Source organism: Colias philodice, chromosome 2 (assembly GCF_061535455.1).
Source record: "Colias philodice isolate Cphi_HAF_F1 chromosome 2, ilColPhil1 Martin Lab GWU primary, whole genome shotgun sequence".
Taxonomy (NCBI): Eukaryota; Metazoa; Arthropoda; class Insecta; order Lepidoptera; family Pieridae; genus Colias; species Colias philodice.
In genome coordinates, this window is record NC_143087.1 from 12,346,581 (window position 1) to 12,414,822 (window position 68,242).

General features: G+C 33.3%; 1 protein-coding gene and 1 long non-coding RNA gene across 2 annotated transcripts; both read right to left on the reverse strand.

Annotated features, from left to right (window-relative positions):
* Nucleotides 1–2,496: 2,496 nt before the first annotated feature.
* Dyrk2 (Dual-specificity tyrosine phosphorylation-regulated kinase 2) lies at nt 2,497–59,112 on the reverse strand. The gene is made up of 9 exons (XM_089709091.1): nt 59,041–59,112; nt 46,880–47,021; nt 31,451–31,614; nt 30,902–31,179; nt 22,817–22,955; nt 22,248–22,419; nt 19,902–20,045; nt 17,674–17,803; nt 2,497–6,586 (listed from the first exon to the last, which is right to left on the reverse strand). The coding sequence occupies exons 1-9, from the start codon at nt 59,068–59,070 to the stop codon at nt 6,403–6,405; spliced, it is 1,383 nt and encodes a 460-aa protein (XP_089565217.1). The 5' UTR covers nt 59,071–59,112; the 3' UTR covers nt 2,497–6,402.
* Nucleotides 36,339–37,464, reverse strand: LOC149490850 (uncharacterized). The gene is made up of 2 exons (XR_016317335.1): nt 37,372–37,464; nt 36,339–36,591 (listed from the first exon to the last, which is right to left on the reverse strand). It is a non-coding gene; the product is annotated as an uncharacterized LOC149490850 (long non-coding RNA).
* Nucleotides 59,113–68,242: the final 9,130 nt, after the last annotated feature.

The following is a 68,242-nucleotide window of genomic DNA, read 5'->3' on the forward strand; positions in this document are numbered from 1 at the left end:
GCTTGAGTACCTATTGCTCTTATATGTATAATGGTGCATTTGGTTGTTGTTTATTAACACTATGTCAAATTCTTTTAGTGTAAACAGGCGTAGAGCATTCTTTCGTTGTTCTTAGTGCGTTCGAAAAGGTTTTATGCATAGAGATCTAGAGAGATGCCAATCGCTTGCGCTGAGTACGAAACCGTGTCTCATAAAAAAGTTACGCACACAACTGCAGTAAACAAAATCAATACAATACTTCGCGTTGTGTGCGTGTCATCACACAAAAATATGAGAGCGACTATTCGTTCGCACACTAGATTGTAAGTGACGTACGTATACAGCACCGCTACAGTTTGTTCTCTTTTTGTACATATTGCTGCGACACCGGCCCCGCCCCCTAACCATATCTCCCTTTAGTTTCTGTGATCTGTGGTTCTATGTAATGTTGATAATAGTGAAAACACTGAATACGATTTTTCGTTTACACTAAAATATCACGAAAGAATGCTCTTGCTCTAGCTCTAGCTGTATGTTCGCTTGATGTAAATGCACCGTAAGGTGAATTCAACATCGTTACAACAACAGAGCGCATCATCAGTTAGGTTATATATTTTTTCTGTAATATCTTTAACCTAAATGAAAACGTAAAATTAAAAATAAGATATTAAAAATAAGAGATTCTTGAAGATGCAGAATGCTTGAGTTAGTTTCATGTATGTACTCTTATAACTTACAAAACATTATTTTACATTAAAATGCTTGTATTGATAGCATTTAACTGCATGCTTTTATTTCACACCATTGCCGTGTTCTGTTATTATAAGCCCAATGCATTGACTCTATTCGTTTTAAGGAACGTTTTCCTCTCATAAAATATGATTTCATTTGATTTCATTTCTTCAGTATTGTGAAGATACCCGCCACATCGTTCACGCTGTTAGATTATTTCGTTCATTATTTTTACAAATCATTTAAAGTAACAAGATGCTATGTAGAGTCACCTACACCATTAAAATAGTTCATTCATCATTTAGATTAACAATTTATAATTTCTTCATATGAATTCAAAACTGCATTTCTGAAAAACCTGCTTCGTTTACGTAAGGTAGGTATGTCTCTCCGCCCATCAAATTGCATAGTAGCTCCTATACTATTAGATTATCTGTGGTAGCTCTTAATTGTGGTTAAGTCGGACAAATTCGTATTGCATAAACTGTTGGTACTTAATGTATAAATAAATGCAATTTAATCAAATGTATCTTTTCCGTATTAGTTGACCTCGTTTATTTATTTACTAAGACGATCGGTACACAAGTAGCTAATACCTAACTATAAATTGACTAACTGCTTTTTGAAACGTTTGTGATAATAAGAAGTTATTTCTTTATAACTGCCTATAATATGTAATTAAATTATAAACAGCTATCGAACCACCCTGGCTCTGCCTGCACTCAGCGATCACATAGTCAACGGTGAAATTATTTATGAAATCGGTTCGATAGTTCTCGAGATTAGCACGTTCAAACAAATAAACATTATCTTCAGTTTTAGGGATACATATTTTTAGTAAAGATTTGCATGCCAAATTTAATAAAATTCAGTTCTTTAAAAGGTTTCTCACGATCTAATTTGATCCGACTTCATTTATTTCTATTTAAAAATTGCATAACTTATCCAGTTTAAATGGAATCCGCAGAATCTCAAGAATTATCACTTACCTTATATTGCTAGATACATATCTACAAACCAGGTTTTGCTTCGCCATCCGCATTTACTAAAAGCGCACTATTCTGAATATTACATAATCAAAGATAGAGTCGTCACATTGTATGCAAATGGTCATATAATTTGGCCGAGTTCCTCAATACAAATTAAACACAAATTTTAACTCTATTCCCACACAATAAAACACATTTTCCTCTAAACTAAATGAGACCTATACTTGTATAGGTTCATACAAATGTATGGGAAAATTTCGTGTATCTTAAATCTGTAATGTCGGCTTTTTGCTGTATCTAATCTGATGAAACGTAATGGTTTCACATCAACAGCATCTTGCGACTATTTTTAGAAAAAATGCGTAAAACGAGAAAGCTTTCAACATTGTGTAACTTTGTTTACCTTACTCAGTAAGAAGTGACAAGTAAATGTGAAAAAAAGCAAGATTTGGTAACTATATATTGCTTGAAATAAACTTAAAAGATAAGAAAATTTGTGGAAATCGCACCCAAATCGATTAAGCCGTTGAGACGTTTAAAAGTAGTCTAAGTAGTAGAAACAAACTTACAGATAAACTCACAAAGACTAATATGTATACACTATACATATACTGCTTTCGGTACTATTACTTTTATATTTTTTTACACAGTTTCATTCAGTATTTCAACATTAGGTACATCATAGAGCTTTTAAACCGCTTTGTGTTTTCTACTGTAGTTTTTGCTATCTTACAGACCATAATATTACCTCTTGGTGGACAAATAGGGTTATAAATAAAAAATAAACATCGATTTGAAGAATTTTATTATCCATCAACGAAACATTTACAATAATGATATTCGTACATTTGGTACAACCATCACCTCTAACTAAATCTATATTCGACGAAAGAGATAATGACGTCACAAAGGCGGGTGAGAATCACAAACATAAGTTTTCCGATATCCATCATTTCCTATAACAAACTCTAAGTAACAAACATACTTGTAATTAATGAAAATTATGCGAAGTATCTTATATTATTTTATTAAAAAACGAATTTTTTAATCTTGAATTAAACACATACTACAAAAAAAGTCTCAAATAATAAAACACATAAAAAACATTGTGTCTAATTTTCACAGCACCCGCCTTCATGAATGTTTCATAAGAAATTCGAAATGTTACTCAAACAATATGTTTCAAGCGTAAAGCCTATTATTGTCATTGGCAAAAGCTTTACAAGCTATTAAAGTAAGCCGTAAGGGTTAGATTACACTGTTGAAAACAGAATTTTCATATAAATCTATATACAACGATATATGCAATACCCTTTTTCTATAATTGCTTAGCCATATAATCCTTCTTTTTAAACAGCACTTTATTCTTTATTATCTTAGCATTCAAATGACATTAAACTTGGCTGTATGCAACAAATCCATCGTCCCTGTCAAAAAAAATTCAAACGAATTCGAATTTGAACTCCCGAACATTCATATTTTCCGATACAAATTAAATGTAGCATTAGTGATATAATATTTCGTAAGTGCGGAGGCCACCGCTCCCTTTGGTACGTTGACAATTGAAAGTAGCCTGGCTGGTCCCCAGTTTGAGTAACATTTCTACACACCCACTAACAGACTAGGCACACCAAGGACAATAAAATGCACTTTGCGCCATTTTGGAAAATCATATCGACGCCACAGATAACGAAAGAATAGTCGTCGTTTGACAGATTATAAATAGATTTTGACATCTGCATCGTGCGAAGAGGTTTTGATATTTTTTTATGGCGTTGGTGTGAATAATTGCTTAGTTCTACCATCGCCATAAAAATGATAATAAAAATGTAGTTTTATCTATTATCAAGATGTGTATACTAAATGATAGCATTGACCTGTCTGTCACAATATATTAAAATAGATTGAAAACCTTTTGAATTTCTTCACACGAAGATCGTTTTTAACTTTTTCATGTTTATTGTTTATGTATGAGGCAAGGTATGAGGTAATTTAATTAAGGTTTTCAATCATTGATTTCTTGTTTCACAAAAATATTAACATGATTTCCAAGTTCGGCTTCGCCTATACTCTAGCGAAATATATATTTTAACACTCAATTAACTATTACACTTAAATATTGAAGATATGACATTCTATCCTTAACGTATATAGAAAGTATGAAGATTTTAGGTTAAAGCCTAAGTTTTTTCTAGAATTATAAATCTACTTGTTCCTGAGAAGATTGATATGAAGCTCATTATCAATGCTTATCAGTATTTTACATCGATTTAATCACCCTTAACTGTGTACTTAACTATTAATTTGTAAAAATTCTAATCGTTCTCTTCTATTAAAATAAAATGGCATTTAAAAAGATTAGCTACGTAAGAAATTAAATGAACAAGAGCAAGCTATTTAAATTCTTTCGACAACACACGATAGTGTTGCCACATAAAAAAATCTAAAATCATAAAATAACGAAATTTATTGTATATATTATACTAGTTACACCCAATCTTAATCAATAGATACCATATTATAAATAAATTTCCTAAAATTATCTACTAATTTCGCTGTGAACGAAAATTTTACCTTGAACATTGATACTATATTTTTATGACTAACATTTATTAACTATATCACACAGAACACCCTAAACGTATTTACAATCATAAATTAATGACTACCTAGCCAAAATTAACGAAATAAAATTAGGCAATTAAAACAAAATCAGTCTCCATTTGGCACTTTATAAAATAATTTTAACATTAATGGAAATTAATATTAATTTAAGCTAAAAATGTATTCGAAAGCTAATTAACTATTGTGAATTCTACAACATATAATTCATAATTATCAATAAAATTTTATCTATAATAATTTTTCTAACTTGACATTGACAGCAATCAAACGCTTGCCATAACAAAAAAACATAATGACGTAACATATGACTAAACGATCATAGCGCCGTAAAAACTAACTTATCCTTTCTCTAACAAGATTTGTAATACTTATTCATATTAAGATGATCCAGTCTAGCTTACATAAGGCAAAGCTAGATTCTGCAATGCCTATAATAACTAGCGCGGAACCGATCGACTGCCCTATAGGTACATTTCAGAGATTACTGATAAATTTATGCATAATAATTCATTGCTGCAATGGTAATTCTTTTTTTATTTGTGTCGTGGCTGAATGTTTTGAAGTTACTGGCCTTAATTTAAATAAAAAAAGGTAAATCTGTCTGAATAGATACTGGCCAACATTGTTTAAGTTTTTAATTAAACTTAAAAAAAATGTAGGGGAAAAAAACGCGCGTAAGTAGTTGAAAAAATAAAATTATCGCTTTTCATCAAGCTTTCCAGTCCTTTTACTAAATTTGTATGTTTAAACAATAAATAAACTATGTAGTGAAGCCTGGTTACAAATTATGTTTGTTTTTTTCAGGTTGTCTAAACTATTAAATTTTATGAGAACAATGAAAAATTGTGTTCGGATATATCTAGAGATATGCCCCGTTAAATACAAAACTCTACATAGACTATATTTTGTCTCTCATCTTTAGGCCACATTTACACTATTCTACTCATGAAGTTAAGTGTTAAAACTACTTAAAATTAATAGCATAACAAATTTGCCTGATTGTGGCAACATTAGTTGAAATATGTATATGTATAGCTAGTATGTTTGGCATTGTATAGGTTTAACAATAATGAACTGAATACACTAAGCAATTGGATAGAACTTTATTCTGTTTTCTTCGTTTGTAGCATTATATGTATACTTTTAGTACATACTATACTCTGACACTTTTGAATAATGTGATCATTTTTTTAAAAGTATTTTGATTGATAAAAGAAGATTCCACTGCAAAACTATTGGACAGAATTCTGCCTAAACTGTTATATCTGTTCAAAAAAGAGACCTTATTCCACTATATTTAAGGCTAGTTGCTCGTCACTTTGCCTCCCCTGCAGATTGACTGTAAACATTGCAAATTAGGTTCAAAATCATAATTATTGGACAGAATCCTGCCTTAACCCGTTACATCTGTTCTAAAAGAGACCTTATGGCATTACACATAGAGGCTAGTTACGCGTATACGCCACCAGATACATTATATGTATTTGTAATATTCCCAGCAGATTGACTGTAAACAAAACTATTGGACAGAATCCTACCTTAACCTGTTAAAATACTATGTTGACATTCTAAAAGAGACCTTATAGCATTACAATAGAGGCTAGTTGCGCGTCACTTTGCCTCCCCTGCAGATTGACTGTAAACATTGCACATTAGGTTCAAACACAAAACTATTGAACAAAATTCTGCCCTGATCATGTTACACCTGTTCTAAAACAGACCTTATGTGTTTACAATAAAGGCTAGTTGCGCGTATACGGCAACGTTCATACTTTTTATATCTCCCGCAGTATGCAGATGGATAAAAGAAGGTTCAAACGCAAAATTATTGGACAGAATCCTGCCTTAACCCGTTACATCTGTTCTAAAAGAGACCTTATAGCATTACACATAGAGGCTAGTTGCGCTTATACGCCACCAGTTACATACTATTTGTAACATACCCAGCAGATTCACTGTAAACAAAACTATTGGACAAAATCATGTTTTCATCTGTTCTAAAAGAGACCTTATGTGTTTACAATAGAGGCTAGTTGCGCGTGATTGGCACCGGTCCCGTGGAGGCGCCGCGGTCCGGTCACGCGCGGCCGAGCATCGCGGCAACGTCGCCCGCCGACTGCGAGTGCAGCAGGGCGGCGCGGGCGGTGCGGGGCGCGGGGAGGCGCGGCAACGCGGGCGCGAGCGGGGACGCCAGCGGGCAGCCCGTCACGAACTCGTGCCGGGACGCTTCTGTGGGGGTTATGCGACGTTTTGGGTCCCATCTGCAATGATAAGGAATTATACACCTCGTTTCTTATCATTAACAAAATCATTATCATCAACATCATCATCATCATCAACATCTATTGCACGCCTCATAAGCGAAGCGTCGAGGTGGGTACTACTGTCACTTCGCGCAAAACATCTGATTTTTCAAACTTAAAATGTCTTTATGTATCATACATTGCACTTGTAAGATAATACATACACACACATATTAAGAAAAAACACTATTTTTAACGTTCATGATATTTTTGATGTCATTTTTGTTATTTAAACTAGTTAAAAAACAGTTTAAAAAAGTTCTGTCTTGGACGTCCGTGTGTCTGTATGTGCGGATCCTTTTTCTTGTTAACACGATAGCGACCAAAATACTTTACTAATCGAGTCTTTTTTTTTCTCTTACGCTTGAGTATGCTCAGGAATAGAACCCTTTCATTTTTCAGGGTCTGATTCGATGTGGTTTAATTGTTATTAAATAAACAAAAATAATAATTAATAAATATTTATTAAAAAAAAATTATGAGGTGTGCACTTTTGGATTTTCCAAATTATTTTTATTTTGCAGTCAAACAACTGAAACAAACTTTGCAAAAAAAGAGCGCTTGTACCGAGCACACGTGTCAGAAGTGAAACTTCTTTGGCAAAATTCAAAGATACCAAAATCGTTGCCTTACGGCTTACTCTGTGGAGTATGAATCGCCAAAATCGTCGCCTTACTCCATGGCAATACCGCCACTCCATGACGTGACGGTATTGCCATGAAGCGACCTTAAAATTTTACTCTCAATGCACCTAAATATATAATATATATTGAATATATCTAACTACAACACAGAAGAAAATTATTGTCCTGTAAAAAAAAAAAATATCTAGCAATTAAATTGATCTGCAATATCAGTGTATTCATAAGTTATCCGGCAGTTTTTAATTTTAGTTTTTCGGTTCCTACATATATAATTTAAGAAAAGAAAAATTATTATACAACCGTTTATGGTTTCTTGAATGAAAATGCATACAAATCTTTTTCCAAAACGTAATAGGTAGTTTATAAGAATGTCAGCTTATATATATATCAATTATCCCAGATATTTTAAAAGAAAAAGCTGTTAAAATTGCAGACCATTCTTCATTAATTACAAAATTGCACACAGAGTCAATAATATGTTAGTTTTTAAATGGTTTTTATAAATTAAATCTTAGAATTAAATATTAATATCATTCCATTTATTAACTGAATATACTTTTTTGTCCCTACATATGTCATTGCCATAACGTAACGGCACCAGTCTTGTACAGATTAAGGAAAAAATTGAAGTTTTTTGCAAATTTCTCGTAGGTTTTTTAACTTTATTGGATATTGTTAAGTTATACCTTTAGTTCAATGTTAGTTTAACGTAACCAATGTTAGAAAAAAGATTACAATGCATAAATAATGAAGTTATTTATAAATTAAAAAACCACTTTTTTGCACCAGTGATGGACAGTGAAAATCTAATGATGGACACCCAGTTTTGGACAACATCCAGTTATGAACACCCATTTATGGACTGTACCTAATGTTTTTTCTCCAGTTATTTACACTTGGAGAAGACTTATAGTTATCAATAGAATCTTGAAAATGATGATTGGAATATAATAAATCGGGGATGTATTTATAAAAAATAGTACTTATTAATTATTTTGCATAGTTATAATATTAATATTAAATAAAACAGTCTTAATTTCCATTTTCTAGGCAAAAATAGGACAAATGCATCGTTAAATACGAGTTATGTCCGTTAAGAAACACCAATATGGGTTTTTTTTCTCAATAAGTCAGGGATGAAAAATATAACTAAAAAAAGTACTGCCATTCCATCCATTTTGGGACTTCTTCTTCTTCGTCATATCACTCTCGTCAGAGGGAACGTGGTCAACATGAGGTTTGGGTTATGTTACCCGCTTCACGATATTCCGCCATATCTCTCTGTTTCCTGGCATTCCGCTACACTCGTGAAGTGAATCGCCAATCTGAATCCGCCAACAGCCTTAATCTGATCGGTCCATCGATATGGATTCCAAATTGTAGCACGAGGCAAAAAGCTTTTTTTAAACTGTTGTCAAGATGGTGTGGATGAAATTTAAGCGTGTGTGCTATATGGTGGTGGAATTTAGCAGCAGACAGCGATCCAAACAGTTCATCAGAGAACTCTCTATGATAGATGCGTTACAATACGCATAAGTATGCGACTTCTCTACGCAGTAATACAGAATGAAGCCGAGAACGAGTCGCACAGCACATAATGACCCATTGTTCTAAAATATATTCTTCATGGGTAGATAGATATTAATATGTTGTTGGACCCATTAGTGTAATTTTAACAAAAAATGTCAATGTCCATTATAGGAACCAAAGCAAATCCAGTCATGGACAATTGTTGTACAATATTGGAACCCTTTGTTTGAAATGGTCGTGATAGGTATATTACTAATCAGAATGAAAAGACAATACAGAAAAGGGCATGTAATTAATACCTTTAAAAAAAGTTTATTTTCGACATATGTCCATAAATGGATATATCCATAGAATTAAATCCAGTTATGGACACTGAAGAATTTTATTTAAACAACATAACCTATCATGATACTAAATCGTGTAATATTTCGTACAATTAACTACTATAAATAAAAGTAATATCAAATTTTGCTAACATTTATACAAAAATTCTTATAACCAAAATTGTGTCCTCACTTCCTTAAGGATTTCCTTAGTAAAAACGGATTTCTTCGAAACGAGTCGCAGCAACTAAACATAACGTTCTGCCATCTTCAAACGTTTTGGCCGAATAAGATGAAATGTCGTATTTTGATAGCTTATGAACCAAACTTTTATTTTAAGTATTGCCAAATTATATAACGTTAATTTTGGTCTTAATATTTAAATTTTATATTTATTTTGTCCATTACTGGATGCTTGTCCACCACTGGTGCCGTTACCTTATAAGAGTTTTTAGAGGCTAGAGCTTTATACATTCTCTATAATAAATAACTAGGTACTATCTGTGATCCGTTGATCGTAAAGTTTTCGAGCTAAGATTCTATACTTGAGATTTAACGATGACTTAGATAAATAGGTACCGAACATTTAGTATTAACTATTTAGTAGTAGTTTGGAATTAGAGAGGTGAATTGAATTTGCTCATGTTTAATCAAGATTTCAAAATTAATCTACATTCCAGAATAACTAAGAATCAGCTGGTCATCTAGATGTTTATAAAATTAAACTAGCTTTCCGCCCGCGGCTTCGCCCGCGTTTTCAGAGAAAACCCCGCATAGTTCCCTTTCCCGTGGGATTTCCGGGATAAAACCTATCCTATATCTCAAGTTGGATCGAACTGCACATGGTGTGCGAATTTTATTATAATCGGTTTAGTGGTTTAGGAGTCCATTGAGGACAAACATTGTGACACGAGATTTATATATATTAAGATTAAGATGGATATATCCTGAATTATCTTGCATTACGACATGAAACTTTATTCAACATTCCAGATCATTCAGTTTAAACTATGCATTACTCTCTCATGATGTTAATTGTGATATTTGATGCTCTAAGAACTTTGATGGCCACTTCGAATATTACGACCCTCTTTAACTACAAAGACGACATCATTTGTGTTATCTAAAGAACTTTAGTAATTACTACTATTCTTATTTGTTTCTTTATTATTTATGAAATGAGTCGTTTTAAGGAATTTCATTTGGAATTCAACAAAAGCTATGATATCATTGAAACTGTTTCGTTAGTTGGAAACCCGTTTATGGCAAATATAAAATTAACTATATACTGAACACTGAAATCTAGACCAAGGCAGAACAGCTGGTTGTTGCCCTCTGTAGAATTATCTAGACTTTAATATTTATAAATATTTGCTAGCTGGTCTATTCACAATCATAACGGGATAAAAACTAAATAAATGCTGTAATTTTTTGCTTATAATGTTCAATTAAAGAAATATGTTTTTAAATTCCAGTCACTATCCGGCCGGTGGATTGAAAATGCAATAAAATTAAGATCTCCAAGCTATTTAGAGCAAAATTGTTTTTTGTCTTCGCGACTCGCCACTGAATGTGAGGACCTAAAAAATGGTGCTTTTTAAGCTTGTTAAATTTATCATTGAGAGGCTGATATAGATTTTCTGTATAATTTTGAAACATGTATGATAAGCATTTATCAGAAGTTACTAGGTGCTCTTTAAACAGTACAGCAATTTGTATTTATGGCAAGAAGCTGCAACGTCCAAGGCAACCTATAAGATATCCTTGATATTGAGAAATTGATAAAATGGACCATAATCGATATAAGACCATTTTTCACCAGTTATCTCTAAGGTGTGGAAATCTCTGTACATCTTCTGATGGTGTATTTATCAAAAGGTAAAGATTATGTTACAAAAGTTTCAGGATCCTTATTAAACCAATAGGTATATATTCATAGCAAATAACTGAATATATTTTGAAAGTTCCCATGATAAACATAAAAATTCAGTTCCCAAGTTAAAATAATTTGAAATATTCTGCAGCATTGCTTTCAATTTATAAAATAAACGCAATACAGTTACTGGGCTAACCAGTTGGCCTAGTTTCGCGTATGAATAGTGAATCAAATAAATCCCTTTCAGACTGGACCTCGAATAGTAACTGGACCTTAGAATTGATTAACATTAAATGACGATTTCAAAATGGCCATCTGGTATTGAAATGCATTGAAATTTTGATCGTCTTTTGGCATGGTTAATGAATGAATAAGCATAGAAAAAAGACCTCTAGTCAGTTTCACAACTTCCGAATATATTCTCTTTAGCCTCTTATATTGATAGATATCAAGAATTGTCAAATGAGCTATTGCACGCCTCATAAGCGAAGCGTTGAGGTGGGTACTACTGTCACTTCGCGCACATCTGATTTTTCAAACTTAAAATGTCTTTATGTATCATACATTGCACTTGTAAGATAATACATACACACACATATTAAGAAAAAACACTATTTTTAACGTTCATGATATTTTTGATATCATTTTTGTTATTTAAACTAGTTAAAAAACAGTTTAAAAAAGTTCTGTCTTGGACGTCCGTGTGTCTGTATGTGCGGATCCTTTTTCTTGTTAACACGATAGCGACCGAAATACTTTACTAATCGAGTCTTTTTTTTTCTCTTACGCTTGAGTATGCTCAGGAATAGAACCCTTTCATTTTTCAGGGTCTGATTCGATGTGGTTTAATTGTTATTAAATAAACAAAAATAATAATTAATAAGTATTTATTAAAAAAAAATTATGAGGCGTGCACTTTTGGATTTTCCAAATTATTACTGACTTTATCAGCAACTTGCTTACTGCTGAGAGCAAGTCTTGAAACTGGCCCCTCAGTTTGGCAGAATACTCGTACTTATAACAAAATTAATATCGGCACAAATGTGGAATGGCATCTATCCTAAGTAAAGGAAGCACCTAAATTCCTGAGGCATTATTTAGATTAATCATGTTGTCGGTAAAAGAAACATGTTTACGAATTAGAGAAGTTATATCACATAAGATTAATCTGTTACGCGTATGTAATTTCCTGTTAAAGGGATTGCAGGAAAGAAAGTGGTCTTCAAACTTTGGTTTTTAACCATATTAGAGACCAATTAAAGTTGATACATTTCCGTAGAAAAATTATGTAAACTATATCTTTTTAGAGACTCTTAGTGACTCTATCCTCAATAGTAAAGGATACTTCGTAGATAGATTACCCGGTGTTGAATAACATATTGTATGCTTGTATACAATTTACCTATAGCGATATCTATATACGAAATAGGAGGTCACTTAGCTCGCTCTTATAAACCATTGGTTGACTTAATGGTTTTTAGCTGAAAATGTGTTACCTTTAGATTCGCCATTATATAATAAAACTATATTTCTTGTAATTTTGTTAATTTGAATTTTTTGCACATTTAAGAAAATATGATAAGTATTCCATTTTTATTTGTGTGTAAGAAATTGTAGTAAGAAAAAGAGACAGAAATATTTGTATTAGGAAAGGTTGTGAGGTGAAATGTTTTAGTATGATTGTTCACTGAAACTGCGTAACCGTAATTACGTTGAAGATTCAGAAGGCCTTGAGATAACAAGCGGATAGCATTCAATTTTTGTTACAACAGCAAAGTGCATTTGTAACTCTGTAACAAATGCATTTCTGATTTTTTCGATAATATAAAAAGCATTGAAACAAAAATGGGTGAAAATATACGCAATTTTCCTTCTTATTTAGTCGTAATTTTTTAAAATCATTTATTCACGTTAATGAAATAGAAACGTTTGAAAATTTATGATTTGGTACCGAAGTCCGTTGTTAAATTTAAATATTTTATAGAAGTTAGAGAGAAATATTTTTTTATAGAGACCAGTAGATTAAATACTATTAATTAATAAATAATTTTTGTACGATGTTTCCTAACATATTATAGTATGTATAATTTGTTTAAAATTCATAGATTAAATACATAATAGTACGCAATAGTAATAAGAAAACAATCAAGTTTCGTTCATCTAATTGTGTCTATATTGACTCGCATTACGTCACATTAACCTTTCACTGCGTGCGGATCGCCAACCACACAACACTCGACAGTTTTTGCAACGTAACAGCACAGATAATATAATACCATACTAGGTAACAGTGTGGGAAAAATATGTTAATCGTTAGAACTGCGTGAAATAGCGTTTAGTGTCTCGTTTGCTTGAAAGTGTGATTGATAATTATGATAATACTGACAATAATATCGTGATGCGTTCTTGATATTGAAATTGTTTTTAATATCATTATGTGCGAGAGTATAAATGCTTATATTTAATGTTTTTTAGCTTGAAACGTTAATAAAAAAATAATTTATATTATTGTAGTAGTATTGGTTCACTGGCCATAACTTTTCGATATTTAATGAGTGAAAAATTTTACAATTTAAATATGTAGGTCGTGAAAAAGCTCAGATAAAAAATTTCGCAAAGGTGCGGTCATATCGTATTTATACATGAAGCGGAAGTGGCAAGCGGTAAGAAATAAAAAAACACATACGTTAATTTGTCAATAGACATTCGACATTACTTCGGCAATGCTCTCACAAAAGCTGTGCCGTGACAAAGGAACAAGTCGCATTACCGATACACTGTACTTTCACCACTCTCGATCATAAAATAGCTGCAGGGCAAACGAGCTAATACATATTTATATATACCGTCTAATATGATGGTAATATATCAAATTATTATTGATCGTATGTTTCATATGTAGGTATAGAATTTTTGAACGGTATTACAGTATCTTAAGATCTCTTTGTAAATAGACGCATACATTAATTTAATTACTAGTTGGAGACTAGGACGTCAATCGCCTAGTACTTGGATAGAGCCTTTGTACAAATCCAGACCTAAAGTTTATCGACGTCGATCGATGGTCAAACTACAAGCGCAAAAGATTAACAAATGTCCGAACGTTCTTTAATAGTTCACGGAAGTAGGCTATAGTTAATAAAGGTGGGCTAATTGTGCTTATTTGTTGTATTTTATATGGCTTACAAGAAAGAGACATTCTATCTATCTACGATACTCTAAAGCATCTAGCTTTTTTTAGAAATTTCCATTCCATCTCCTACTAACACTTAACCGGTTTTATTTTATAACAATTAAATGAAGAAAGTTATTACATAACAGCCAATACTATCAATTAATTAGCGAACATAGAAATACGTGGGATTCACTCTTATGACCAAAATTAGTACAAACCATTCACATTCTTTCGTGTATTTTACACGCACGATTTGACACTGCGCCTATCAGAATTATAAGCGGCATTTAAACGGTTAAATTGTAACTTTTCCCTACGAAGGTAGGTAGTTTCTGTTAAGTAAATATTTCATTTAAATAGTCTAATGAGAATTGATTCTTCATACGCATTTATTGTACATAGAAATAATAATATCCAAAATCGAAATAAATAAATGTTCCTCGAAAAACTACTGAAAAAAGTTCTTTGTATCATACAATGAAAATTACTGATAATTTGGAAAATCCAAAAGTGCACGCCTCATAATTTTTTTTTAATAAATATTTATTAATTATTATTTTTGTTTATTTAATAACAATTAAACCACATCGAATCAGACCCTGAAAAATGAAAGGGTTCTATTCCTGAGCATACTCAAGCGTAAGAGAAAAAAAAAGACTCGATTAGTAAAGTATTTCGGTCGCTATCGTGTTAACAAGAAAAAGGATCCGCACATACAGACACACGGACGTCCAAGACAGAACTTTTTTAAACTGTTTTTTAACTAGTTTAAATAACAAAAATGACATCAAAAATATCATGAACGTTAAAAATAGTGTTTTTTCTTAATATGTGTGTGTATGTATTATCTTACAAGTGCAATGTATGATACATAAAGACATTTTAAGTTTGAAAAATCAGATGTTTTGCGCGAAGTGACAGTAGTACCCACCTCAACGCTTCGCTTATGAGGCGTGCAATAGGAGTGATAGGTGATCACACCAAAATAATGACTAGGTAATGATACACGCAATATGTAGGGCTATACTGTTTATATTAATATTTATTAAGTTTCCTTAGGAAACCACGCCCTAAAGAATTATGTATGACTATTCTGAAGATTTGGAGATGGAATATTCAAGGCAAACCCTAGATTAGAAAATACAGTTAGGTGAGTGTACGTACTTATAGAATATGAGCATAGGAAAGTGTTGATATAAGTAATTATCGTTACGGTGTTTAACTAAAAACAAAACGCATTATGTCTATGCAATTGAGTCTTAGCACTAGTGTGTATAATTTGACTTGTAAATAACTATAATATGTTAGGTTTGATATAAAAATAATGATGATAGATAATGTATTATCACCAATGTAATAAAAAAATAGTAACTTATAACTCTTGGTCTCTTGACCTACGTAAAAAAATATTTTTGCATTATTTAAAAAATACAATATTTTAGAAATTGTAAAAATAAATTAAAGTTGTTATTTTTCTCACGTTCATTTAAAATTTGTGTTTACACAATCTATTCACTTGTGCATTTCAAATGATGAAGAGAAATTCATAAAAAATGTCATGTTTTTCGATCTTTTTATAATGGATTCTAATATTTTAAGCTGTATAATTGATATAATATTATCTAATACAAAATATCAAACTCGAATATTAGCTATTATCATAAAAAAGCAATTACATAAAAAAGAAATCCGATCATTTATGTTTTGATTAGTTTTAAATAAATAACAATAATTCAAAATGACAGACAGGAATATTTTAATCGGTCGGTGATTCGGATTTAATGTATGCAATATTTATTTGAAAGTGAAAATGATATGATTTTTGAATTCTGCATAAATAACAGATTTTGGAGAAATTGTGATTCTTTGAATTGTTTTGATGGAAAGCAATTTGATAGATTGGAGAAGTAGTGGTGTGAAAAAAAGAGTAGGTATTTTTTTTTTTGACCGAACAAATTGCAAGCAATTTATAATATATGTTGGACTCTATGTTCTAAATCGTGAATCAAATTCCATGTGTACAAAGGTTATGAGGTTTTTGCTTTGTCTAAAACCTAATAAATTATATACTAAAACCTTTCTTTTGAATCACTCTATCTATTAAAAAAACCGCATCCCTTGCGTAGTTTTAAAGATTTAAGCAGGAACATAGGGACTGAGAAAGCGACTTTGTTTTATACTATGTAGTGATACCGTCATCCTGCCCGACAAGAGGAGTTTCATAGAAGATTAGCTTTAATAAAACTCCCAAGTACTGAAACCAAATTCCCGCCAAACAGACTACCTACTAAAAATGTGAAAAAACCTAATATGATTTGATGAGGTATACAACCTAGTTTTAGGGGCACTAAAACACAATCTCAACAATCATCTCATCACCTACATACAAATTGAATCGACAAATTATCTAATTAGATTCCAATTCAAGTCGAGATAAATACAGAGGTATTGTGAAAATGCCATAGACACTGTCTGAATGATGAATCTCATTATAGTGACATAATATGGTTAAGGATGATATTGCAATAATTACGTCGTTAGCTGAAGTGAAGCTTCATACTACGCTATTAATTTCACAATGAAATTATGTAACGGTTATTTTGCATGCTATTGAGAAGATTTGTTTTTGTTGGCGGTTTTATTTGTAAGAAATTGAGGTTATAAAATATGATGATGATTGAATGGGATGTTACAAATATTTTAAATAGGTAAAAAGATTGTTCGGTGTCAAAATTTTTTGCTCAATCAGGGAATAAGCGTTCTTGCTGTAGTTTGAAGCTAGTAACAATAATAACATACATTTATTTGTATATTATGTTACACAATTTTTAATATCAAACTTATTTTTAAACTTCCTGTGGTACTACTTAGCGTGTACTGTTTTGCATGTACCATATTACAATATATGCACCGCGTAGCATATACAACGCATATTGTGTAGCATGTAGAATGTTCTTCGTAGCGCATAGCACGTATCGTGCAACGGCTTGTATGTACCACGTAGCATGTACCGCGCAGCATGTACCGCGCAGCATGTACCGCGCAGCATGTACCGCGTAGCATGTACCGCGTAGCATGTACCGCGTCGCATATTCCGCGTAGCATATTCCGCGTAGGCCCACATCCCTTCCTATCCCCTACCCATCCTCTCCTCCCCTATCCTTAATCCCTCCCATCCTCGCCCCTTTCTCCATAATTCCTTCTAAATCCCTTAATCCTGGTAGGCAACAACCATAACCTCTGTTATGGTTTATGGGCGACGCAACCTGCTTACCACCAGGCAGTGCGTCCGCTCGTTTGCCTTCCCATAACATAAAAAAAAAAAAGCATATTCCGCGTAGCGGGTACTTTATACCATGTAGTGTGTACGTTGTTTCGTTTTACATTTACACATTATATTGTGTGTGTTTAACGTGCGTGAGTGTGTTTATGTAAGTACCCTGTTACATGTATACGTGTATAGTGTCATCATGTTGTATGTATGTATGTATACTCACTCAAGACACCGATGCAGCAGGTGCAAGAAGGCAGGATCGTCACATCGCACGGCGGCGGAGAGCGCGCGCGAGCCGGGCCGGCGCTTGCGGCCCTTCGAGTTGGTCACTGTGCGGGGGGCGCCCTTTGAGTCTGGGGGGAGGGATGTACTTTGTGGTACATTCTTGTAGAACGAATGTTACATGATACTAAAAAGTGAAGTCCCATGTCCCCTAGTGGGGTAAGGGGCAGATGCATTATACATCTGTTCTAATGATCGGTTTTCTTTAGGGACAAGTATGTGTGCCTTCTGTGTCCTGCCAGACCGAGACATTTTTTTTTCTTCGTCTCCACCGGGAATCGAACCCAGGACCCCTCGGTTCTACGCTCACGCGTCAACCAATGTACCAAGAAGGCGGTCATTACATGATACTAGATAGAGCATATTTATTGTTGCACAATGTTGCAGACTTGATTTAAATTTTATCGCTCTACGTTATCAACTTTCCAACATGTTGACAACTCTGCAGCATGTTGGTGCAACTTTGTTGACTAAATCTTTGCTGTGAATGCAGCAGTTCTGGACTCTTAGGGTCTGCCTAGAGAATTAACAACATTAGCAAATTACAGAACCAGTTATAGAGCACTATAACTAGTTAGTTCCAAATATAGAGTACATTTACAAGTTACAGTTCTATACAGGGTGTAATCGTTAAGTGTGCACAGGCGATTATTCCGTAACTATTACAGATATCAAAAAACTTTAAACTGATATCGAAAGTACATAACCTAATGAGTAAAATGGCCATAATAAATTTTTAAAAATAATACGAGAAATATCTAAAAAATTAACTTTAAACCCTCCCATACATTTAGTATGAGATATGAATATCCCATGTACATGGGTTGATCCAAAAGTAATGATAATCAATATTAAACAAGGTCATTACAGTTAAAATAATTATGTATTTCTCTAGATAGTCTTCTAACTAGATAATATACTTCGATATTTTTTTTCCTTAACTTAGAAAAAAAAAAACTTTGACTTCATCTACAAAAACCCCTCAAAATCGGCCATCACTTCGCTGTCGTCTTAAAATTTCTTGTATCGACGGTGTTTCTTGTGCCGAGGTAAGAGATAGAATTAACTAGGAGCTAGATCTTACAAACAGGGTGGGTGTTCAAGCATTTTCAATGCCGATTTTTGATTGGCAGCCATCGCAACTGACGCTTTGTGATCTGGTGCGTTGTCTTGGTGAACCAACATTCAAGACCGAAGTTTGCCATGTCTCTTTTTCTTACTAACCTACCCGCAATCTTTTAATTTGGTCTGTGTAGTAAGAGCCCTGTGTAGTAGTGGCTACCTTCTTAAAATATTCCACATTTCTTCAGCGTCCCAAAAAACTACGGCTTTAATCTATCCCACTAATTTTCACTTTGAAAATCTTCACCGTCACTTTGGAAGCTCGCATCCAGGCCATTGATTGTTTCTTGGTTTCAGCATAAACATGGTGAACCCAGGTAACGCCCATGGTCACAAATCGTGACAAAAAATTATCCTGATCTCATTAAAAATTTAGAAATTCACCCTCTATGTCGAATCGTTGTTTCTTCTTTTCGTCGGGAAACATTCTGGCTCGCGCTGTTCACATTAAAATTAATGTTAATACTTGGAAACGTGGCCTGTAGATATAATTTTTTTGTGATAACTTAGTGATTACATGAGCAAGCATAAAACATTTATTTTATATTGTTATGTGCACAGGAAATACCCAATTATCATTACTTTTGGATCAACCTATACATTTAATATGAAAGATTTTAGCTTTTTTTTTGTTTTTTTGGTTTTCTGCTTTAATTACTTCGCAAATTTGGAGGGAAGTTCATTTAGAAACTGTAAATTGACCTCCTCATTGTATTGCACAATAAGGACGTCACTTCGAAAATCTACTATGAATACAAAATGTATGGGAAATAAATTGTATGGGAGCGTTTAATGTAACATTTTTGGTTATTTCTCGTTTTATTTTTAAAAATTTATTATGGCCATTTTACTCATTAGGTTAAGTACTTTCGATTTCAGTTTAAAGTTTTTTGATATCTGCAATAGTTACGGAATAATCGCTTGTGCACACTTAACGATTACACCCTGTATATTAAGCAAATGAAAAGTTAAAATTTCAGAGCAAATTTTCCAGATGTATACTGTATAGAGCACTACGTTACTCTCCCGCACATAGAGCACACTCACCAAAGAAGAGCCGCTTCCTAGTGGCGTGCAGCAGCAGGTCGGGCGGCGGCGGCCCGAGCAGCTCCATGATGCACGCGAGCTGCTCCGCCTCGTTCTCGCCCGGGAACAGCGGGTAGCCCGTATGCAGTTCTGCTAGGATGCAGCCTGGGAAATGGTGGGCTGCTTAGATTTTTTTTCTAGAACCTACGTCACGAGTAATATGGTGTTAAAAACAAGGCTTTCCTTTATGTATATTTCGCCCAAAGATCGATAAAAAGCTCATAGCGCGTTGTGGTGTCAATAAAGAATACACATTGTGTTATGGTTCTAATATTCTAACGCACAGGAGTCAGGAGCGCGTTTTGTCAACCGCAGAAAGACCGTATAGCGTAATTCGTGTCGTGGCTAACATAGTATGCAAACTCAACAAGTTGTGGCAAGGAATAAAAGCCATGACGCGCTCTGAATTAATTTACTATAACAAGACAGACAGGCCGAAGGGAGGCTATCGAAGCATATTAATTCCTAATAACGTCCACTCGTCAAAACTCATGCGCTTACCGATAAGACAAGAAAAAGAAATATTTTGGAGTAAAATCTAAAAAACGTCAAAACTTTTACCCCTTTTTCATATAGGTAGTGAAAGTCCTACTAATTAATTGGTATAACATGTTATATTGGTTTGTCCTACTTTTAAAGAATTCGTAATACTCATCTCATAACAAAAAGCGTTGAATAAAACTAATTATATTTATTATATCATAAGTACAAGTGAATTTCAAGATGTTCACGGCCGAATAGTTGAATACGTTACATAACTTATAAATGTCAGAAAAATGAGATGTAACATAGTCTTCTGATTGCGTAAATAAAGCGGTGGGATTTCACACAGGCGCTTTTAGACGTAGCGTAGGTCGAAATAATTTTAAAGGATTTTTTTGTAATTATGGGAAAAGTTTTAAGGTATTTCTCGAAAATTACCTACTTATACATACATAGGTAATCGCGATGGTAAGGGAATTTTATCTACATATTTCCAGTTTTAATATTAATTGTCAATTCTTTGAAAGAAAATTCTTCTTCTCTTATTATCTGATTATTTTAGTTTTGAATAAATTTAGAAGTAGGTACATATCAAGTACCTTGTAGTTGGAGTATTTTTACGGGATGCGAAAAATAATTTGGAGTTACTGATACATAATTATTTAGATTTATCATATAGTCTGAATATTGAAAACATTTAAGCGTAAATGAACATTTTCCCGTTTCTCTCACTATAATTGCATATTAGGTACTTTATATTGGAAATTGTTTTTTTTTTGTATAACCTGCTATTTTAGATTCAGTAAATTCTAAGGAATAATTAAACAAATAGGTACTATTGCGCAATTATTGCTGACAATACTTATAAAAACATAAGTCAATATGCTTGAAAAACGACAGAAACATCGTGCTTTTTTTCCCGTTAGTGTGAAAGGGTTAATATATGTTTGCGGACCGCGGAGTCGTCGCCTTTCTCTCTGCTTTCTACTGGCTGCGTTGCGTAACATACAACCAGCGGCATTTAACCTTTGTGAGAAAGCGAAATTTGTACACACTAAAACTAACTTTAACACTAGCGAATAAGAGCGAAGGTCCCATAAAATAATATGTAGTAGCATCGAATTTTATAGGCTTGCATTTGTATATGAATATTTTTTGTGTTCGTAATTCGCTTGTGAAGATGAGCTTGGTTATTTATGAGGACTATTATAGCGATAGCAAGTTGTTTTTTAGGAATGGATAACCAGACAGAATGTTTTTGCAATAACTTTGCATGTTATTTTATGTTTTTTAAATGTTATTAAATAATATTTGTTTTATATCTTGTAATTTTAAAATGAAATATTTCATAAATTTAGGTATATCGCCTTGCTACTAAGTGTTTTTAACTTTAAATTATTTATGCATGTATTTTTATGCATAATAGGCAACTTAATTGATATAGTTACTGTATAATTATTTCCTTTATTGTATTTAAGTATTGTGCAGAAATACACCCTACAATTTGAAATCAAGCTAGTTGTGTTTTATATAAACATCCTCAAATAATACTGTAACAATCCTTCATGGTCCTTCGAGCCGGATGCTTGTGGCATACTGATTGAATTACGATTTGTATGTGTGCGCGTATATTATTTGCGATAAATACGTGTATATTTGTTATATCTGGTTGCATATGTGTGTGCGTTGAGCTGCATAAGCTATAGCTGCGTGTACGAGGGCTCGATACAAGCTGCGATGTATGTGTGTGTGCGCGTACGTGTCTATAATAAGTATGTGTTTGTGTCCTTATAGAATTGTGTGTGTGTGTGTGTGTGCACTCACCCATACTCCACATATCAATAGGTGCTCCATAATGCAGTCCCAGTATGACTTCGGGACTGCGGTAGAAGCGCGACTGTATGTAAGTATACACCCGCGCGTGCGCGTAGCACGAGCTGCCAAAGTCGATCACTTTTATGGAAGAACTGCCGCGCGCCTTTAGTAGTATGTTCTCCTGGTAATTTGGGAAAAAATGTATGACCAGACTCAAGACTGTGCGGGAAGTGGTATTTATAAAATGCGAATAAATTTCGTTTTGTATTTGGATAAATTAATTTTGTTATTTTTTTAACGTGCTGTCTACCCTCTATAATTTGACAAGTTGCCGTTTAACGAGTTTTTCACTTAATCATAATGTTCCGATTAATTTAAACAAAACAAAACCATTTAAAGCAGAGTAGGTAAGTATGTAATAAAATGCCAAAACTAAGATTCTAAGTGGTAGAATGAACAAAGAAAAGAATAGGTACCTACTTTTTTCAATACTTAAGGTACGAACCTTAAAAAGGAGATCTTAAAATAAAAAAACAATAGACAATAACAACTAAGTATTGAAATAAACCATGACTTACCGGTTTCAAATCACAATGTATGATATTCTCTGCCTCCAACAACCGGAGACAGCGGAGGAGCGAGCTCGCGAACCGTCTGATCAGGCTCAAGCTGAAGCCCTGGTAGTTGTTCTTCTTTATCAACTCGTAGAGGTTTATACTGGAAGGTTTGACTGGCTTTGAGAGGAGAATTTTACGAGGAGATTTTGGGTGTAGGAGTTTTTATTTTTATTTGAAACTAGCTGTGCCCGCGACTTCGTCCGCGTGGAATAGTGACTGCATAGTAGTTACTACTTAACACACAATTATTGAGTAAACACGTCTTGAAACACGTACTATCATATACAACTAAATTATAAGTACTTACACATTATACACACACACGAAATAAAATAAATAATAACACAAAAGAACTGTTAGTAAAATTTATTACTAAACTGAGCTATAAAACTTAGGTACAGAAGAGTTCAAAATTTCCAGGATGTGGTTATTCTCCCGCTCCCATATTCCTTCTACTTTCACAGACTTTCAACTTTTCCCTTTCACCCCTAGTAATTGGCAGAACCGATTTTGATCTAAATTCTAAACCATGTCTAATCATACCTATATATTATGTACATGTCATATCCTTTCGTTTGGTATTCCATTTGGATTATGTATCCCCACTATCACCCTAAGGTGCCCTATATGTAATCTAATATTCTAATATTTCTAATATCTAATATCTAATATACATATATTATAAAGGCGAAAGTTTGTGAGGATGTATGGATGTATGGATGTATGGATGTTTGTTACTCTTTCACGTAAAAACTACTGAACCGATTACAATGAAATTTTGCACACATATAGAGGGTAACTTGGATTAACACATAGGATAGTTTTTATCCCGGAAATCCCACGGGAACGGGAACTATGCGGGTTTTCCTTTGCAAACGCGGGCGAAGCCGCGGGCGGAAATCTAGTATGTAATAAACAGATTAACCAATTTTGATAAAACATGACTAATTGTAATTCACACGTCATTTGATATGCCGCTTGATTATATTATTTTACCACATTCGATTATTCATTCCCACTTTTACCGCTATAAATCAATAAATGGATGAACCGATTTTGATTAAATATGCCTCATCATATTTCTCACGTCAGGTCATGCCCTTTCATTTGATATGCCACTTGGGTATATTATTTGACAACTTTTATTCCCACTTTTATACCTATATCCAATAAATGGATGAACCAATTTTGATAAAATATGTCTTATTGTACTTTACACGTCATGTCTTTCATTAGATAAGTCACTTGAGTATATTTGATAAAATTTATTCATTTATTCCCACTTTTACCCCTATATCAAATAAATGGATGAACCGATTTTGATAACATTGGACTACTTAATTGTTTCTGACAGGTCGTCTTTTTTCATTTGATATATCACTTGGGTATAACAGACAGCATTCGTTTTTCTCATTCCCACTTTTGCCCTACATATAATTATTGGATGAACCGATTTTGATTAAATATGCCTCATTATACTTCTCACGTCAGGTCATGCCATTTCATTTGATATGCCACTTGGGTATATTCGACAACTTTTATTCCCACTTTTATACATCTACATATTATATCCAATAAATGGATGAACCAATTTTGATAAAATATTATGTCTTATTGTACTTTACACGTCATGTCTTTCATTAGATACGTCACTTGAGTATATTTGATAAAATTTATTTATTTATTCCCACTTTAACCCCTATATCAAATAAATTGATGAACCGATTTTTATATAATTTGACTTGTTGTTACTGACAGGTCGTCCTTTTTCATTTGATATATCACTTGGGTATAACAGACAACATTCGTTTTTTTCATTCCCACTTTTACCCCTCTACTATATAATAAATGGATGATCCGATTTTGATTAAATACCTATGCCTCATTATACTTCTCACGTCAGGTCATGCCCTTTCATTTGATATGCCACTTAGGTATATTTGACAACTTTTATTGCCACTTTTATCCAATAAATGGATGAACCAATTTTGATAAAATATGTCTTACTGTACTTTACACGTCATGTCTTTCATTAGATACGTCACTTGAGTATATTTGATAAAATTCATTTATTTATTCCCACTTTTACCCCTATATCAAATAAATGGATGAACCGATTTTGATAAAATTTGACTAATTGTTTCTGACATGTCGTCTATTTTCATTTGATATATCACTTGGGTATAACCTACAACCTACATTAACAACTAACATTCGTTTTTTTCATTCCCACTTACCCCTATATAATATAATAAACAACTAATGTAACAAAAAAACGCATCTAATTCGTATTACCCGTTAGCGAGCTACGGTGGCACAGACAGACACGCAATACACACATAGCGGACATAACACCCCTCTTTTTGCGTCGGGGGTTAAAAATAAAATACCTACGACATAATTTCAAAGACCTTTTATATAGAAAATTTACTTAGAAGTAACCATAATGCTATTTGTGCAGGTTTTAGACTTATGAGCAAAAATCTAAATAAAGTTCCTTTGACCCCCCCTACTACCCCCTCAGCATAACCACCCCCCCCCCCCACGCTTGGGAACTTTCGATATGATCATCTGGACATGTCAAGGAATAACTTTAGCGTATAATTTACGTAATAAAGTAATTCATGTATAGAATGCCTTAGCAAATGTTCGCTGTGATTACTTAAATGGTCATAACTTTTTTATTTATGAACCGATTGACATGAAATAAACACTAAATGTTAAATGAAGCTTACCACAATATATTAGTGAAAACCGCATTTAAATCGGATAAGCCGTTTCTGAGATTAGCGTGTTCAAACATACAGACAAACAGACAAACAGACAAAAAGACAAAAATTTTTTAAACGACAGTTTTGGGTTTGGGATCGATTTAGTAATAACCCCTGCTAATTTTTTTTTACATATTTTCATTGTACAGACACCACTTTTCTAGAATTTTATTATATGTATTGATGATCTATAGGTATATCGGTAGGTATATCTATAGGTGATTCAGATCCAGTTGTAAGTAACAGTTTTGGATTTGTCATTAGTAATGTGTACTTAATTAACTTTGGCTGCATACCTAAGGTTACCTGAATACCATTGAGATATAAGATAAAAGATATTATAAGATAAAAGATTACGAAAAATCTAATAAAAAGATAATTATCAGACTAATGCGTAAACAAATTTGTTTTGATATTCAAATAATGAGTAAGAAACATTCATCCTTTTACAAAATTATTAAAACTTAAATTTCAACTGAAGCCCAAAATAGCGAAACATAAAACGAAAAACACCTAACAAATATTAAGTGGTAATTAACAAAGTTAGCCCCAGTGTGGTCCCGTGAGAACTTCGTCCAAAAACAGTGGAACAATTCTCGTTAAAAGTTAAAAACTAAGCATTTCACTGCAATTGTTTTAAAAGTTTTGACAGGTTAAAAACGTTAAAAGCAACTGTAGGTGTAATTGCTTAGTGCACTTCGTTGTTTCGAACGAAAAGCCATAAATAAATGGAACAAAATGAGAAATTAAAGAACAATTAAGAGTGCGTATAAAGCCAGATAATTCTACGATTAAGCCCCGCACATTACGCGCCATGCCGCGCGCCCTCACAATACCCTCATACACCCGGCTCATCCAACGTACGTAAAGTTCATCGCACGCTAAATTATACACAATATTCTTCGCTCGTTCAACGCGTATTTTCGGTAGTTAGTAGGTATGTTGTCTAAAATAATTGTATAAAACAGTGAAGTTGAAATCATCACAAATTATGTAATATGTCTTTTTATTATTATTTGTTTATAATTATTAATGATAATCGATACATATTATAAAACAGTAAAAAACTGTCTGTATGTAATATATAAAAAAAAACAATATTAGGGAAACAGTATAGAGCACGAATCCGTAAAAAAAGTCTGTCGAAATAGCGAGTATAGATACTATTTTTAAATAAACATACGCAGTCGACGACACACATTCCTCCAGAACTTTATTTTGATTAATTTGGTTATAGTCCATTGAATGAGTCCCTCCAAGGGGGGTCTAGAGTGCATGAGTTAGTAACGTAAGATGTTTCTTCGGAAACATGTCAAGAGTCCCTAGGTAATAAACATACTAAAACCCCGGGCCACTAGGAGGAGCCCCGGAGTGGGGGGAGGGGGGAAATGGGTCCATTTTTTCATTTTTCGCTTAAATCTCAAAAACGGTACATGTTAGAGAAAAACTTTCAAGGAAAAATTGAAAGGCCATAAAATTATCTACAAGTTGTACCTGAATCATTTTTTCCTATATCCTACCGTTTCTTAGTTATACGCAGTAAAACATGATTTTGGCTCAAACAATTTCCACATCAATCGATCAAAAAATATTTCTTTCTTCCAAAAAACTCAAAAGTGCAACTTGTGACCGGTACTGATAGATTGCTCTTAATTAGGTCTATAATTGGTAAAATAAACACATTCCTCCATGGAAGCCTTTAGGAGGAATCGATTGTCAAAATATTATATTATGGTAGTTTGAGTTACTGAACTTGATCTTTTTATTTTTTTCTTCCAAAAAACTCAAAAGTGCAACTTGTGACCGGTACAGATAGATTGCTCATAATTAGGTCTATCATTGCTAAAAATACCAGATTCCACCACGGAGGCGTTTACGGGGAATTGAATTTTATCAGGGTAGTTACAATACATGAACTTTTTATTTTTTTTCTTCCAAAAAGCTCAAAAGTGCAACTTGTGACCGGTACAGATAGATTGCTCATAATTAGGTCTATCATTGATAAAAAATACCAGATTCCACCATGGAGGCGTTTACGGGGAATTGAATTTTATTAGGGTAGTTAGTTAAAAAGTTCATGTGTCGTAACTACCCTAATAAAATTCAATACCTCCTAAAGGCCTCCATGGTGGAATCTGGTTTTTTTATCAATGATAGACCTAATTATGAGCAATCTATCGGTACCGGTCACAAGTTGCACTTTTGAGTTTTTTTGGAAGAAAAAAAATAAAAAGTTCAAGTATCGTATCTACCCTAATAAAATTCAATTCCCCGTAAACGCCTCCATGGTGGAATCTAGTATTTTTATCAATGATAGACCTAATTATGAGCAATCTATCTGTACCGGTCACAAGTTGCACTTTTGAGTTTTTTGGAAGAAAAAAATAAAAAAGATCAAGTTCAGTAACTCAAACTACCATAATATAATATTTTGACAATCGATTCCTCCTAAAGGCTTCCATGGAGGAATGTGTTTATTTTACCAATTATAGACCTAATTAAGAGCAATCTATCAGTACCGGTCACAAGTTGCACTTTTGAGTTTTTTGGAAGAAAGAAATATTTTTTGATCGATTGATGTGGAAATTGTTTGAGCCAAAATCATGTTTTACTGCGTATAACTAAGAAACGGTAGGATATAGGAAAAAATGATTCAGGTACAACTTGTAGATAATTTTATGGCCTTTCAACTTTTCCTTGAAAGTTTTTCTCTAACATGTACCGTTTTTGAGATTTAAGCGAAAAATGAAAAAAATGGACCCATTTTCCCCCTCCCCCCACTCCGGGGCTCCTCCTAGTGGCCCGGGGTTTTAGTATGTTTATTACCTAGGGACTCTTGACATGTTTCCGAAGAAACATCTTACGTTACTAACTCACGCACTCTAGAACTTTTTATTCAATGGACTATTAGATTGTACGACATTTTTCGACTCAGCAATTATTCTAAAAATAAAATCATTCTTATAAATGTGTAGCTGGGCTCTTATGGGTCTATATCAGATGTTCCAGATCTTTGATTTTTTTTAATCAACAGAAAATTTCCATCAGACGCAACAATTTTTGTTGACGTCACTCCTATAAATGTTAGAGTGTGATCTCAGGGTCCCTCATCATACATTCTAGATCTTCGAATTTGTATATTTATATTGCCCAGATAATACCTACACAACAAAATAACTTTCATTCAAAGCCGTCCAATAGTTCCGGAGATTGGCGTGTACAAACAAACAGACACATAGAGTTTTTTTAGGATTTACGGGAACAAACCTATCCAATGTCCTTTCTCAGGTCTCAAGCTATCTCTGTATCAAAGTTAGAGCTTAGAGAGCCAGACATACATACAGACAAACAGACAAAAATTCTATAATTTGGCTCCTATATCGATTGAAAATCACGCCCCAAGTAGGTATTCGTAAAAATATTCAATGTACAGTTTTTACTTTCGTACAATTTTTTTTTATACCTATGTGATTGTAATATTATTATCTAATACAGATTGTAAATATATATAATGTGTAGTTACTATTCACAACTTGTATTGGTTATTTACTGGAGCAAACATAGGAATCTACCTATAGTAATACTATAATATATATATATATATATATAATATTATAAAACATTCCCGATTTTCCCGAAACGAATTTACAGAATTTACACAAATAATAATATCCAAACTCGCCTGGATAAACTTTCTCAAATGAATCTATAGTTTAGGTGGTCTGTTGCGGTTCTGCATCAGGTGTTTCAGTTTTCAAAATAAATTATTATTTTATATTTCCCGGATAATATAATAGTACCTACACAACAAAATAACTTTCATTCAAATCCGTCCAGTAGTTCCGGAGATTAGCGTGTACAAACAAACAGACAAACACAGACAGTTTTTTTTTATTTACGGGATAAAACTCATCCTATGACCTTTCTCAGGTCTCAAGCTATATCTGCACCAAAATTAGAGCCCAGACATACATACAGACAGACGTACAAAAATTCTAAAAACTATATTTATGTATAGATATGTACTACATATTACTATGTAATACAGATTATGAATATATTATATATATACATATACATATTATGTATATTATAAAAAAATACCTATTCAATGTAAGTACAGTTTTGACTTTCGTACGAATTTGTTATACCTATGTATAGATGTTATGTATGATTATCTAATACAGATTGTAAATATAATATATATGTACTATTCACAACCGGTTTACATATTATTGATATTATTATTTACTGGAGCGAACATAGGATCTGCCTATAGTAATAATAATAATATAAATCTTTCTTGACTTGATTGATTGCACCGCGACTGTAAGAATTAGGTACCACTATGAATTTTATTTACCTATCTATAGTTGCTGCTGCTATCGCGTCAATATTCAGCCCGCGGAAATTATTTTACAGAAACTAAACTTTCTCAAATAGGTAAATCAAGACTTATCTTTTTATATTATAATTATTATTTATTAATATTATAACAATACTATTATAACTTACCTTCGACATTTAGTTATCTTTTCAATTTGAATCTTTTTTAGTTCTCGTTTCTCATTTTGTTGTTTACAAATCAATATTCGGCGTAATTATAAAACACGGCGCAGCAATTTTAGCGTGGTCTACTCGTCTCAACGGAGCGATAGCGTCTGATGTATGAAATAGAATTATGTTTTTAGCTCCCGGAACGTGCGATGGAAGATGATTTCTTGCGTAATTAAAAATATAGTAAGCGCCAAAAGTGTTTTATCGTGATTAAACCAAAACTAAAAGTAATTACACAAAATGCTCTGACAAATATATTGCAAATGTTTTAATATAATTGTTTATGAAAAAAAAATCTTAATAAGTATTACCATGTCCAGTAAAAAACGTAAAAGTGTGAAATTTAGAGGTAACTTCGTGAATTTTTTCTATCGAGTCAATTTCAATATTTTATGTTTTTGATCTGACAATATAATCGAAAATATCATCAAGTTTTACATATATTTTATTTTTTATATTTGGTCTTGAATATTACACGTATCAACTAAAAGTTGATTGGTGATTTGACTTTATACGCGCCCTTAAAGGATACCTACAATTTTTCATTATTATATTTTTATCGTTTTAAACCCTTTAGTTTATTCGTTTTAAACATAACAATCCCTATAAAACTGTTACTGTACATATACTTCTTCAAATATAGTACCTAAACCTACTCTTTTATTAGCTACATTTTAGCTACAAGCCTTTCGGAAAAATATCTAAACTTTAAACTCACCTCATCAACTCAAAACTGATGCACAAATGGTTCCTAAAGTAGAAATAGTCGAGCATATGTATCACATTATGGGCTTGATCCTTGTCCTTCAATCTCAAGTGGTCTAACACCCTGACTTCCACCAGGGCCTGATGATGGAACCGCTTCTTGTTCCTGATGATCTTGATGGCCACTTGATTACCGGAGCGGTGGTCGAATGCCCTGATCACTTGGCCGAAGGAACCTTTGCCGATTACTTCGAGAATTTCGTAACGGTAAGCTATGTGGTCGTGGATTTGCTGAAAGTTTTAATAAATCAATCAATTTCTATGATTGTTACAATTATAGAAAGATAAAATAATAAAAGAACATGATACAGCAACTTGCAAATGCCCCAGATCGCATTGCGCGCCTGGCCTTTAAATTTGATGACCAAACACGAAAAGAAAATTAATACATAACTTAATTAAGCTATGAATTATCCAAATAGCCATGAAAAGAAGATCAAATACATAAAGAAAATTAAGACCATAATTAATAACATTTAAACGTTGTATGTTAGATACTTACTTTATTATAACTGCCATTTTCATCGTCGAACCCGCAATTGTTTGGAAGGTTGGACCTCGCTTGTATCTTGTTCGCTTCCAAGCCAAGGAACCATATCTCTGGATATTTCCTTATTTCATTCCGTTCCCAGTCCGTCAATCGCTCACCGAACGCCTTTAGAGCTTCTGAAAAATACAGAAAATGAATGTTTTAATTAACATTTCTACGCCTGTTACTGTTTCGGGTCTGTTTTACAATATTTTCCTAATGATCAGTTATTGTTGATCTCAAAGATTAGTCTCATCCTTTAAATCGAACCAACGCATAGTATAATAATGAGTAGGAATGACTGTATTGAGACGGCAAAGACTTGAACTGATTGTACCTACCATATTGTTATTGACCACTTTTTTAAAAACATTAGTGCTTTCATCCCTGATTCCATTGTCATCAATTAAGATTTAAAATATATTCAACAATACATAAAATTGTATACAATACATTAAAAGTTCACATCCATTGTCCAATTTTATTTCAAAAAGTAGGTATTCAACAAATTCAAAAGTCCTCTATCAAAAAATATCCTATCAAATAAACCGGTTTACAATCGACGCGGCACAATCAAATACAGTTAAAACGTACTCGTAAGCTCTTTTAATTTAAACGATATTCTATCCTGCATAAAATGGATAAAAAATTTAAATCCTTTCGGTATTTGTTAAACGAATACTGTCAAACATTAAAATGTCTACAAATCCACACTAATATTATAAATGCGAAAGTAACTCTGTCTGTCTGTCTGTTACTCAATCACGCCTAAACTACTGAACCAATTTTCATGAGATTTGGTATGGAGATATTTTGATACCCGAGAAAAGACATAGGCTACTTTTTATCCCGGGAAAATGACGCAATCCCGGAAATCCCACGGGAACGGGAACTATGCGGGTTTTTCTTTGACTGCGCGGGCGAAGCCGCGGGCGGAAACCTAGTCTGTAATAAACGTCGATTGAATTTTTCTAATAAACGTTTATGTTATAGGCCTCTAACTTTTATTTATTTACAGTCTATTACAGGAACGTGTGTGAATTTATCGTTTATCACCGAAATGTAACAACACCTCGTAGGATTAACTGTAGCATAAAACAAAATTACCGCGTTCGCCTCGGGAGTCGGGATGTGTCAAGGTCAGGTCATCACGTGGGATTTTAGAAGGTCCCTCTAAAATTTCTCTCGTGTACCGTTAATTATATGGAAATTGAGTTTATTTTTAATAGCAGCTCGAATATTTATATCTTGGCATTAATTTAGAGAAGGATAAAGGTCAACCTGTTTCATTCATTAGTGAACCTTTCGCATTTTCTCCACAATTATGAAATAGGTTAGTACATATTTCCTTTACTTAATGAGAAACGTCGTACTACTTCCCTTAATTTTCTATTTTATGCTAGCTTCAGCCTACCGCTTACGCACAGTAAACACAAGTAATGAATAATTATTTACACAATTTAGAGTACAATACAACACAGCGATGTTGCGGTTTATCCCGACATTCTATTGTTAATTCCTACTCACCTATTCTAGAGGCGTCTTCAAAGATATTTAAGCGAAGCTTTAAAATAATTAAAATTAAGTTTTAATTCAATCAAATTATGTAAAGTAGGTATTATCACAGACTAATAATAATATACTACTTAAACAAGTAGGTATTATCATACCGAGTATATTTTGGCAACCAAAAAATTGGATCGATTTGTTGCAGATATTTTTTTCGCAAACAAAAAGTCCGTTAAATACTTCTATATAAACATCTAACAATATAACACATTTTCAGCTAAAAATAAAGTTTTGGGTCGTGTTTGGGAATTTGAAAACATTCAATCACTCTTGAGTTACCCGCGGGCAATTTCGCAAATACGAGTGAATAAAACTTTGCTATTCAAACACGTTAGGCGCTGAAGAAATAATCACGATACGCTAGCAGTGAATACCAAATAGGCTTACTGTTCGACTTTGCATTCTATGAAAGGAAAATGATAAAGCATTTCCAACATGAGACCAGGGTCACTGGGGATCGAAATTTATGTTAACTTTTGCACGGCTTACTGGAAAACTGAAAGGATCGTGTGCAAGTGAATAATTGATTCATTCATTGCACATTCTTGACAATAGGACTGTGAGGTATTCTTGTAGACCTTTAAGTAAATGTCAATAGGTCGAAAGGGAGGAATCAATCGAATTTCGTGAAGTATTTGCTCTACGTAGCAAAGATTTACTATGTACGCAAATGTTGCGAAGATACCTACTGTTATATTTTGTAAGATGTTTTTTTCAATAAATAACTTCGTGTCCTTCTTTCTGGTGTCTGCTTTCAGTGATTTATTGTATTTTATAAGTTTATCAATGATATGATTTATAGAGCCCATAAAAATTTATATCGAAGTTTCTGTAATATAACAATCGCGAGTCGAATTTTTTTATTCGCAGGTTTTTCTATTAGAATTGAGCTTCAATGACATAAGCATTTTATTTTATTCTTCTTACAAAATGTCAACACGAGGTCAATAAACTCTATATACGATAGAGTCAATAATCGCTTTTGAAAAAGTACGCATTGAAGGTCTGAAAAGTCACCTCGATAATGGCGAAAATATAAAAGGAAACATGTATCCTAAGCATGTATCTTATGACTTACTTGACTTAAGGTCCTATGGCCCCTATGTGGGGCAGAGGGCGTCCACAGTGCGCCGCCATCGCGCACGGTCTTGGGCTACGCTCTTCAGCTCCGGCCACGTCAAACCGATCGCCTTAGCCTCCGCTGCCACGGAACGACGCCAGGATTGTCTAGGTCGGCCACGTTTTCTTTTCCCTTGCGGAGTCCACTCCAGGGCTTGCCTGGGTATATGTAAGGTGTCCCTTCTAAGAGTGTGGCCAATCCATGTCCATTTACGGCGTAAGATTTGGCGTAAAATCGGTGTCTCGTGGCAGCGTTCCAATAGTTGGTCATTGGAGATCTTTTCAGGCCAGTGAATTCTCAGAATTTGTCGGAGGCAGCGGTTGACAAAGACCTGGATTTTCTGCGAGATATCTTTGGTGACTCTCCACGTTTCACTCCCATATAACAGGACACTCTTAACGTTGGAGCGAAATATTTTAAATTTCACTCCACGTGTTAGCACTTCCGACTGCCATATGGGTCGTAGCTGCGCGAAGGTTGCCCTAGCTTTGGCGATTCTCGAAGTGATGTCCTCTTCGGTACCTCCAGTATTGGACACAACACTGCCAAGATACGTGAATTGCTGGACACGCTTAATTTGCTCTGGTCCCAGCGTCAGCGGTTGCTGATTTGTTCCCTCAGTGCGCATTTCCTGGGTCTTCAGGATATTAATTTTGAGTCCGCACAGGGCAGCTTCACGTTGGAGATCGTTTAGTTTGGACTGCATGTCAACGCGCTTATGGCTAAGCAGACACAGGTCGTCAGCGTAGTCCAGGTCATCCAATTGGTCGGTCAACCCCCACTCCATCCCGCGACGCTTTCCATCGTTGACTTTGTGCATAATGCCGTCCAGTACCACCAGAAACAGGAGAGGGGATAACAAGCAGCCTTGTCTTACACCCGCGCGTACATCAATGTTGTCCGATATCAGCCCGTCATGCGTCACTCTACATGCGTATTTCTTATATATTGCCATCAGAAGGTTAATTATCTTGGCTGGAACACCCATCTCTTCTAGTCGGCGCCAGATACTAGACCATTTGACTGTGTCGAAAGCTTTTTCGAAGTCGACAAAGGCAAGGTATATCTCGCGTTGCCATTGTATCTTATAAGTAGGTATATTGATGGTAAATATAAGTGATAGAGTATAAATTATAATGATAGAGCACTGTAACATGAATATCAAGGTGATTTAAAGCTAATTATGTACTTCAATACTTTATTACAATCCAGAAACAAATCTTGTCTGATTTCCTGTTTTTGAATCGCAGCCAACCAGAATTTCACCTGTTTCTCATATTACATTTTACTACAAAATCTCTAAAGATTTTCCTTAAATTTACATTGAGAAGGGATGAAATGCCTCCAGCGAAAGGGATGATCCTCAACATAACATGACGACCATTAGCCCCAGTAGATGTTATTCTTAAATAATGGATGTTATTCTAACAACCATTGGTTACAAAAAGATTGAATGTAAAAAACACTTAAGACGAAATACAATCATGCTTGTGCACCTTTTGGGCTACGCCCCCTGGGTGGAGCATAAGAGCGCGCGGGACGCTTCACAAAAATCCCCTCGCCACGCCACACAACTGAATAGATGACGGAAACATACGGAACTAACGGAGGTTCAATGAACTTTACTTATATTCATAATATTCGCGCGGTTAAAGCTGAGTAAAAGCGATCCGGCAACGTCTTTTCGTTGCCGGGCCCATCGAAGTAGAAAAATCGACCTTTGTTCCTTTGCACGAAGGTCGATTTTTAATTGGTACAAATCTGGTTACAAAAAATGAGCTTGTGACTAAATTATTTTATGATGTAATTATTTGTTATTGTTAGAATTGTCGCTACCTACGTTACTAGCTTATTTGCAAATCTTTGTAAACAAATTTTATAGGTTTTCGACATGGGGACTTTACGTACAATCTTTATATATAAAAATGAATCGCAAAATGTGTTGGTAAGCGCATAACTCGAGAACGGCTGAACCGATTTCGATAATTCTTTTTTTTATTATATTCCTTCAAGTACGAGGATGGTTCTTATGTAGAGAAAACGTAAACATGTACCACGGGCGAAGCCGGGGCGGACCGCTAGTATGATAATAAAAATACATAATAGAATAATGCTATTTACGTTTGTTTTTCTTTTACATTATTATCGGTTTTAAAAGATTTAAAAAACGGGTTTTTGTTTTTATATCATATTTATTGAAAAAAAAAACAATAATAGACAAAAAAATATTATTTACAATTTTGATTATTTTTGAATAAATATATCCGACATTTTGATATACTTAACATCAGATATTTTCGAATGCTGGTTTTGTAACCATTTTATTGTTCCAATGTTTATCTTCTTGATACGACTTCTACTCCTTGTTCCGTAAATAAATATGTCTCTTGCCCGTTACTTTGAGCTATCCTTGTACATTGAGGTGCTGAAACAACCATAATAAGTTATAATAGGAGAACAATTAATTGATAATACCTCTTATAATACCACGATTATTATAAAGATACTGTCATCAAAACTAGAAAAAATTGCACAGCTGTGTACGTTCCTTTGTCGCTTTATTATCCTAGCCCGTAATAAACTCGATTGTCGGCGACTTACATAGCAAACTTTCTGAGAAAATCGTTCTTTTGTTTGCAAAATTTTACGGTTGACCGCAATTATTCTAACAATTAGTAAAAAATTTCGCAGCTGTGTCCGTTCGTTTATCGCTCTATTGTCCTATCTCGTAAAAAAGTCGGCATCATAGTTACATAACTACAAATTTTTCAAATATTTTTTATATAAAATTTATAAGTCATTATGCTTATGCATAATATGCAAATAGTATTCATACAAACAAATTAAAAAATTACTCATACATACTTTCATTCGAATTGATATATGTATAAATAAATATCCTTTATCTAATCCTTGTCTTGGGATTGCTCACATGTGTATAGAATTGTTAGTAGATCAGCAATAAGCCTAAAATAGCATGATATCTAATAAGTAAAAAAATTACAATTACCGGTGCAGTGAAAGACCTCAGACAATAGTTATAATACCATAAAAAAAAAAACAAAAAGTTATACGCAATAGGGTTGAAATAAAAATTGTTTCCGATCTCACTGGTAATTACCTACCCGTCAGTGATAACTTACACTAGTCTGAAATATTCCACTATCTTATGACTTATAAATAAATGACATAAGAATAAACTTACACAAAAAAAGTACTATGTGAAACTGTCTGAAGATCCACATCAGTTTCTGGTAATCATGGTTGGTCTAAAAGACCAACGTGTCTTTATTGCATCTGATATGGCTTGCAAGCTGCACATCGGATTTTTCGTGGTCGCGCTTTGCTATTAGAAATAAACATACATACACAAATCAGTAGTATATTTATTGGAAAATGAAATCTCAAAAAAACAACTAAAACATTACCTATTTATACCAATAATAAAATTATAAATAAAAATAAAGACAGAGTGCATAAAATTATAAAATCTTGATTTGTGCGTTGCTAAATTCAGACTTTGTAAACATATATGTACTTATACAAGAATCATAAATAGGTAATGAAATCTCAAAATATGATTAAAATAATATTACTTATTACAAATAAAAATAACTATCAGATTTTCATTTATGCGTTTCTCAATTTAGACTTGTAAACATATACCTAGTAATCAAAATATTTGAAGTTGAAATCTTTAGACTTGTAGCGACCGAAAGACATAATAAATATAAATAAGCATGATAAACATTAAACTTACCTATTTAGATTCAATAACTGTAGTTTCTTCATCTGCCTTCGCAACATTTTCTTCCTTATGTTCTCACCATCAATGTTTTGGCCACCAAAATTCACCATGTTTATGAAAAACTTTAGTAACACTAACACTAAATCACGTATGCGAGTAGACAACGGCACCGCGCGAAAAAGTTGTACAGGACTGCTCTCTAAGACGCGTTGGCGTCGACTAACAGGAGGCGGAACGGCGGAAGCGACCGGCCTGCGCGCAATTTTTTGCTCATAGTTTATAAATATATTTTTTTTAAATTACTGATGTATTAATTGAAAAATCTAATCCCGTACGTCCCTCAAGAATTGAATGGAAGTGGATGTGGATAAAATTTCATTGATATTACTTTACTATTGTCCAAATGAAATTGATTCTCCGTTTAATTTTTGGCCAACTTCACAACGTTTTTCTATCGAGGCAAATTTTGTCAATCGTGTTTCGGTTCCCAAACGTCACTAAACAAACTCTTCAATTAAATAAATCGATAAATAAAAAAAATCAGATTCAAAGTTTTTGAAGAAAAAAATTAATTCTCCGTGCGCTCGAAACGTATGTTTTGGGTCTCATTTCGCCTTAAATCGTTTGATTCAGGATTTAGTACATTATAATATATTCACTTCTCTCTGGATTTTCTTTACCTACATGTAAATATCTTTCTTATTTCTCTTTTATCCTACTTATATTATAAACACGTTTATTGATGATTTAGTATGAATAGATGCATGTATAGATGTTTGTTACTCTTTCACGTAAAAACTACTAGACGGATTACTATGAAACTTTACAGGAACACAGGCTATATATATCAGAATAGCACTTGAGCTATAGAAATACATACATACATACTCGATTTTGCACGCAGCTTCGTGCTCAGCTGAAATCGCACGGCATAGCTTGTTTCTTTATATTTTGCTGCATTGACTTATACCCTTATATAAGATTACAATTTGATATCGTGGTTAGACGTTATCTGTTTATTTAGTCAATTTACAACGCATATTATCGAAAATTTTAGGAATTTTTTATCAAACATCAACATGGTCCTAATCATAAGTGCAATTATCCGCCCAATTTTAGTATTCGAATAATACGAATACCTCCTAAACACTATCCGGATAAATCCGGATAATTCGGATAATTCGGATATCTCTGTTAAATCAATCAATCAATCACTCCTAGATCTTGACTACGCAGATGATATTTGCTTGGTATCAAATAGCATAGAACACCTTAATATAAATGCATGTGCACTTCAATCTGCAGCAGCAAAAGTCGGATTGAGAATCAACACCCAAAAAACTGTTGTCATGAAAACTGCATTGACAAATGAACAGCTGGAAATATCATTAAATGGAAAATCAATTCGAGAAGTACCTACATTTTGCTATCTAGGAAGTATTCCGAGCCCTAACGGTGATGCAGAGGTTGATATTGAAAATAGAATACAGAAAGCAAAAGCTGCTTTTGCACAGTTATCTCCGATTTGGAAATCAAGTCGCTTATCCCGTCAGCTTAAATTGCGAATCTTCGAGAGCAATGTGAAGTCGATATTGCTATATGGTTGTGAGACTTGGAAAGTAACACAAGCTATCTCCAACAGACTCCAAGTATGCCTGAACAAATGCTTATATAGAAGTATATTACGAATGTTTTGGCCTGATACAATTTCCAATGAAGAACTCTGGAAAATAACCAATCAGCAACCTATAGACCAACAAGTCCGCTCCAGGAAGTGGGGGTGGATAGGACACTGTCTTAGGCGGCCGGAACAAAATATAGCAAAAACAGCTTTAGACTGGACGCCCCCGAATGGTCGTAGAAGAAAAGGTCGTCCCTCTGCATCGTGGAAGAGATCCGTGGTTGCTGAACTAAATAAAACCGGACTGTCGTGGCAAGAAGTCAAAGCAAAAGCCCAAAATCGACGTGACTGGAAAAAGTTTACTGAATGCTCCTCGAGGAGTTAAAGGAACAATCATCATCAAGTGTGACCTCCGACTCCAAGCGAAAGTATTTTTTAATTATACTTATCATAAATCTGGTAATAGTGTCGTTTGACGGATTTTCAAATGTACTGCATGATCTTTCTGCATAAAAAACTTTCGGGTTGTGTAAATACTTTAGAGTTCCAATAATCTCAGGCTGTCGGCGTTGAATTATTCTTATTTTTAAAGACTGCCAACTGACGACTTATTGTACTATCTCTTTCAAGAAGTTTAGAAATCATAAATTTTAGTGCAGTTTCTGCCGTCAATAAATTAGCATCCTCTCTGCATATTGCCTCAACGGTTGCTTTAATAATATTCAAAGAAATGGACAGATCTTTTAAAGTTCCTATTTCACAGCCAGTAAACGTAGTCTCATTTTTCAAGTCTATTAATGCTTTCATTACTCCGTCCTTTACTTAACTGCAAAAATCTTGTGATCATATTTGCGAGACTACTCCATCTAGTTTTACAGTCCAAAATGAGTTGCAAATTTTTGTCTTCATTGCCTAATTGCGTACTTAAATGATCTGTTCTTGTAGGTGAACTTTTAAAATACTTGACAATTTGTCGGACTTTATTGATTAAGTCCTTATAAACTATTAGAGGTACATTTGTAGCATTATTACAACTATCAATTTGTCGGACTTTATTGATTAAGTCCTTATAAACTATTAGAGGTACATTTGTAGCATTATTACAACTATCAATTTGTCGGACTTTATTGATTAAGTCCTTATAAACTATTAGAGGTACATTTGTAGCATTATTACAACTATCAATTTGTCGGACTTTATTGATTAAGTCCTTATAAACTATTAGAGGTACATTTGTAGCATTATTACAACTATCAATTTGTCGGACTTTATTGATTAAGTCCTTATAAACTATTAGAGGTACATTTGTAGCATTATTACAACTATTCATATTATTCGTTTTATTCGGATAGTTATACTATCGGTATCCGGATATTTTTTTCGACGGATATCCGGATATTTTGGATATCCGGATATCCGGATAGCATGCCCTTATCATAACCTTCCCAACCAACACAATAATTCACACACACTTCTTTAAGCCCAACTAAGCAAACACACCAACATTGTTCCCAACTAAGTGCGATGTTGACCCATATAGCTGGATGCAGCGCGTGAACTTCGATGGTCAAGAACAGCCTCTCGGGTGGAGTACTGCGGTGCGATTAGCTACTTAACATTGATAGTGTGGAGTTTTGTTGGATTAGAAGCTCAACTAAGCTAAATGCTCTACAAGAAAGGCCAGAATTTTATACACACATAGTAGCGACTAGTCCTAGATCGCAACGTGTTATTTTGACGGAAATCCTAATAAAAATCATCATTTTTTATGATATTTGCAGAAATTCATCCTATTTTAAAGCTACAGTATAAAATAATTGTTTTTATTAAGAGTGAGATATTTTGATTACTAGATAAAATTATTTTAGTTAACATACTACCTGGATCCTAGTTCCTACTGGGTATAAACCTGCGGATATTCATAATATGCACCTTACCCTTTATGCCCTAAAGGTTAATATGCACATAATATAATATACACAAGGTTCGAACTACCAACGTAATATTACATAATTTACAAAGAAATGAATCCATTTCATTTCGCAGTATTTCTTTGCACTGCAATACGTTACATAATATCACCTTCTCTTTAATATGATTTCATTAAAAGAAGCCAGTACAATGCGACCTTTTTATTGTAAGTAGATATTATACTGATGGACGATTGTAATTTTTCTTAAATATAAATAGATTCTTATAAAAATGTAAGTAAAAAGTAATAATTTTATTTTCAAGATGTAGGTACAAAAGTAATAATTTTATTTTCAAAATGTAGGTAGATGTATATACTTTCTTGCTGGCTTTTCATGTAAAAACTCCTTTGCGAACCGTTAAATTATTATTTTTCTGTATTTTGACGATTCATAAATGCCTCTAAAAAGTCTTGCTGTAAGTTGAATAAATAAACGTGTGAGTTTGAGTCTGAAAGTCTCAATCTTTTATAATGATAGTTTACTGTGGTAGGTAGGTAGTATGTGGTATCATCCTATGCCGCAATATGTATACTAAAACATTGGTTTTATTCAAAATTGTTATACAAAGCAAGAGCAGTGTTATGTTATGACCCACGTTACACCTTTATTATCCCCAAAGTATAATTAGGTAACTTGCGTCAGCTATTCTGCGCTAATGCCTTCAGTATTTTGACGTCATTACTCATTAAAGATTTCCAGTGCCGGCGCCGGGTGGGAAGAGACGGCCTAAGGCGCTTTTACAAATTTATTTATTTACTAAAATCAATTTAGATGGAATATTTGTACGTTTATATTTAGTTGGATGTCTCCTCAATTAAAATTTAATTTAAAGTACCTAAATATATATTTAAAAAGAATCAAGTAGGTACAAGCATATTTTTGTCCAGAGTATCAGTGGTCCTCATATGTATTACTAGCTGCTCCATGCGGTTTCACCATTTCACCCCCGTGGCTCTACTCCCGTTGGTCATAGCGTGATGATATAGCCTATAAGCCTTCCTCGATAAATGAGCTATCTAACACTGAAAGAATTTTTCAAATCGGACCAGTAGTTCCCGAGATTAGCGCGTTCAAACAAACAAACTCTTCAGCTTTATAATTGTACTAGCAATGCCCTGCGGTTTCACCCGCATAGATAGCGATATCGTTACAGTGAAAAGTCTACTATAGGTCGGACTATAGGTTTAATTTTTAATCACATGAAAATCACCTTTACCCCGTCCCGCACTACGGCCTTTTGCACGCCTCATAAGCGAAGCGTTGAGGTGGGTACTACTGTCACTTCGCGCAAAACATCTGATTTTTCAAACTTAAAATGTCTTTATGTATCATACATTGCACTTGTAAGATAATACATACACACACATATTAAGAAAAAACACTATTTTTAACGTTCATGATATTTTTGATGTCATTTTTGTTATTTAAACTAGTTAAAAAACAGTTTAAAAAAGTTCTGTCTTGGACGTCCGTGTGTCTGTATGTGCGGATCCTTTTTCTTGTTAACACGATAGCGACCGAAATACTTTACTAATCGAGTCTTTTTTTTTCTCTTACGCTTGAGTATGCTCAGGAATAGAACCCTTTCATTTTTCAGGGTCTGATTCGATGTGGTTTAATTGTTATTAAATAAACAAAAATAATAATTAATAAATATTTATTAAAAAAAATTATGAGGCGTGCACTTTTGGATTTTCCAAATTATTTTTTTTTTTAGTGGGGAAATCTTTCATAGATACCCACGGCCTCCGGGGGAGGGGCCGTGGGTTATGTCGGATTCCTACCGACCAAAACCCCACTGTGTTCCATCAAGACGCATATTGGTAGAATTCCTCCGTGACCCCCGCACTACGGCCTGCTCGAACAGTATACCTACTATTTTCTGTAGATTGACACTTAAAAATTCGTTATATCTTTTGAATGGAATATCCAATTCTTTTCATTTAAAAAGTATTTTGCTGGTATTGAAACAGTCTATAATAAAACATCATTTAATGGGATAAGGATTAATATATGTGTATGGATAACATGGTTTGATTACTGTCGGCACTTCTATTTACTTTGAAAACGTAAAAAAGTTGTTGTAGTAACATAACTACTGAAGATGGACATATGGTATCGCGGACTTTCTTGTAGATATTGATCCATTCTATAATACCGTAGAACATTTTTTTGTTCTATCTTCAATAGATTCCGCAGCGCACGCGATGACAGAAGTTTTATTGAGGATTTTTTTACACCTTGGGTTACATTATTGCATTTTTGGTAAGGATCTCTAATTTTTTTGAAAATGCAATATAGCCTATGTTGCTCAGTAAAGATGCAGCTTTCTAATGGTGAAAGAATTTTTGAAATCGGTCCAGTAGTTTTTGCGTGAAAACCATACATACATACATACATACATACTTACAAACTTTTCCTCTTTATAATATTAGTATAGATTAGTATCTATACTGGTTCGTTATATCTATATAACGAATGCCTTATGACAGCGATATCAAGTAGGGCCATTATTCCACATTACCTAAGTTTATGCAAATAATACTTATAAAAACCTCTGTGTCGCTGCAGTGGGAAGAGGAAAAACATAGAAGGCTTCATAATTATGTTAAAAGTTATTTTATAATTTATACCTTTGAAGTTTAAACTCATACGACTTGTATACCGATACCTACAGGAAATGATCCCAAAAATTGAACCTAATACAATGCATAAAAAAACCAACAGCAGTGATTTAAAGTCCTTTTATTAAGTTATTATTCCGCAAATCAATCTCCGTTGTCGCTGAATAATTTACTCGTTTACAGCTTCAATATAAAACAGTAAACTATCAATCACTGGGAACGGGAGCGGACAAGATAAATTATTTACATGGCAATGCCTGCGACCTGATTCTGTTCTGAATATCGATGCAATTTTTTGTTCCATCCATCTTTTGGAGCAATATTTGTGAAATGCTGACTTCGTACCCTTTTTGTCATGATTTATAATCCGTCTAGATTCTTATTAATACCTAAATCACCTACATATTACTTTGACTAAGTGAATTTCAGTTTTATTCGTTTCAGAACAATTTGGGCAGAACTGATGCAACAGCCTATTTTATAGCGCAGATAGAAAGCTTAGACAATCGGAAAACGTAACATACGGTCTATATGATAAAACAACTAACAAATTGTTTTACAGTTTAGTGAAAAATTAGTAATTTTAGGTAATATTGTGTTAATAAAAATTGGTGATAATAAATAATACTTAGCCCGCTTAGAGAAACAGACAAAAGGAGAGAAGACTACGTTCCATAAATATAACAAATTATTATAACAAAATATGAAGATACAAGATACAGCACCACAACCTCAATAAAAAGTTCCAAGCAATAAGTAACCGCGACCAAGAAACTTCTAGAACTGCGTAGATTAACAAACTTGCGGCGACGTCGTACAAGCTAACAAATTGTTGTTTAACTCCTCTTTAATGCCTACAAATGCTTTTTACTGTAAATATAAACTTTGAGTTTATACTGGCTTACAAATTACCTGTAACACATAATATCATGCAATTCTAGACGTTTGAAGACTGAATTATTTATTGATCTGCCTTTGAGGGAGGGTAGAATAAGCGAACAACCAGTCTTGATCGTTTAATATTATCTTTATTGTTATGAAATCTCACAGTGTGTTGTAATACTCAGGGTATTAGATAGTTTTTATATTACAAATATTTTTATTCAAAAAGTTTTGCAAAGAGTTTTTTTCCGCTTTTTGTCAACAGCCTTCATTCAATCCTTAGGTACTATTGGTAATAATATTATGGTGATTCCGCATAAATACAAGTTAAATAAGTGACATAATTAAACTAATTACATCGTAACCTACAAGGAAATATAACGTGGAACAAACACGTGTCAATAACATAGTTCCAAGGTATAAAATTCACGACCAAATTATCCTCCTAATAAACGAATACACCGGCGCCAAGTCAACAATATAAAGTTTGTAAATTCATTAGGTGTGCGGTCGGAGTGAACCAGGTAACAGCAAAGTTTAATTGACTATATACAACAACTATATTACAACTAGTACATAACAATGATAAGTTAGTTTAGCCCTTGAAAATGGCACGGAGATGAAAATTAAACTGATTATTGGCTCGATGAAAAATCTACACGTGTAAGCTATTTTCAGGTGAACAACGTACACCAACATTTACCGAGTTTAGGGTTGTTTATTGCATAAACAAATAATTTCATTTTGCATGACATGACTCCATCTACGCCTGAAGAGAGTTTTGTGAAATTTTAATATAACAACATAACGAGTAGGTTTCCCGTATCGATTACTTTTTGGTCTTTTTTAGGGTTCCGTACCTCAAAAGGAAAAAAACGGAACCCTTATAGGATCACTTTGTTGTCCGTCTGTCCGTCCGTCCGTCCGTCCGTCTGTCAAGACCCTTTTTCTCAGGAACGCGTGGAGGTATGAAGCTAAAATTTATATCAATTACTCAGGTCTACTGTCCCTTAAAGCTGTGAAAAAATCAAACTTCTGAGCCAACGCAATCAAAAGATACAGCCGTTTATGCCGCAAATTTTCGACACTTGCAAGGGAATCAAAACCTACAGGGTGCTTCCCGTGAACTCAGAATCTTGAAATTTGGTACGAAGCAACGTCCTATAGCATAGATAAAGGAAAAATTACGAAAACCATAAATTGTACTTTGTAAACCTTGCAGGTTTGTACGGAACCCTCGGTGCGCGAGTCCGACTCGCACTTGGCCGGTTTTTTCAGAAATGGGCGAACCTAAGATTCCCCGTCCCAGTTATCAGAGTCGGTTACCAATTGGCAATTACATATAGGTCGTTATTAAATTTTTCAGATTCAGATTATCTCCAATTTTCCTACCGAAATACGTAGGTACATGTTTAGCATACTAATAAAATTCTTAGAAAAAGACTAAACAAAATAATGAGATAAATATTTGGACATCGAGTAATAGAAAACCGCGCCCGATATTGATTTCGTTTTCCATTTACTTAAGATATTCACCCGAATTCGAAGAAATGTTAAAAATAGACAAATTAGACAGTTTTCCTTTAGAAGGAAAAATGTAGTATTATTTGAGAAATCTTGTTAAGTTATGTAAATTAGGTATATTATTATATAACACGATATTAATTGAAATTTTGTATCAAATATCTCAAAATCTATGGAGACATTTGTGATATTGTAAAGACCTTAAAATGAGATATAATTCTTCCATTTACAATACTACTAAATTCCCCACAAATTTTGAGATATTTGATGCAATACCAAATACCTATCCATAGACTTTGTTGATGTGTGTATCTGATGGTATACGTGATTAAATATCTCACCTGATGGTGTAAGTGGTGTAGCCCGGGGGCAGGGTAGTTGCGCGTTGTGGTTGTCATCCCGGGGCGGGCTGGCGGCTGCACCGTCTGTGTTGTTGTTGCCCGGGGGCCCGGGGCCTTCGCCGCCACCGGCTTCTATCTGGAGCTGGTAAAATTGTATATTGTTAGTAAGTTGTTCTGTTGAAGTGAGGATTGAAAGTCAATGTGTAATAGAGAAGACTTTAAATAGATTCGGGTTGAATTTGTTATAGTACGTAGTATATTATTATTAGTCTGTGGTTATAGCAAAGATTACAATTATTTGTAAATTGATAATAACGAAAAACAAGGAGCTTTAAGTATATCGCATCTAAAAATATAATGAAGCGTTATATGAAATTTATAATAGTTATTAAAACATTAACTTCATTAAAATCCAATCGTCGAGCGAATAGTGATAACTGGCGTGCGCGTCAATCACTTTAAAATCGAGCAATAAATTGGCATAGTGAAAATTGAGGCTATCTGGCAACATTCCTATTTTTACAGTAAACTTATTGCCTATAGCATGACTTTGTTACCATGTACAGACGCTCTATAGAGAACAATAAATATATTTTGCAGTTATTTTAAATACCTAATAGTGAATCTGAATAATATACCTAAGTACTCCTATCTAATCTGAAGATTGAAGAAATATTAGATTTTAACCATTTATTTATTTAACCATTTATTAAAGTGAAACTTTTATTACATCGTCTCAAACTTTTTGGTCTGTGTAGCGCATGTCGCGTGTATCGCGGCAGCCGACCGTCACGCGACATGCGCTACACAAAGCAGTGTTCGGAACCGTTCGAACAGTTTCACTTTTACCGTGATTTCATAAAACCACACAACATTTTTTGTACCACACCATTTAACATTACAATGTACAGTATATTTTATATAGTTTTATAGATGCGAGGTAAAGTACAAAAGGTGACCTTATCGCTTAAAAGAGATTTCTTCCAGGGATTTTTGTTTGTTTGATAAGAGTTAACAGCTTCATCGTTACTAAGTATCATAGGCAACATTTCTGTATGTAATCTGGTTGAACCTAGCTGTAGCCAGGGTAAGCATAGCGAGGTAGCCATTTAAAATAATCAAGTCTGCAAAGTATAGACAAATATACAACTTCAATTCATCGACCTTAAAAATATTTAATTACAAACTGAATGGCAAAAACCTTTAAATCCTTTGAAGGACTATAGAGGATTTTATTAATCCTGGGTTAGAGAAATTGAATTCGGACTAGACAGCCTAAATCGAGCCTCTGTTTCTTTTAGAAAAGTATTTACTTTTCTACAGTTAATACTTTTCCAAGTAAGCAACTGTAATACAATTTACCTGCTTTGATTCACAAAAAACGATACACACATTGGCAGAATCCTATTGGAAACTCCTGACAAGTTCTCAACATTATAGAGTCTCTTTCCTAAAATATGCATAAACATTTTAAGAAAAATTAACCAAGTTCCTAGTTCTGGAGACAGCAATGGTGTAGTTTAATATTTGAAGTTATTGATGAAATGTATCTTACAGTTGGAGCTACGATTCGTAGATAGGTCAGAGCGGCATTCGTAAACAAGAGAAAAACAAACAAAAAACAAGAGAAATCCCAACATACTCGTACAAGCAATCCACCAAGAGCTATCCAATCAAATGTTTACATAAAATCCGTTGCAATATCTGCAGTGAACTATGGATTTACACGCAATAAAGTTCTAACTTCATTTCGCTCTATGCAAATACCTGATAATACTTCCGTGTCTGCGAACTGTGGGACACGATAAACTAATGGCTGGATTGAAATGCACTGTAACTAGTAATAGCTTTGGATGAATTGGGCTATTAATTTACATTAAAGTGTAGATTCAATCAATTGTTTTATTTAAGCTGGAAAAAGCTGAGCGTCGTAGGGAAAAGCTACGAATGGCTACGAGCTACGGCTTGCGAAGTTAATTTTTTTTATGCTTAAACATTATTTTAAATAAAATAAAGTTCTCTTTCTTTATTTCAGTCCATGGAATTATTTATACCAAATAAATATTGAGTGTGTCTCAATTACTTATACAAAATTAACCAGTTTCCTAGATGCTCCTCCTTCCTTAGACGAGACTTGTTTTCCACATTCAATAGCAGTTCTTAGTCAATACCTAACCCTGTCTAAACAAATACTTTTGTATTGGATTTGTCAGTGAAAAAAGCATCTAATTTTACTAGCTCGTGTTTTCAGCACGACGTTGAAACCATTAGCTTTATGGAGTCTCTAATATGACACAACAGAGGTGAATTCGTGATACTGTATTCGCCGTCGGAACTAATTTGCTATCTATTTTTAAAGCTGAGATATTAAGCCTTAACAAAAAGAGACACCAACAGTAACATAAAAACAATAGCTACACATATTGTGTATTGTTTGATAAAAATTAGCTTGTTTTAAGAATAGAAAGATCATGCACTGTGTCTAGAAATAAAAACTCAAATTAAAATACAAAAATAACACTTTTGCACGCCTCATAAGCGAAGCGTTGAGGTGGGTACTACTGTCACTTCGCGCAAAACATCTGATTTTTCAAACTTAAAATGTCTTTATGTATCATACATTGCACTTGTAAGATAATACATACACACACATATTAAGAAAAAACACTATTTTTAACGTTCATGATATTTTTGATGTCATTTTTGTTATTTAAACTAGTTAAAAAACAGTTTAAAAAAGTTCTGTCTTGGACGTCCGTGTGTCTGTATGTGCGGATCCTTTTTCTTGTTAACACGATAGCGACCGAAATACTTTACTAATCGAGTCTTTTTTTTTCTCTTACGCTTGAGTATGCTCAGGAATAGAACCCTTTCATTTTTCAGGGTCTGATTCGATGTGGTTTAATTGTTATTAAATAAACAAAAATAATAATTAATAAATATTTATTAAAAAAAAATTATGAGGCGTGCACTTTTGGATTTTCCAAATTATTTATTAGTTACGGCTGCAGAGCAAAGTGATTTTAGGTCTAGAGAAAGTTATTAATTTAAGTCAGACGGCTCTAGAAGCGTCGATTTTTTTAAATACAACAAAAAAAGCAATAGATGCGAACTTTTAAATAAACAATAAAAATTCCAGTCCATTCCAACAACTAAAACAATATTATTTTTGTAGAAATATCTACATTCAACGTAGTAGAACTTTCTACAAAGAAAGATGGTTCTAGAAACTTCGAGATTCAGATATTGCACGATACAAATTGAAAAATAACCTTGCTTTCCATGAACGAGGGAGGATATGAAATGAAAAATCTAATAAACATGCTTAGAACGTCATCGGATGAGAAAACATTATTAGAGGCTTAAATACATAATAATATTTCTAACGGAAAATATTTATTTACAGGGACAAAATTATATACAGCAAATGTTTCAGGAGGTGCTTATAACATATGCAGTAGAGGTTCCCAAAACAGAATGAATGCGATGAATATACATACAATGCGAAATCGTGGAACGAAATTTATATAGACAGACAGCCAAAATAGTACCGTATATTCCTATTTCCATACCAATTTTTAAATTGGTGAAAATAGAGTCACATGAATAGAAAGAGTGGAACATGGAATGGCGCCAATTCTTTTGGTAAGCGAAACAAGAGCATACAAGAGGGTGCAATTAAAATATACATATTTTAATACGGGTTTCTTCCATAATAAACTGGCCATAGGTTGTGATTTATTTCCAGAACTATTTAGTATTCTTCAACTCGTCAATTTACCTCATTTGATTCAAAAGCTGAATCAAATGAGGTAAATTGTAATCGTGTCTCCTCCTTGTGCTATAATCAAATTTATTTTCCTCCTATTAACACTTTGATAGCAGTTATTTGTCCGCTCTTCTTGTTACCACTTCAATTAATAGAAAATAAGACATTATCTTTCGCAGAAAACAGCTATTTCTTATACCTAATGTATATAGATTTTCCTGTCGCAAACCAATTTACGATTGTCTCTATGTTTATCAGTCATACTTTAATTAAGTACCCTTTAATTAAGTACCCCGCATCAAACCATCTTCAAGCATAGTTTAATATCCAATTACGATTTATATTTCGCCGAATAATAAATAAAAATAAAAATAAAAATAAAAATCATTTATTGATCAATTTGTGGGTTAGGTACAAACATGTAACATTTGGACCCCAAACTAGGACAGCCTGTATTTTGGGGTCCACCTTCCTTAATGACACAATAATAACAGAACTATAGCATAATATTAACTTAAATAATGATTTAGGTAAGTAATTTAGCTATTTTTATACAAAATTATACAAAATAAAATTTAAATTATACATTTTTTACTCAAGTTTAGTAGATATACTCATATGTTGTGCGTGCGTGTTTGAATGAGTGCGCGTGTTTGTAAGCATGTGTGAGCGTGTGTGTATGTATGAGTGTGTGTGTGTGTGTGTGTGTGAATGTATGTGTGTATGAGTGTGTTAGCGCGTGAGTGGATGTAGTGGCCATAGATAGAGGTTTGCTAAATTTTTATTTGAACTATGTATTGTTCAGTATCTGAATAATTCTGGGTCAGCAACCACTCTGTAACCTTCTTTTTACATTTTACTAAGGTAAGACTGTGTATAGAAAGGCTTTTATTGACCTTTTTATATAAAAATATACTCATGTATGAAGATTGGCGACGAAGGAAACCAGTACGCGGAATAAGGTTAGAGCATACCAGGTCATTTCTTCTCTTACCAGAAGAGACAGCACAAAGAGGTGTTATTTTATGTTGTCTAAGTGTTATTTGCAATATATATGTCTGCCTTACATTCAGAATTTTAGCTTCCCTATACAGCTGGTCAGTTGGATATCTAAAAGGTTTATGAAGAATGACCTTGAGAATGCCTCTTTGTGCTCTCTCTAGAATTATTAACGACGTTTTGAAAGTGCCACCCCATACCGAAATGCAATATTGGATAATTGAGTGGCAAAGAGCTTTGTAAACCATAAATATGATATTGTGTTCCAGTAATACCCTAAGTCTTTTAAAAATCCACGACAGTTTCCGAACTCTAGTGGTTATAAGTTCAATATGTTGCTTCCATTTACAAAGGTTATCGATTATAACTCCTAGGTATTTAATGTGTGGAACCATTTTTATAGCAGAACAATTGCATAATATCTTCGAATTGAATGTATCACAGTTGTGAACTTTTAATATAAAATCATTAGGTGGTTGAGAAGAATTAGTGGGACTAAACGCAATAAAATTAGTTTTTTCCAGATTTAAGGTGAGTAGACTATTTCGCAACCAATTTGAAACAGTTCTAATGCCGTTCTCCGCGTGGAGGCACGCCTCAGCCCAACTCTCTCCATGAAAGATAAGTGAAGTATCATCTGCAAAACTAATAATTGAGCCATTGGCAAGATTTAAGTTACAGAGAGAGTTTATATATATTAAGAAGAGAGTTGGGCCGAGCACACTTCCCTGCGGTACACCGAATAACATAGGACAGTCATCACTAAGATGATCATTTATTTTAACACACTGAAATCTATTTTCGAGGTAGTTTTTAAAAATTTTTAACGGAACATCACGAATACCATACCTTTCCATCCTCTCCAAAAGTATCGGAACAGAAACTGTGTCGAATGCTTTTTTTAAGTCTAAAAAGATACCTAGGACCTTTTGTTTTTTATCGACATGATTACCTATTTGATTAACCAAGTGATTAACTGCATCTTCTGTGCACCTGCCCTTTCGAAAACCAAATTGGAAGTTTGAGAGTAGATTATATTTCTCCAAGAAGTTAACAAGTTGTTTATTAAGAATTTTTTCTAATATTTTCGAAAGGACAGGGAGCACAGAGATAGGTCTATAATTATTAGCATCTTTTCTGTCCCCACTCTTATAAACAGGATGAATAAGCGACTTCTTGAAAACATTAGGAAATATGCCTTTAGCTATACATGAATTGAATATATTAGTTAAATAAGGAATTATTATGTGTTTCGCCTTTTTAATGAACTTGGTTGGGATACCATCCCAACCACATGCACTACTATCTTTTAAATTACTTATAATACCATCGATTTCCAAGTCATTTGTTTCCAAGAGAACCATAGATGTTGATTGATTAGTTAGCTGATTTTCAAGAAAATTAGTACCAAAATTATTATTAGAATTTAGTTTAATATTAGCAGCTAGATTTTTCCCAACCGAACCAAAGAAGTGATTAACTTTATTAATAGAAATTTTAGGATCACTGTTGCACGAGAGTAAATCAATCGGAGGTGTTTTCGTTTGTTTGCAATTAGTTATCTCTTTTAATTTGTTCCATATTAACTTATTGTTGTTGCTTGCTTTTGAGAATTCCGATCTCTCATATGCTAATTTCAAATTTTTTAAAGTTTTATTACAAAAATTTCGATATCTTAAATATGTTAATTTTAGGGTCATGTTATTAGGCTGCTTTTTTAATTTTAAATGCATGCGGTCTCGCGTACGTATACATCGTAACATTCCAATAGTTATCCAAGGTTTAATAATTTTCTGACTGCGAGAAAGAGAAATAATTTTGGTATTTATTTTTAAGGAGTTCATGATTGCAGTAGTGAGATATTCAGCAGCTAAATGGGGATTTTTTATATCGAGAATTTTACTGAGGTCTGTATTATATAAATGACTAATGGCACCTTCATAGTTAATTTTATGTATGTTTTTATTTATACTGATATTTGATTTAAAATTTAGGTTAAGAAATACAACTTTATGGTCGGTGATAAATGTGTTAAAGACGAGAGATGTGCCAGTATAATCCGATTTCATAAAAATATGGTCAAGACAATTCATTTCCCTTGTAGGAAGTAAATGAGCGGGTAAAAATCCTTGACCGTGTAAAAAATCAAGATAAGGTGAGCTATTAGGGTCATTATTCTCTGGTTTAATATCGATGTTTATATCTCCAACAATATAGATATTTTTGAATTTATTTAGCTTAATTAATATATTTTCAAGAGAAAGTAGAAAATTATTTATACATTTTATAGAAGGAGAACGGTAAATTGATATAATTGCGGTATTACTGTACGTAACAATCAGGCATGTACCATCTAACAATTCCATCTCGTCCACATTACAAATCAAATGATTTAAACAGTACACAACAATACCATCATTTTGGTTACGGGTTTTTTTAGTCCAAAAAGAATTGTAGTTATTCAGTATAGGAGGTATTTTGTATTTATCCAACCAGCATTCCGTTAGAGTAATAAACATCGGTTCCAAGTTACACCGGTTCAAAAATAGTTCAAATTCATTAAAATTTTTATAAACACTTCTTATATTTAAAGTAATAATGAAGTTTGTAGTATCTTTGTTTGTCAGATAAAGGTGTGACTCATCGGGATTGCATGTGAACGATTGTGTCTTGGAGTAGTTGTCTATTTCAACCGATATTTTATTTAATAAGACATTATCCATAATTTTTATAATATGTTAAGGTTAAAGTGTTATAGGCATAATATGATCCCATTTTTACGCATATAGTTTGTAAGTTTAATTTAGAGAAAACACATATTTCTAACGCATAAATTATATCTATATAATAAGAAGGCTTCTGATAGGTCATTTTTGATACTTTGGTTAATTGTGTATATTGGGTTTTGATGTGAATTGAGGTGTATATATGATGTATATGTAAGGATGTTTTTATTTGTATGCAAATTAAAAGATTGTACTTTGATTTGAGTGTGTAAATTTTGTAATAATTGTTGTAAGATATGTAACTTGAGTATATTTGTAGGAATGAGTATTTAAACATTATATTAATTAAAAGTATTATAAAATAATCTAAGAAAAAAATTAAAAATAATTTTAGCTTAACATCTAGTCACTTTTTTAGTTTTAGTTGATTCAATTGATCTTCGCTTTTAATCAGAATATACGATGCCCCTTCCTTCTTCCGGAGGTAGACCCTGTCATTGCTCATCCAACAAAATAGATATTCCTCTGTCTTTGCGAATTCCCTTGCTAGGTAAAACAGTCGTCTGTCTTTAGGGGTAAGATATTCGGAGATGTACAATGGTTTTGATTGACCTTTAATGCCCAAATTATTGCTGTTTAATTTTTGTGATGGGTTATTTCTATTAAATTTCTTGATGGCGTCTATAACAGTGTTTCTAGTTAATGTATTAGAAAATTCAACAATCATGGTTGAGTCAGTGGAGTCTTTCTTGCTCGGCAGACGAAAGGCGTCACGTATATTCTTTTGTTCGTCCTCTAGTCCAAGATAACATAACAAATTGGATGCCAGCAAGAACAAATCTTTTTTCTTTTCATTTATCTGTTTGGGTAGTTTACGTATTTCTAAACTAGTTTTACGTGAAATTCTCTGCAGTAAATCTACATTTTCCTCTAATAAACTAATTTTGAAGTTGACATTTTTAAATTCACTTTTTATTGATTCAATTTTCGACTGTAGTTCATTTATTTGTTCGTTCGTAAAATTCAACGACGTTTCTATGTCTTTATTTGTGCGCTGGACATTAGTCATTTTGGTGTCCATTAAAGAAATACGCTTTTCAATAGCCTCCAAGCGACTATTCTGCCTATCAGATAAGTCGGAGAATAATTTCGTAAGCATATCTCGCATCTCGGTTTTAAAATTTAACATTTCATCAGACTTGTCGCCCGATAATCTACGCCTTTTCTCGCTTCTAAAAGTTACATTACTATCATCATCGCCTGCCGTAGTGCATAGTTGTGAGTCAGATAATGTTCTAAAACTTGACGGTGGTGATCGATGCATTTTTTGTATAGAGGGTAGATATAAAAAGACGTATGAATAACTTCTTGACAGTAGGATGGCGGGCTTTACGCATGCGCGTTCGATAGATCGTTGTCAAGCGGTGAATGAAATCCGATGATGACTCAGTAGCGGTACAAGGTGCTGAGTGTGAGAGGGATAGCGTATTTAAAGTTTTACTCACGATATTTCTTGTGAAGTACCAGGAGACTAGGATCCGCAAAGAGTTCAGTTTATGAACGTAGTACAGCGCGTTTGAATCTCCTATCGCTTGCTGCTACCCTATTATTATCGGCGTAATTTTTATGTTAAAATGAATTTAATTTACAATAATATCCAGCAACAAAAAACACGACTGTCGTGAATCGATCCAAGAGGGGAATAGTATCAAACCCTTTGTAACCGTTGACCTTTTCAATTGAAACGTACCCTTTCGTAAAGGGCGAAGTCTCGTTACCTTTTAAATGTTAATCGTCCATTTTTGTGCAGATTTTCAATAGAATTCTGGTTATTCGTTGCTAGCAATTACCTGAGATTGCATTAGGTTTGGATTTATTCTTCCTCTTTTCTTTCACTAGTGGCAATTGGCATAGTTCTAGCGAAATGGGTCACACTCCACCAGGGACTTTACAACGTCACTCTGCTGACTTGAATAAAAGTATAAACTATGTGTTATTTTACATAACATCACTATATATTATGAAATAAAGTCATCCACGGTTCTGTTGTTCTATGTTACCTGATATTTTATTTTGTTTTCACCATGTTTTCACCTATGTATATCATGGTTGTCCAAAATTAAAACTGCTAGTACATTATTATCTAGATGATGAACAATTCTTTCAAACTCAAAACTCAAACTCAAACATTTATTTATTCAATTAGACTTCTTGGAGAAGCACTTTTGAAACGTCAATACATATTTTTAAAATTTACCACCGATTCGGAAAGCAGTATCTATGGAGAAGAATCGGCAAGAAACTCCATAGTTGCTCTTTTAAATCATTTCAGTATTACAATTTTAATTTTACAAAATATGTAAGTAACTGTACGTATATTATATTATCATAATATGCCAAAGAACTGTCCTGTGGTTTTTACGCGACAACCCTCCATGGGTTTTTATCTTCCATATACCTATTCCTTAATGCTGTAATAGGCTCTCTGAACTGTGCTCTGAACTAATACGTTTTTTACGTAATTTTTAAATTTAGCACTACTAAACTCTTTAATACTTACTATGAGGAATTCTGTTGTAAAAAAGTATACCTTGGCCCATACTATCTTCTATATCCTTTGTAAAAAAACAAGCAGATGTATTAAAAAAATATCATAACACATAAACAAAATGTAGTCCTATCAGGTCATATACCAACCTCAAGAAAGAGAGCAGAAAATTAAGCAATCATATTTATCTGGAGTAATGTCTGGAACATTACTTTTTGGTGAACAATATCATAGAAACACACAATCAAACATTTATTCGTTTATTAGAATTCTTGAAGCGCTATTGAACAAATAAATACGTAGTTTCGGGGAACAGGTTCTACCCAGAAAAAGAATCTATAACAGTTTCTCTTTAAATCAGATAACAACGAAGCTCTTTAGGAACAAAACTGTCTGCGAAAACTTGGTATTCTTTCACACCCACACGTTGGTTTATTGAAAGCGAAATTCTTGTAATTGCAGTCAAAAACTCACTAATGAGGCAGTCTGCATACCCCTGAAGAGGACGTGGGATTCGAGGGGTTCTTATAGCTTTTCATACAAACTTAAATGATTTTTTAAAAGATAAATTGTGCTATTACGAAGAACCTGACTTTAAGCGGATATATCATGTCTGGATAGGGATAAATAAAGTTCGTAGAAATGGATGTGTAGCAAGAATTTTGTTTCAACTTCAGTTGCTATGAGAGCAAAGGTCTTTATCAAGCCATAAGTTAATATTTATTTGTATCTTCCTTTGTGGATCTAATACTTGTTAAATACTAGGTATATGTTTTGCTTTTGCTTCGGTGACCGCTACGACTATCATGACACCACAGTAATTATTTTAAAAGTTCTTTTATTGAGCGTCTCTATCGATTGACGTTGTATTATTTTTTGCTTTGTACATTTTTGTAGATATACCTACCTATAATCGCTTGTATATAGGTTTCACGTGGTACCAGGGTAATTAGAACCCATATTATATTATGCTTATTCAGACTATATTCTATTTCTGTATTCAATATCATCTGGCTAGCCGTTTTTGTATTTAAACAGTATCTTACACATGTCTATTTTACTCTGTCGCGCTTGAATAAAAGTCTATGTACATTCGAATACAGTTAAAACTTTTCTTTAATAATTTGATTACCTTCATATTTCTACCAAAACTGAAAGGTTTATTCCACTCTTGCATTAAATGGCTTTGGATCTGCCTCCCTCCGTGATTCATTTACGACCGCAGCCACCTTGCTTGGCGGTGCCAAATCAAAGTTTTAATGTTTCCAATTAAATTGGACCTGCGAATATTTGTTTCTATATATTGTAGTTATTATAACTATGTATATAGTTATTTTTAACGTTGTAGTGTGGTTGTAGCTTCATTATTACAATGTGATTGACGTCATCGTATTACTAATCCCTTATGTGATTATTAAATTACTTAAGTAGATTGAATTGTGAATCTTACTATGTTTATAGAAAGTTTTTTTTACTTGTACAATGAAGATACATCTATATGAACATTTACTTATAAAAAACCCGAATGATGAATTATCCACACTAAACTGTGTGATGTAATGTGGAATATTTGTGATATTTATGAATTTATAATTTAATATCGAAACTGAAGTTAATATTCCTTGAGCAGAAAGGAGGATCTTCAATAAATCTGAAGCGGTTTTCTTCTACCGCAATTGGCAAAAATAAATTATTATTAAGTTACAGAAATCTTGTAAATAATTGATAGTATTGGCCGAAAAGGGAAAAAATGTAGAAGAATATAATGTTAAAATATGAATTATTTAAAAAATGCTTTACGATTACATAAATATTATTGCATTATCGCTCGCAACGTGGCACACGTAGCTCTAACTATTTAATAGAGAGACAAACAAACAAAATGCTAAAACTTATTTCTACAAGCGAACGTATTCATTAGAAAAAATTATTAACCGTAAAAAATCTATAATACCATATTTTAAAAATTTAAAATCATAAGAGATATTTTTAAAATCTCATAATACGTTTTGTGTCTCGCTCCATCCCAAACAGACAAATATAAAGAAAAGTCTCCAAACAGGGTTTCGCCAAACAAAAAGTATAAAATGAAATACATATATTGACTACAGGCTCTTACTCGTTGAGGAGGTACAGTATCCACACCCATGGTCCACACATACACCAGCACTGCTATTTAATAATACACATTATTCGGATTATTTTTATATCTGAATCGCTGAGGGTGCCATTTCACCCATCATTTGGAGGCTCACTGAATGCTGAAGCCGAGTAGTGATGTGACAGCACTTGTCGATAGTTTTTTTTTAATGAAAGGAGGTTCAAATGGTAAAAAGCAGACAATAATAAAGTTTGTAAATTTGTGTCTTTTTATGTGTATCCATAGCAGTTCTATCGAACGATCGTGATAATGTGACAGTATAAAATATATTCACAGACTAGGAATATATTTTATACTGTCACATTGTTTTTTTGAATAAAATAAGATTTTTAAGATTAGATAATGTACAGTACTCCAAAATTAATAATGCGCATGCAGATCTTCGCTAATTATCGTATTTCCAGAAACACCCGAATCACCCCGAATCATTGAATCGTAAGTGCCCTAAACAACGCACTTGCATCTTGCACCTTGTTCGAAAGAAATAGGAGTCAATTCAGAGTCATACACAATCGAAAACAATTCGGGCGATAGGTGACGGTAGCCTGTCAGTCAAAAAATTCACAAATCCGTCAGTCGTCTTTATATACTGGTGGTGACCGCACGTATTATCTCTGTATGGAATTATATAGAGCTGCTGTTACATACCCTTCTTAGTTTTGTTTCAAAGTTGAATTTTCCGGTAAAATGATTATTTACACAGGTAGCGTGAGCGTAAAGTGAAAATTAATAAGAGCATAATGAAAGTTCTGATCACGATATCAGAAATAGAGATAATCCCTGATTCTGTAAATCCTTTGGACTGAGATTTTAATGATTAGATTTCACAATTTAAATGTAAACCAGTGTTTGAAAATCATTTTTTTGAATCTTTGTCTTATTTTAACCTTCCATACATCCATCATTACGCCAGCTCCAGTAAGACACTTTAATAGTTCTAAGTATAGAATTTTCCAAGTAAATCAATACAACAAATATATACTCGCAATCGTGTGGCTTATCCTCGATATTAACTTACATTGAATTATCGAAACAAATTTCGTTACTTATCTCTTTTACCATCAAATCACAATAAAACTCATAATTCTAATAAACTATGCATGAAGAAAATATATTTAACCACTCTATATAGGTACATATCGTCTTCGGAGGCTCGGGGAATACGAACTGCAGTGACGAATTTTTCTATGCGCATTATTAGTTTGGGAGAACTGTACCTACGGAAAATTATTGAAAAGATTGCAGGGATTCGTTCAAAAATATTCCAATAAATTGTGAACAAAAAAGACGGAGGAAATCAAAATTAAGCCACCATTCCGATATAATAACTAATTCTGGAAAAATATAACACAAAATATTCTAATTATTGTTTCTAAGATTAGTATCCAAACAAATAAATAATAATCGGCTGATAAATTAGATAAAAAGTACTCTGCATGAAAATAATAAATGAAGATTGTCGACTGTACCAAACAATCAATAAAGTATAAGAAAAATCATTAAACTTTTTCCAATTTTATCGACTATCGATACATTCCCACCCCTACAGTACGGAGTTGCGCGCGCCGCCACCGCACCGCACAGCCTCACACCTCATCTCCCATCAACATTGCATTTCCGACTCTACCCTCTAAAAATACAGTCGCAATTCCCTCGCCCGCCCAGCGTCCTTCAATAAACGTATGGTCCAAATGACGTCTTTTTGTATCATTAAAATTTTGTTGAAATTCCATTTTCATAGCCAATTATGAAGGTCTTTAGAAGTTAAGTGACAAACACAAAAAGATCGCCGTAACCGATTTTGCGGTTTTCAATTTCGTGAAAGGTGAAAGCTATAATAAACATTAACCATATTTTGAATTCTAAAGATCTACTTGATATCTAGTTCAATTTCAAAAAGGTAGTATAAGTATCTTGAGCTTCGCGTAAAATTGTTATAACCAAAATTCACGGAAAACTTTGGACCCTCCAGAGTACTTAAAAATCACTAATCGTTACATGGACCACAGGCAGCTCGTCCATTGAAATGACCCCGGTATTTAAGAACACCTTGTGCTGTAGAATAAACAATCCTTGTCCTTTCTATGGAATCATTAAACCCATAGAAAAGGGACTTCTAAAGAAAATTTTTCCTTTGAATCTTGGAAGGCTGGAGTGTTTAGCGCAGGATAACTTATAACTTAAACCGATTCCTTTTCTCGCATAGCTTCAGGCTGTAAGTTTTGTGCTTATATGATAGTCATTACGTCAATCAATTGCTGACGTCACAATATTCAGCTCGTAGTTTTAACGAGGCACCGTTTAAATTCCAAAGAAAAGATTGGATCTTTATGCAATAGACAGAACATTTTAAAGGGATCTTATTCTAGGTGTTTACTTAAGTAAATATCACCAACCACACATTTTGTTACTATACAATTCTCAAATATATCTACTATACATACTATTGGTATACTAAGCGCGAAGGAACAGTTGGGCGGGTTGCTTGTTATGGGTGTACACATAGAGTTTTAAAAATTCATCTATTTGAAAAAAAATGCGTCTGGAATTTTATAAGTATTTTTTACGTACTCAGCGTATGCAAAACTATAACCTCCTTTGAGCTTAGTATACCAACAGTGGGACACCCTGTATAATTATTTGTGGAATCTTCTATAACAGGCAAGTAAGTAAATATAAAAGGTTCTCTTACACACTTAACCAAATTAAAATAGATATTAATTTGTGTTAAATACTCCATAATCTCGTATGGAGGTTAAGTATATTGGCTTAATAATAATCGGCAGATCTAGATCTGCTTAAAAGAAAGTTATAATCTTATTAGGTATTTCTATATTTATGAATCACTTACTTTATAGTTTAAAGGACTTTTCAAAGAGGAGGAGGAAAGGATCATACAAAAATGAAAGACATTATTTTCCTCCTTCTTAACCCCAAATAATGTTGCCATAAGAAAATATTAACAGCTTGTTATTCCTCATAACCACCAGCCATTTAATGATGAGTCTTTTTCATTACGTTCATCAATTACATTAGCTCGTGAAAGCTTGCTTTTCACTTTCCTCACATGATCATAAACAAATGTATCAATAAATACTTCACAATGTTGATATGCAAACAATAGAACATAAATTCGGCCTCTAAACCTGACCTATCCCTATTAATCTATTATTCTGCTTGCATACAAATTCACTATCTTGTTTTCGAAGCACATGATGTTTCAGCGAAATCATATTCACTGCATATATCCAGCTGACAGTGAACTTGACCCAGATCAAGCTCATCGATACGCTCGTCAAAACACGTCAGCGATAATGGAATTGTTAAAATTCAATTATCGTCTTATGACGTTTATTCAGGAAATCTGTGTGACGTCACGTAATCTTATGTATCACGAATAGGTCCACACTACGAGCAGTCTTGTCAAGCATTTTTCGCGCGGTCTGGACGACTGAGCCCGGAGCCGCCAATTTCCACGACCACATCAAAACTGACCGCGCTGCTTCGCATAGCAATTGCCTCGCGAGGCTGCTCGACCTGTGTTACCTGGCAAATCACCATAGTATATTGTATGGACTATATTATGTTCAGTCATGAATCTCTTGTTACATTATTACATGTACTCGATTAGATATGCCCCGCGGTTTTACAATAATTGCTCTGCGTTTCAGTCTTGGCGTTTTAGCGTGGTGACAGCCTTCCTCGATAAACGGGCTATCTAACACTGAAATAGTTTCTGCCCGTTGAAGCTACAAGTCTGGCAGGCAGGTAACTGAGAGAAAAGACGAAAATTCGTGAACCGGGTTAATTTTGTACCAATTATGATGACTGTCGTAGTTATCATAATAGGTACGCTTTATTAATAGCGATACTAAGTTTTTTTTAATTAATAATGTGTGTTCGTATCATAAATATGTATATTATGTCGTTCTTAAAAAATAAATTGTGAGAATGTATAATTGATAACCCCAAAATTATTGTGTCAATTTTCATTTGCAACTCGAAACGAAACTGCCATTAATTATGATAAAAAAATAAGTCAAAGACATCAAGAGTTCTAATTTTTTTATCGTATAATGTGACACACATAATTTGCGAACAGTTTTGTATTATCAATATAATAATAGGTATTATTATCAATCTAATTACCTCATTTATTAGCAGTTGATAAATATGATAATTGCTAACAACGACTTTCCATTTTGTTTATTTGGGTCTATTTGATATGATTATAATAAACTTAGGTATTATTTCTATCATATTTAAATACCTAGTTAATTAACTTCCTTCTCAAACATTTTTTAGAAATTAATTATTTTAGTTAATTTATAGGACTTTGTAATCGATTTATTGACAAAGTACATATCCATACTAATCGATACTAATATTATAAATGCGAAAGTAACTCTGTCGGTCTGTCTGTTACTCAATCACGCCTAAACTACTGAACTAATTTCCATGAAATTTGGTATGAAGATATTTTGATACTCGAGAAAGGACATAGGCTACTTTTTATCCCGGGAAAATGACACAATCCCGGAAATCCCACGGGAACGGGAACTATGCGGGTTTTTCTTTGACTGCGCGGGCGAAGCCGCGAGCGGAAAGCTAGTAAGTAATATAAGTAATAAAATAAAATAATTTTCAGTTGGAATGGAAACCGTAAAGTTCGTACCAACTCATTTATAAAAAATATTACCCAAGCAGGTAAGTAATATTCAGTAGATATTTTACCTTTGAAAACATGAACTGAAACTTATTTATGTGTAGTTATTTCCGACATGCCTGCCAAATTTTCTAAATTCGTTGGGTTTAATTTCAATAAGTAGGTAGGTATACGTACAACACTAAAATATATAGGATGATGAAATCGAGCATGTAATGAAATTTTTTCTAATTTTTACAGTGAGTTAGGTAACGAGGTATCTAATAAATACTAATAATGTGAAGGATCTTGCATTCGTTTCCCGATGAAGACAAAAAATAGGGCATTTTAGTCGATAAATGTGTAAATTATTAACAACGGTAAAGACATTATAAAAATTTGGATTGATATATTTCAAAATATTCTTGCAAACAAACGTGATAAATGGGCAGAGTTTCTTTGTAATATACATAATATAAAGGGAAATAAATAAATGTTAGACCGATATAATTTAAAAAAATGAAATAAGTAAATAATTAAAATGATTGACTACGTAATTACGTTAGATATATACAACATTTTGTAGATGACTTTATACATAAAAAAATGCTGAAATTGTTTTCCTGTAAAAATTATTCGCGAAGCACTGATGTAATTATTTACATGAAATGCACATCGGAGTGCACTGAATCATATTATTATAATGATAAAGATACCGTTGAGCTTCTATTCAGAATATAATCAACAATACTTACATCGTACAAAATCATATCAAATCGTGAATCCGACACTTGAAAACTTCTCAAATATCTCGTCTAGTCCCATACAAAAATGTTATAAAACACACTTGAGTAAACACGCTCTATGTTCCCGCGCTTTTAAAATATTTTGCGTAAAATCATGAATCGTTCGATTCAAAATTTGTATTTAGAACACGAAATTTGCGCGTTTATTTTTTTTTATCTGTTGCTTTTTTTTTAATCTTAGGTGCGTGTAGCCTCTTTGGATTCGCGGTTGACACTAAGGGTAGCTCCGGGCGGGGCGAGAAATACTGAGACGCCATAGATTTTTATTTTTTAATCTAGTTAGGTACTATTCAAGCAGATGTTGTACTTGGACTACTAGTGTTCTGTGTTGTACTTGATATGACTCTATGCCTTGGATAAAGTATAAGAGAGTTGAAAATCGCCATTCTTGAACAATTTCATAATCCGATTTGAACAGAAACAACTACTGTTATTTAAACATAAGTAATTTATTTTTAATTGCATAATGGAATTGTAACTGTCTTAGTATACATACATATTTGTAGAAATGCAGTTAAGTATTGATCAAGATAATACTGGTAGAAGTTGACTATTAAGTTTTTACGTGGAAGTGGAAGATTACCTTCCATATTATATATTTAAGTCTTACCTAAATATACTCAGTTTTTGCCTACCCTTACTGTAACAATTATATAATTTTCTGTCTATTTTTCTGTCTCCCTAATTTCTCAAATTTCATTTTGAAAATGACCGAATAGTTAAACATAATCCATGGGAGATATATTCATAGCTCACTATAGGTACCAAGTCCCATCCAAAACTGAATTGCTTTTTACTAATGAAATGATAGTATACTGGGAATCAATCTGCATTATGTCAGTTGCAGAAATACCCAGGCTTATCTGCAGTCGTCCCTGTATTTTAACCTAAGTGTTAGGTACTAAACGACCCTCACTTTCAACATAGACTTATAATAATATAACAAGGCAATCTACATTCTACACTCTGAAAGGGTTTGGATAGTTTTTGTTACTTACCAACATCTTGATACACTGAATAGAATACATTTTTTGTGCAATCCTTATAAACAGGCAGAATTTCAATCCGTCACATCCTTACTTTTTTGTTAATCCGATAGCAACAAACATTATCACGCCCATAAACGTGACGTCCAAAATTATAATTTTAAAAATTAATAGCGATAGAATAGACTATAATTATTATAAGACGCAAATCAGTGAACGCAGGAATTATCTATTGTTATTAAGACAGACTATCCTAAAATATCTCGGCTTTTAACTTTCATTTTGAAAGAGATAAAACGGATCCGAAGCTATTTATAACTTAGACGATGAGAACTCTCCTTTATTAAAAGGATTACAACTGCTAAGCGGATATTATCTACCTGTCGGCCCACTGCCAACTTCTTGTATATTTTAATTTAGAATATTAGGTAAGTACCTACTCATAAAGAGAAATGGTTACTTAGTACTTAGCCATCGATTTTAATAAAATAAATAGTATAGCTGTTATGGACCAAGTGATAAATTGGGCATTATACATAATGCACGGTCATTATGAAAAATGCCCAATATGAGAGTGCAATTTGATAATAATTATTCAAATAATCAAATTGACCGGGCATTATACATATTGCCAATCACCTTTTGGGCAGAGTAATACAAACATATTTAATTACTATTTTTTTATTGTTATTGTCATTTAACTTAAAATAAACTAAATATTAAACCACTTAAACAATCAGGCTCATTATTGGGATTAATTACCAAGGACTTCTACCTTAAAAATCCACTAGTTTTTGCATTTAAAACATACTAGCGGTCCGCCCCGGCTTCGCCCGTGGTACATGTTTACGTTTTCTCTACATAAAAACCATCCTCCAAAAAAAGATTTATCGAAATCGGTTCAGCCGTTCTCGAGTTATGCGCTTACCAACACATTTTGCGATTCATTTTTATATATAAGAAGATTACAGTACTCCAAAATTAATAATGCGCATGCAAATCTTCGCTAATTTCCGAAAACACTCGAATCGTTGAATCGTAAGAGCCACAATGCACTTGCATTTTACACCTTGTTTAAAAGAAATAGAAGTCAATTCACGGTCATACACAATCAAAAACAAATCGGGTGTTACTGTTAGGTGACGGTAGCCTGTCAGTCAAAAAACTCAAAAATCCGTCAGTCGTCTTTAAATATTGGTGACTGCACGTGTTCTCTCTGTGTGGAATTATATAGAGCTGCTATTACATACCCTTCTTAGTTTTGTTTTTAAATGTCAATTCTTTATGTAGTAATACATACTCTAAGGGTGAATTGAATTAATCGATGAAGCGATTTACACAGATGATGGCAGAAGGGAAAGTGAAAATGAAGAAGAGCATAATGAAAGTTCCGATGTATCTAAAATTTCAGAAATAAAGATAATGTGACCTGATTTTGATTGTTTTTATTTTTATTTTTTTGGAATTGTCATAATATTGAAGAATTATCAGTACTGTAAATACTTTTGAACTGAGATTTTAATGATTAGATTTATATGGTTTAAATGTTAACCTGGGTTTGAAAACCATATTTTATACAATATAAATTTTGTGTTATTTTAACCTTCTTTTCTTCCATCATTACACCAGCTTCAGTAAGAAACTTTAAAAGTATTATAAAATTTTCCAAATCAATCCAAAAAACAAAAATTTCACAACATACCTTTGTTTTATAGAAATGACTTATTATTATGAAACATAAAATAAACTAAAGTTTAAGCAATCAGACTCATTATTTGGCATAATTAGCAATTACTCTTAATAAACGAAATGTAAAATAGAACATAAAATTGAAAACAATAATTATACAATATGTAGCAAGTAACAGGTTTATTTATTAGAACAACTGCCACTGTGATGGCATTTTGAGGTACACAACTTTTTGGCTTTGCGACAACTTTTCAAGCTTTATTATCAAATTGCCCAATTGTCATGTAGCATTTTAATAATGACCGTGCAATGTGATAAATAATGAAGTTAAGATAGTAATTAATCACTTAGCCCAATAAAGCTAGACATTATTCATAATGCTCGTGCATTATAAATAATGCCCGCATTAATCACCTGGTCCATAACATAGCATTAGGTAATGGTATTCCGGAAGAGAACGCTACCTAGAGATAAGACTGCCATTACTTAGTACATACTGTCTCTGTTTGTGTTCTGTCTCTGTGCAATAAATAATTATCTATCTATCTAGAGCATTCGATATTGTTCACATAACATTTAAACCACTACTCTAATTCATGAGGGAAAATACCGCAAAAATTGACATGTGACTTCTTCTAACCCACACAATACACATGACCTATGCCCTTGGAAGGCCTCCGCAGCGAACAACTAATAAGAATTGAAGATTTTTATTTCTAAATATGGATTATTGATGCTACGATTCTCTCTCTCTTTAATTTATTTTTCATAATATTTATAATATGTATTTTGGTACTTACCTGATTTGTATCAGGTACCAAAATGTATGTAATATGTTTAAAAAATATCACACCTTAAGTTCACGACAAATTGAATTGTAGACCTTAGCAAGTTAAAGTAATAGCAAAGAAAAGATAAATCGGGACTAATTAATTTTGTCGCCCATTCTTTCAGAATCGAGATTCGGTTCAATAATTCTTTATTTTTCTACATATTGAATTTATGGCCTGGAATACATAATGCAGTTTTCCAAT

Excerpts from the sequence above, each read along its gene's own strand:
- Dyrk2 (XM_089709091.1), bottom strand. The coding sequence starts at position 59,070 with ATGGGTGTGGATACTGTACCTCCTCAACGA. Across the intron at positions 22,420-22,816 it reads TACATTGTGATTTGAAACCG|GAGAACATACTACTAAAGGC; the intron begins GTAAGTCATGGT and ends CCAAATTACCAG. Across the intron at positions 17,804-19,901 it reads TAGGAAGCGGCTCTTCTTTG|ACTCAAAGGGCGCCCCCCGC; the intron begins GTGAGTGTGCTC and ends CCCTCCCCCCAG.